General features: G+C 34.2%; 1 pseudogene; it reads left to right on the forward strand.

Moving 5' to 3' along the window:
* The first annotated feature begins 23,931 nt into the window (after positions 1–23,931).
* Positions 23,932–41,531, forward strand: LOC120193295 (annotated as a pseudogene).
* The last annotated feature ends 30,558 nt before the right edge of the window (positions 41,532–72,089 follow it).

The following is a 72,089-nucleotide window of genomic DNA, read 5'->3' on the forward strand; positions in this document are numbered from 1 at the left end:
TTTACATAGGTTATTCGGAATATATGGACTGGTCATTCAGGATATTTATACGAGCTGTGGTGACAGCATAATAGTGCCCAACCTCAATGTACTCATATACCTTAAGTTCTCAACAGTGTACATGGGCTAATAAAGAGATTTAATAAGTATACTGAACATGATATGTATATGTGATTTGTTATATGGAATAAATCACAAGATTTATGTAAGGGTGTATTGCTTGGTTAATGCATGATATGTTATGTATAAGGGTGTTAAGTTATAAGGATTAATGATAATGAATGTGAAATGTTAAATGTGTTGATAAGGATAAATATACATGTGGGTATGTGTTACAGAAATGATATATGCTTTTATATGAGATGATCGTAATAATTGTTCATGCATTTGATATGAATTATATGATGTTAAGTGCATTTCTTTATGAAATGTTTTATGGTTTTTATTATATATTTTATATGCCTCACTAAGTCATCGACTTAGCGCGTGATTGTTTCACACGTAGGTTTAGAAAGCGAAAGAGAAGTAAAGAGGAACAAGATAGGTCAGTTATCCTTACCGAATATCATATTAGAAATATAAAACGAATTACATGTATTTTGTTAGAAAAAATTTAGTTGGCATGTAATAATATAAAAGATTTGTATTGGATACGCTCTGATCGAGTTTTGGAATGTTTTAAAGATGTATTTGTAAATGGAAATTTTATACATGTTTTGCCGAGGTACTGTAGCAGTACTGTAGCAGGGGAATCGGTTCCCTGTAACAGGGGAATCGATACCCCTTAAGCAATATGGAAAATTTTAACAATCGGGTACTATTCATGAATACGTTTCTACCTCAAAATTTTATACCAAACACAATTAAACAATATATGATCATATTTTCTTAATATGAGTTAAAATATTTTAATATTTTCTAAGAAAAGTGTTTTAGAAAGTTAATGTGACATATCAGACTCGTATCTGGGTCGGGTACAGGTTAGGGTGTTACAGGTTTGACCGGTCTGACCCGACCCGACCCGTTGACCGGACTTATTAAATGTGTAAAAACCTTGGGTGCTAGTTTTGTAAATATTTTTAAAATGGTGCCTAATATGTAATTAATTTCTGTTAGGGTGATATTTTTGTAAAAGTTGACTGTTGTCCATTAATCGTCGTTGACCACTGTTGACCACCGTTGACCATAACTTTGACCGGTGTTGACCGGCCATTAAACGGCCGTTACTTTTTTTGGGTATACCTATCCTGACATTTTTTGATGTCCCAAATTTGTTTTTGGGGTTTGTTTGGACAAATTCGAACCTGCAAGCCTCCAAATCGTAAGTCAAACCCGTTGACTTTGACTTTGACCCAAAAGTTAAAATTTCGAAAGTCATATCTTATGTTTTTCGACGTTCTAAGTTTGATTATGCAGTCAATTTTTCCAAATTCAATGCCGAAAGCCTCCAAATTTACAATCAAACCCGAAAAATGCATATGTACTTAAAAGTTTTAGCTTTGAATGATTAAGTAAGACTTGGGACTGATAAATTATTAATGTTTGAAGGTACAAGAGACTCTCATGATCGCTTGACAGCTCGACCCAGCTCCTCTAAATCAGTTATATCGTGTGTGCCAGTATTCACTCGTATGACCCGTAAATTTTATGATTTCATAGATTAATTATGTTATCCACTAGTAATATAGTGTTATTATGAATTAGGTTCGAAAACTGTAGTGGAGCGTGGCGAGGCCAGTACTCACTGGATCTACTGTTTGAACCTATTATCGAGGTGTGTTCCCTATATGTTACTTAATTGTTTTATTTGTTTTAACATGTGGTACACTGAAATCTATGGTTATTGTTTTATTGATGCACCGATTTAATGATGATGGCTTATGGATTATGACAGCTATTTGATGATTGATTTACACTGGTAAATGATTACAATGATTATGGATTTATGGAAATTATGTCACGGTGCAATTGTATTTTTGAGATATTGATTTATAAAGTACAACTCTCTGATCAAGCTGGAAAATTTTACGGACCTAATGTGACTCTTAGGTAGGCTCTACGGCCTTGAGATCATTCTTGGGTAGGCCCTGCGGCCCTAAGATGTGTTCTTAGGTAGGCCTCATGGCCCCGAAATCTTTCTTGGGTAGGCTCTCAGGCCTTAAGATGTTCCCTTAGGTTAACTCTTTTATGAGATTTACTACAGTATGATTTTATGAGATTTACTGGACTATGACTTGTTTAGTGTACCTATCATGATTTTATAGTAATGTTGGGACACACTGAGCCTAGCTTACTTTTCGATAATGTTTTTCCCTTTCAGATACTGTTGGTTAGATACCTCGGATCAAGCACTTGGAGGATCAACATCTCTTGAAGTATATCTGATTTTAAATGTTTTTATCTTTCAAGTTGACTTTATTTTGGTAACATGAGCCTTATTTTAAAGTATTAGATTTTATGATGATTACTCTTTTTCTACTAATATTCGGTTTATCGTGATTTGGATTTTTACGACATGTTTTAAATTAATTTATTATTTTTTTAGTTTTATATTTATGAGTGGGGTTTTTATTGTTAAATTATTATAATTTCATAAATGTCTTTTGGAACATGAATTTAATTTACTGAATAATGTTTTAGGAAAAAGTCTTTAAGAATCATAAATGTGATCCGTTAGGCCATCTCCAGCCCTCATCTCTACTCTACGGTCATCTCTATCTTTACTCTAAAGATGAAACAGTAATTCATCTCCAGCGCTATCTCTACATTACCACCAACTATACTTTATTTACAATATTTAACTATTATAATATTAATTTTACAAATATAAAATAAACATGTACATTTCTAAAAAAATATCAAGATAATTTTTTTTAATAAAACATTCATAAATAATATTGCGAAAATAAAATAAATAAGAAAATTACAAATAATAATAATAATGCTCAATTAGTGCATTTCGTAGAGCAAAATTAATATGTTTATTCATCTAATTTCAATGTATTTTTATTTATCTAACAATTTAATCTACTTGAATATATTATATTATGTTTAATATAATTAAATATAATAAAAAACTAAAAATCAAAATAAAATAAAATTGTAGCGAGTCTCATCTCTACATGTAGCGTGCAGCTACAATTAATCTCCAAAGTGGAGATGCATTTAGCACAACACTGGAGCGTCTGCAGTGCATCTCTATCTTCACTCCAACGCAGCGCTGGAGTTGCTCTTAGACTTAGTCGAAACTCATAGACTGGGTCTAGGGGATTACAGTGGATGCGAGTAATGTTTGTGTATGAGTCTTATCATTAATCTCAGTATAAAAAATAATATTTTGATATTAATAATTATAAAAAAATGTAAATTATACGTGAATCAATTGAGTTTGATGAGTTGGGTCAAAAGAGTCACTTGTATTCATAGATAAGTACTCTAATTCGGCACGAACTAATTTACCTCAGTGGTTGAAGGAATTATTATTGTTCCTAGAGGTCATGGGTTCGAACACTAGCGGCTGTAGCAAGATAATTGAGCGTCATTATCTGAGAGTATCTAAAGCAGATACTATTTTATATCACTTTAGCTTTATAAAAAAAGTACCCTATCGGACAACCTAACCATGAGAATTCTTACCTTAATGTTCTATAAAGAAAAGAATTTTACCCTAATAAGTATATTATCCCTTACACTCTCCAAAAATGTTTACTATTTATAATCTTACATTATTACCATTAATTAGTAGTACAAAATCTAAACGAGATACTTCTATCCCGAATTAATCAAACATTAATTTAATTTTTAAAAATTATAAAATAATAAATAATAATGTTTATTATAAAATATTGGGTTAATACATAAAAAGTGTCCAAATTATATCACTTTTATCAAACTGGTGTCTAAACTTGTTTTTGGTCAATCCATGTACATAATGTTACTTTAGGTGCCTAGGCTGCAATGATCGTTAAAATATTTTAAAAAAAAGTAATTAAAATAAAAAATAAAAATATATATTTTTAAAAAAGCCCAAAAGATTTTGGAAAACTTAGAAAAATTCAAAACTATGAAACCCTAATTTCAATCTCTAAACCCACATAGGTCGTCGCCCAACCTCTACCCGATCTCACCTCCATCAGATGACCACTTACCCTAAAAAATGCCAATAGAACAAAAGCCACCAAACGACGAATGGCATGACCCCAAAGAAGAATAAAGCTGCAAATCGCGACACCACACAATCCAAATGACAAATCAATGGAAAAGATGACGACACATGACTTTAGAGATGACAAGGACGACGTCGACAATGGTGGCCATGACTGACAAGGGATGTGAGATTAGGATTTGAGGTTAGGGTTAGAATTTTTTTAGAACTTCAATTTTTTAATTTAAGAGAAATTATGTTTTTCTTAAATATAATAATATTTTAAAGATTTTGTAAAAAACTAAAATTTTAAAATTACCTGAATGCAAAACATGTTACTTAACGAGCTTTTCTAACGGTCATTATGACATGGACACTTAAAATAGAAAAATTTACAACATTAGACATCTTGATTGACAAATAAATTTAGACACTTGAGGAAAAAATTATATAATTTAATATTTTTTATATTAAGCTTAAAATATTTATATCTATCAATAATTTTATACACCTATTAAATATGAGAAAATAACTTCAGTGACCGAAAATGCCTTATAATATATGATTTTAACCAACTTTTTTTGGATTTGCGAAAATGACCAACAAATTCGCAACACGATCTCAAATTCGCAATGCGAACTCCAATTTTGCAACACAGATTCCAAAATCGCAACGCGAATAGTTAAATCGCAACGCGAATTTGTAAATTGCAACACAGAAGTCAAATTCGCAACACATAAGTCAAATTTGCAAAGCGCGTTTATTTTCGCAACGCGAATTTTATTTTCGAATTAGAAACACAATATTAATTTCGCAACACAAATGTAAACATTATAGTCGTAAATCATAACCTAAAACCCTAAATCACAACTCAATCTCATCTCCATATCTCACTCTCTACGGCGACATCCGTCCCCATTTCCGAAAAAATCCGTCCACATATCCGGCGACCCCCCTCTATCTCCATATCTCAGAGTCACCCTCACAACCATTCACGGCCACAAATGGTTAGTTTTTTTAATTATTTTGAAATTTTTGTATTATTATTAGATTTTTCATATTTAAATTGATGATAACTTTACTGGTAATTTAAATAATAGATTAACCATTTCACTTAGATTGCTTAGTAAATTCATTCAGTTTTTGTCTTTGTTTTGTCTTTAACCATGTGAAGTTAGTATTTGCCTTTGTTTTGTCTTTTGGTTGAGTAATGCAATTCATTCAAGTTTAAATTTACAGAAGAATAGTTTTTGAAACTTAAATTCGCAACACGAAAATGAAAATCGCAACGCGAAAATGAAAATTGCAACGTTGCGATTTTCATTTCGCGTTGCGATTTTAAGTTTCAGAAACTACTTTTCTTCTGTAAATTGAAACATGAATCAATTGATTACTTCAACCAAAAACAAAGACAATAGTAACTTCACAGTGTTGCGAATTTAAGTTTCAAGAATAAACTACTACTCTTTATGTTGTCATTGAACCTGTACTAAACCTATATGTTATCCTTTTAAATGTTTATATAAGTTCTTACTTCTGGAATGTTATCTGATGCATTTTGTAAACTATGATAGAATAATGACTTGGGTGAATACCGTGCTAGTTTGAAACATATTTGGCTTTGTTTTCACTGTTTAATATCATGTCTGTTTATAGTGTATGTTTTGGTATATCTAACTTGGTATGTTATTATTATTTTTTTGTTAGAAAATTTTTTCGGCTTCATTGACTCTAAGGAATAAATTAAGCCTAGCCACTACAATTGCTAAGACACTTACACTGTACAACAAAATTGTTTGAGGATACTTGCTTCGGGCCATGGCTGAAAGTACAAAATACAGGTGGAGATGCTTTGTTGACCCATTTGTTTCTTCAGACCATGACTAATGATCTACCCGAGAGGATACAACGTGGTGATGAAGAGATATGGTTTCATTTTCCACCGACGTATACTTATTTGGGCGGGAGGAGTTTTGCTTAATCACTAGTCTACACTTCAGACACGATGAAGTAGGTCGGTACACTAGGTATATCGCCCTCCCATCATGGTTATATCGGGTTTTTCATGAGCTGGCAAAGGCGAAGCCTAGTTTACACGTCGATGACTTGAAAAGATTACTTCTTAAAGATGGTTTTACTGGGATTGATGACCTCGATGTTGTTCGAGTATGCCTTTTATTAGTTTTGCATGCCGACTTTTTAGGCAAAGAGGGCAGACAACCTATTTCTGAGGACCTAATATTATTGGTAGAGGACCTAAATGCATGGAACGTGTTTCCGTGGGGTTCATATCTATGGAAAGCTACCTGGAAAAAGTTGTCGTATGCCTTTGAGGACCGAAAAAGTTTGCGTGGTCATGGTTCCAAATACACTTTGGTAGGCTTTATTTGGGCCTTTAAGGTAAGAATTTCTATATAATGTTTTCAAAATTATAATTAATTATTTAACAATTACTAATGTTTGTGTATTATATTGTTTGTAGATTTGGATATTTGAGGCTTTTCCCAGCAAGCAGTCATATGCAATCAAAAAGTCAAATGATATTCCTAGGGCTATTTCCTGGATGAGGATGTGGCGGTTGGATTGGGAAGAGTTACTACCATAGACGACGATGAATGATGTAAGTTAACACAAATACTACCATATATAAACAACTTATTACTAGTAGACATTTAACTTTTTTTGAGCTTTTATATTGTTAGGAGGCCAACTATCCATTACAGAGGCTGACACCCACAGAGGCTGAGCTTGCCACTGATTGGTGGCAAGCTAGTAAGCATTTTTTTTGATGGCACAAATGATGAGCACCCCCACTTCGAGAGCCATCACCTGATCAATCCAATTCTATAACTCGACACCCAAAGCCATCACCTCCACAACGAGAGCCATCACCTATTCCATCACATCATCGAGCCTCTTCTCCACCATCACCTCATGATTGGTGACCGAAAAAGATGTCACGACATTTATCTTTCTATTCTCCACCTCCACGGGATGAGTTAGGGGAGTTACGTGATGAGGACAATGCTTTGCATGAGGAGGTCAGTATTCTATGTGAAAATAATGGTGCATGGCGTGATGAGGTATGGTCTTTACGTGGTGAGGTAGAGGTTTTACACGATGACAATGGTGCTTTACGTGGTGAGGTATCTACTTTACATGGTGAGGTATCTACTTTACGTGATGAAGTAGCCGCTCTACGTGAGATTGTTGTATCGTTACAGAATGAGGTTCATACTCTACGCAATGAGGTAAGATTGTTTAATATTATACTAAAAATGCAAATAACCTTTTTTTGGCATTATTTATTTGTTTATTTACTGATTTATGTATTAATTTATTTTTAGCGGCCCGATAAGGTAGATGCTTTACGTCGGGTTTTTCTTGTACGACATGGTTCACGCATCAGACGTCGTGCATGTGCCATTACGTCTCTGTTCACCTCAATAGTGCCAAGACTCTGTAAGAAGAAGCCCGATTCACCTGTCATCATTCAAGAGGCCTCTCCTATCGTTCAAGAGGCCCCTATCATCCTTCAAGAGGCCCCTCCCACCGTTCAAGAGGCCCCTGTCATCGTTCAAGAGGTCCCTCCTACCGTTCAAGAGACCGATTCACATGGCATAATATGTCGACATATTGATAAACCCCCTCACGTGCCCGACATGATGGATGAGAGTTGGCTTTTGAATGAGTTACCGGTCATTACCATTCCGGTATCTGAAGTGGAGAGGAGAACACTATCGGACACAATTCTAGATAATACCCTTTGGGCTAAGACCGTTGATTTTTATCTATATGATTGGAGCAAGGGGTGTTATGCTGACATATGCAAACTCGAAGATGATATGCATTTGTTTCTTGATCGGTCTTGGTGGGGTGTGTTATTAGGGGTTGAAGATAATGGCTATTTCAAAGGGGGTAAGTCTTATATTCTTCTTATTTTGATTATTTATTTTTTAAATTTATGAAATTCACTAATATATGTATTTTTTTATAAAACAACATATTGATGTATGAGTGTCACGTCTTCTGATAATAAGGAAATTAAAGAAAATAAAAAATACGCGATGGACTATTATGTCGATGTCTTTTCACGTAGCTCACTTGAAGGATCAGAGAGACACTTCATATGTGTTGGGTAATGGAAAATCTAAACTTTATCCTGAGTGGTGGGAGGTCGATAAGGTTAGTATTTATTTTTGAATATTTTAAAGGTGTTCATAAATAAATTTTTGATGTGCGCAATTGAATTATTATTTATGATTGTAGGCGTTTATTCCTGTTTTGGAACGTCGTCATTGGCTTCTAGTCGATCTTCAGCTCCCATCCATGAAGACAATGGTATATGACAGCATGTTGAATTACATATCATTGTCTGATTTGGGAGATATTTGGATGCGATTGATTATTGGACTAATTCTGGAAACAAGAAGCCAAAGAAGTTCAAAGTTACAATGATCAGAGACGAGACCGTGCCACAACAAACGCAGGGAGCCAGAGGGGATTGTGGTCCTCTCATATGCATGTGCTTGGAACATTTGATGATAAGAAGTAAACATTTTTTACCTCCCACAGATAGAGATAGAGGTATAATAGGCTTGTGGTTTTGCCATTTTATGGCTAGAGCGATATATGCGAGACGCTGCCTACCTGCATCCGCGTGCTGAAAGTGTGCATAAACAATTGGTAAGTTTGAGAAAGTATTGTTAACATATATACTCTTTGTTGGTTTGAAAATGTTTGGTTAAGTACCTAGAATTCAATAATTTGTTGTTTGTTGGTTTTAGATGTGTAAAAAGTGTTGTTTGAGCAAATGTTTGGTTTCTGCAGGTTAATCATGATCTTGAAGTGAGCTGTGTGAAATTGATGTATTTGTGCATAAACAACTGTCTGGGGTACACTTTTTTTTGCTTGTTTAATTGATTTGTAAAAGTTGATTTGTTTAATTGATTTGTTGTTTAATTTCACTCTGCATTATGTTGAAGGGAAAAAAGACCAGAAGGTACACTTTCGCAACGCGAAAGTCAAATTCGCGTTGCGATTTTCGCGATGCGATTTTGACTTTTGCTTTACGAATTTAACTTTGCGTTGCGATTTTGACTTTCGCGTTGCGAATTTGTCTTTCGCAACAATCGCAACGCGAATTTGATTTTCACATTGCGAATTCAAGGAAAACACCTTCAAAAAGATAACAGACAACAATCTGATAAGTGTAAATAAGAATTTTTTTTTTGTTTAATTGATTTTTTGTTTAATTTCACTCTGCATTATGTTGAAGGCAAAAAAGACCAGAAGGTACACTTTCGCAACTCGAAAATGTTGCGATTTTGACTTTCGTGTTGCGATTTTTACTTTCGTGTTGCGATTTTTACTTTCGCGTTGCGAATTTGATTTTCGTGTTGCGAATTTGATTTTTGCGTTGCGGTTTTGACTTTCGCGTTGCAAATTTGACTTTTGCGTTGCGAATTTAATTTTTGCCTTGCGGTTTTGAATTTCGTGTTGCGAAAGTGTACCATCTGGTCTTTTTTGCCTTCAACATAATGCAGAGTGAAATTAAACAACAAATCATTTAAACATCTTCGCGAATTTGACTTTCGCGTTGCGAATTCAAGGAAAACACCTTCAAAAAGATAACAGACAACAATCTGATAAGTGATAACAACTGAACAGATCATAGCAATGTTCAAACTGAAGTTACTAATGCATGTCTAACTGAAAATGTATGCATTCACACATAAAATACACATAATACAACATTTGCATTTAAAAATCACAAAAGTTAATAAGTCCCAAAAGGTGAAGTCAGTTGTGATTGGGATTTTGATTTTAATTGCGATTTTGATTTCCTTTTGCTTGGCACCATATGAGCTTTGGATTTTGATGAGGATCCATATTTTGCTAGAGGAAAAGATGATTGTGATGGCACTGGTGATCAACAGGTCAACCTTGTATGACCATTTTCCTTGCACCGACTACATGTTGATATCCTCTTCACTTCACCCTTAGACGGTATACGATCATGATTTTTTGGTCGGCCAGGTAGCCTGCTGTCCATGACTTGTGGCAAAACTGTTTGTAAGTCATCTGGTATATCCCACTCAGAAGGATGTGGAATAGGGTAGACAATCTTAGCATAAGTCTATCGATATACTTTTGTAGTGTAGCAATCCATAGCGTATGCTCTTGAATCATCTTGGTTTAGATGAAGAGCAACTTTTATAACATGGCTACACAGATAACCAGATCTTTACCATTTCATACAACTACATGTCTTTGCATTTAGATCGACAAGCCCATTTAAGTTATTATCCAATACTTCAAACAAAGTGTTTGAACATGATTTAACTCTCCATGACGTTGACTTCACAACACATTTCGTTATCTTTTTTTCAGTCCATGGTGTAACACGATGTTCCAATGTTCCTGTAAATTTAAATAAATAATACTTAGTAAAATATTTAAATTAAATATGATAAGTTACGAATTTAAAGAAATAACACCTGCATGGTTTCTTTTCTTGTAGTACAACTGTTGAATAGAGGCTCGAAAAAACTCCATTAACATAGTAATGGGTAATTTTCGGGAATGACGACTTAGAGCATTGATTGATTATGCACTATTAGACGTCATGAAATCATACCTTGCTCTAAGTTGATGTACTCTTGACCATCTTTCAAACCCGAAATCTTCTAGTGTTTGAGCACATTGAGGCAAAACACGTCTTAAACAATTTATATGCTTATTAAAATCCACTTCCCGATAAGCTTTTACAGCCTTCCAGTATGTCCATTTGTGATTTTTTATACCAACAGACCTTGATTTTATATTTCTGTACAAATGAACACCACAAAGTTCATGAAAATCATCTGAGAAACACCTTCTAACAGCGTTGTCAATTGCGTTTGCCCTATCGGATATGATTGTAAGATTGCTAATAGAACCTATGCAATCCCTAAGATGCCCCATAAACCATGTCCATGAATTAGAGGTTTCAGATTTGCCAACCCCGTAAGCTATTGGCATTATCCCATTGTTAGCATCCATGGCTACTGCTAATAAGTTTACTCCAAGATATCGACCTTTCAAATGTGCTCCGTCAACTAAATAACTGGGCGCATGCAAGTACTAAACGAACGAATCTACAAAATAATATACACAAGAAATATAATCATTTAAATGTGAAATGCATGTAACTAACAAAAATGAGTCAACAAATTTATATTGATTTACTAATCGCAGCACCAATAGCGATAAACAGTAACTCAAAGCGTCCATCACTATCTGTTTTGATATGAGTTACCGACCCAGGATTTTTCAGCTTTAAATTGTGACAATAAGCCGATAGTTGGGCAAACGATGCTTCTGGTAACCCCCTCAATAATTCCAAGGCATAACATTTGGCTCTCCAAGCTTGAGAATATGAGATACTAATCTTGAACCGAGCATTCATGTCAGTCATAATTTCATGTCCCCGATATACACTGCCATTCAAAAACATTAACTCAGCCAGAAAACCACCCAACACCTTTTTGTTTGCTTGTCTATGGTGAGGAAAAACTTGGGTTCTTGAACATGTATGTTTATCAATAAAAGTCCTAACTTGAAACATTTTGCAATCTTTTATCCTCTTTGCAATCATACGCCACGTACAGTTTTTGTCAATCATACACTTAGTTTCGAAACGATCTTTGCTTGATTTGTTAACTTTTAGTTGATAGCCATCTTCCACACATTTCGTATACAAAGCTATCTTCAAGTCTTCCTTTGTATCAAAACAATCATCTTTCTTGATATGAATAACTTTTGTGTAACAATCAACTGCTATCTTTACCAACTCTTCTTTCGGTATCTGAAGTAATTCTGGCATATTCTAGTTATACTCCTGTGGCATTTTCTTCTTTTTCTTTTCTCCGGGGACTTCTTCTTCTTCTTTTTCTTCTTCAGGGTTATATGAATTACAGAATGGATGTTCAACATGTTCATTCACAGTCGTAACTTCCTCCTTATTATCATAAACAACATCTTCGGAGGCAGCGGCTGTTTCATCATCAAAATTCGGGTATTGACCAATATCAAAATCATTACACACAGGGTCTATTTTTTCTTCTGATGCATCATCAAAATCTGAGTATTGACCAAGATCAAAGTCTGGGTATTGACCAAGATCAAATTTTGAATACTGACTAGTACTCACAATTTTTTCTGTTGGCTCATCATCGTCTAACTGGTCAATACGAATCGGATTTGGTGCTGAAAGTTGATTGGGATTTGGATTAGGAAAGGTTGTGGGTTTTGAGATTATGTTTGATATTGTGTTTGGTATTGGAAATGTGGTGAAACAAAATTTTCTTGGTGATGAAATTGTGGTGGAACCATTAAATTTTGAGGTTGATAACAACGTTGTACATTGTGAGCACCATAAACTGGGTTGAAGCACTTAGTTGATTACTACCTGCTAGTGACCCAACTTCACTACTTCTAGGTTCAACAACATACAATGTAACATCATCTTGCGAAACACTAATGTAATCAATGAATCGTTTAACATCTTCATTGTCGGTTAACAAATAAACTTTACATTTTCTCTGATAAGATAGCCTAAATCCACTTAGAGGCTCTAAATTCAATTTCTTTGCAACACGTAACATTAGAGTTTCATAGGTTAACGTTTTTAATGACAGTTTTAGTTGAAGATTCATGGGTAAAGGCATATATTGTAAAACACCATGAACATTCTCCCATGACCCTCCAAAACACAAATCTATCCAAACATGATCAACATTAGGTGATTTCATTCTACAAATTATAAATTAATTTACTAAACAAACGAGCTATAAACTAGATATCATCACTAAATTCGAGAAAAACATACAATTATTAAGTTGATAGTTGATAATTTGGGAGAGAAATCATTGAAAAATTATATAGAAATAAAATTGTGTAAAAAAAATTAGAGATGGGGAAGGATGTTGTTGGATATTGGAACGGATATCGCCAGAGAGAGTGATAGATGGAGATGGAATAAGTTGCGATTTAGGGATTTAGGTTATGACTTGTTGCTGCTGCGTAGTTTATATACCAAAAACATTTGTGTTGCAAAAATAAAAGCTGTTGCGAATTTAAAATTCGTGTTGCGAATCCGAAAATCGAGTTGTGAAATCAAAATTCATGTTGCGAAAAGGAAACTTGTGTGATGAAAAATAAATTCGCGTTGCGAATTTGAAATTCCGTGTTGCGAATTTGACTTCTGTGTTGCGATTTACAAATTCGCGTTGCGATTTACATATTCGCGTTACGATTTACATATTATCGTTGCGAATTTGGAAAATTGCGTTGCGATTTTGGAACCTGTGTTGCGAAATTAGAGTTCGCGTTGCGATTTTGGAACCTGTGTTGCGAAATTGGAGTTCGCGTTGCGAATTTGTTGGTCATTTTCGCAAATCCAAAAAAGTTAGTTAAAATCGCATATTATAAGGCATTTTCGATCACTGAAGTTATTTTCTCTTTAAATATTGAATAACTTAAATTTTCAAAAAGAATGAACGGTTAAAATAATATATATGGATATTATTATTATTAGGCTAAACATACTAACAGTCACCTATATTTCGAGTCGTATTTTTTTTAATAAAATGATCCCTTTACAATTAACATAATTAAGTTACTAATGTGATAGGTTAATAAAAAGTTTATATCTAATTTAATCCCTGAACTATTTCTAAAACAACATCTAAGTCCTTAAAAAATTTGTTGCCCTGTGTTCTCTTTCTTTCGCTGTCGTGAGCTGCCACAACTGCAACAATGGCAAGGCCCTTTTCTTTCTTGTCTCTCAACGCTCCCGCACTTATCTCTTCCCACAAAATAAAGATCTTAGTCGTCACTCAAAACCGCCATCATAGTTGAATTCTGATGTCGTCTCCGATTGAAAACGGTACCAAAAGACTCGGCTTGCTCCCCTCTTTATATTTTTCGGTTTAAATTCACAAGAAATAATAAGTTATAACCCGAAAAATCCTCAAACGAATCCAGCGTCGCTTCACCGGATCTCACGTCTCCAATGTCGGATGGCCATGGATACGGATATGTTGCTCCCCTCATCTAGATTTCTCTACCCACCGTTGGGATTGATCGGCAAACCATAGAAGACCCTCAAACCTGAATCAACCAAAGATAAACATCCCCCCTTTATTGGTTTTAATTCTAATGGGCCTTCCTTGTTTTGTTTGTTTGATGTTTATTGTTTTAATTGCTTGCTGTTTACTGTTGATGGGAGAAGATGAACCAGATAAACATGGATAGAAGAAGATGAACTATGCAGTCATGCGTTATGCAGAATGTAAAATAGAAAAAGTAGTACAGATCAATTTTTTCTTTATTGATTTAGAGCTTTGTTGTATCCAAATTAATTCATTGAAGTTAGTGGGAACGATAAAAACAAAAAGATTCAAGAATTGCAGTTTGCTGGAGCTTTATTATTACAGATACTGGTGGTTTTTGTTTGGTGTAAAAATTAAACTGAATTTATCCGAATTTGATTTGAGCAAAAAAATGTTGTTCTTCGTATTTCTGCAAGTTTGGACTTTGGATGTTTTGTTTGGTGAGACTGGTGCTGGTAATACTGGCTGTAGGGTGGTACGGGTGAGGCCATCGGTGTTGAAGGTGTCAAATTAAATATGAAATGATTGTTAAAGGACCTAGTTAGTGTTTAAACAATAATCTAGTGGCCAAATTATATATTAACCTTTTTGTTACAAATTAATAATATTAGTGACTTTAAGGATGAAGAAAGAAACTACCTTAAACATTAGTGACCATTGTTGTAGTTTACCCTTATTATTAACAAAAGAAAATATCTTTGAGTCCAATGCACAATGAATGCTTCGTTCCCAACTAAATACTTTCTCAATGAAATGAAGATACAAGCTTTGATACTCGAGCATGAAAATAGGTTGAAGGTGGAGGGTGACCCTTTAAAGTCTCCTCCGTTTCTGTTGCACATTCGTCTTTAAATATAGTTAAACCTCCAAAATACAAATTCTCTTCCTCTTTCTCTTTCATTGTCATTTTTGTCTTCCCATAACCCAAAAACGAACATTGCTCAAAATTTAGTCTTTTTTAACATACAGCAGTGTGCATACTTCATATTATATACCCATAAAGAACAGAGCTTTCTCTGCCTCAGGATATCGGGAAAACACTGTTAGATTTGTCTAGAAATTAAGTTGACAAGTTGGAAATTTCATCTTGGTTGGTGGCCTACTTATTGGAAATTTCATCTTGGTTGGTGGCCAAACTTTGAACATGTGAATTTCATATTTGGTGGCTAACTTGTACACATTGGAAAATTCTTTGGTAGGTGGCCAAACTTTGAACATATTGTTCTTGAAACTCAACTATAAATAGGCCTAAGTATTTCCATTAGAAATCATCCCAAAAACAAGTTCTCTCTTCCTCTTGTATTCTTCATTCTCCCACTTTGGGAATTCCAAACATTTCCATTTGTTGTAATATTGGCGATATAGTGAAGTTATCATCCGGTGTGGTGCCCGAGGAGTAGACGATATTCTCGTCGAACCTCGTAAATTTGGTGTGTTCTCTCCTTTATTGTTTTTTATTCGGTTCTTTTCCATTGTGTTTCAATATTCAATAGTTTGACAGGTTTATCCGCTGTGCAACCTTTGGTGGTTTTAATCTTGACATTTTAGGTCAATTTTAAAACTACGTTCATGTGGGAAATAACCCGTTTCCCCAACAATTGGCATCAGAGCTTCAGTTGAGGTTATCCTGGTGTTTCCGTTGCTGAAAAGATACAGTTCGTGATATTGAATATTGTTCATTAGAATTAAAATGCCAAAATACGGATCAATTGAGACATCAAGCTCTTCATCTGGACCGGTGAGGAGGGTGATGTCAAATGCAAATTTCTAGGTGGAGTTGTTCGATGGATCCGGTCATTTTGGTATGTGGCAAGGCGAGGTGTTAGACGCTTTATTCCAACAAGGTCTAGACATCCCCATTGAAGAAGAAAAACCCGAATATATGGAGGAGAAAGAATGGGGAACAATCAATCGTTTGGCGTGCATCACGATTCGATCTTGTCTTTCCAGGGAGCAGAAGTATGGCTACAAGAACGAGACTTCTGCAAGTAAGATGTGGAAAGCTTTGGAGGAAAATTCCTGAAGAAAAGCTCTCAGAATCGTCTCCACATGAAGAAAAGATTGTTCAGATTTGATTATCAACCAGGCACCAGTATGAATGAACACATCACTGCGTTCAATGAGCTAGTGGAAGACTTATTGGGCATGGATGAAACCTTCAAAGATGAAGATTTGGCTTTGATGTTGTTGTCATCTCTTCCAGATGAATTTGAGCACCTTGAGACAACGTTACTTTATGGTAAGGATAATGTTACCCTTAAAGATATAACTGCTGCTTTGTATAGTTATGAACTCAGGAAGAAAACCAAGAAGGAGAGCAAGTACGAAGCAACAGAGGCCATGGTGGCAAGAGGTCACTCGAAAAGTCAAAAGCCAAAGTGGAGAGGGAGATCAAAGTCGAAGTCCAGACTGGGAAAAGATGAATGTGCCTTTTGTCATGAGAAAGGCCATTGGAAGAAAGATTGTCCGAAGCTGAAGAAGAAAGGAAAAGCTGCTCCAGATGCATGTGTTGCAGAGCATGATGCACATGACTCTGACATATCATTGGTTGCTTCATCAACAACATTCTATTCCGATGAGTAGATATTAGATTTGGGTTGCACCTATCATATGTCCCCTAATCGGGAGTGGTTCTCCGATTTAGTGGAACTAAATGTAGGAGTTGTTTATATGGGCAATGACAATGCCTGTAAAACTGTTGGGATAGGTTCAATTCGATTGAAGAATCAAGATGGATCAACCAGAGTTCTGACGGATGTCCGATACGTGCCCAGTTTGAAGAAAAATCTCATCTCGTTGGGAGCCTTATAATCCAAAGGCTCAGTAGTCACTATGAGAGATGGAGTTTTAAAAGTCACATATGGCGCACTTATGATGATGAAGGGCATCAGGAAAAATAATTTGTATTACTACCAAGGTAGTAAAATTATTAGAGCAGTTGCAGCAGCTTCCGGAGGTGATGATTTGGACGCAACCCAGTTGTGGCATATGCGGTTGGGACATGCTGGAGAGAAATCCTTGCAAATTCTGGCAAAGAAAGGATTGTTGAAAGGTGCAAAGGCTTGCAAATTGAACTTTTGCGAGCATTGTGTTCTGGGAAAGCAGAAGAGAGTGAAGTTTGACACCACTATATATAATACAAAAGGTATTGTAGATTATATTCACTCAGATGTATGGGGTCCTTTAAAGACATCGTCTTTGGGGGGAAATCATTATTTTGTAACTTTTGTAGATGACTTTTCCAGAAGAGTTTGGGTGTATCCGATGAAGTCTAAAGATGAAGTGCTTCAAATTTTCCTGAAATGGAAAAATATGATCGAGAACCAGACTGGTAGAAAGATCAAACGTCTTAGGACAGACAATGGAGGGGAATATAAAAGTGACCCGTTCTTTGACGTTTGCCATGAGTATGGTATTGTTCGACACTTCACTGTTAGACATACACCACAACAGAATGGGGTGGCAGAGCGTATGAATCGAACACTATTGGAGAAAGTTCGATGTATGTTGTCTAATGCTGGGTTAGGCAAGGCATTTTGGGCTGAGGCTGTGATATATGCTGGCCATCTCATTAATCGTCTGCCGTCATCAGCGATAGGAGGAAAAACACCATTGGAGGTATGGTCTGGAAAACCTGCTACTGATTATGATTCCTTACATGTATTTAGATCCACTGCTTATTATCATGTGAAGGAATCCAAGCTTGATCCGAGAGCAAAGAAGGCTCTCTTTATGGGAATCACCCATGGAGTGAAGGGATTCCGCCTTTGGTGTTTAGACACCAAGAAGATAATTTGTAGCAGAGATGTTACCTTTGATGAATCTGCCCTAGTAAAGAAGGTAACAAGTGAAGCTGTCCAGACAAGTAGTACTCCACAGCAGGTGGAGCATACTCCAAAACAGGTGAAGTTTCAGCAGATGATGATCCAAGAAGTTGATGCATCTGATTCTTCAACTCCAATAGAAGAATCAGAAGATGAAGAGGTTCAAACCCAAGAACCATTGGAGACACCAGAAACACTTGCAGTTACAAGGCCAAGGAGAGAAATTCGTAGACCTGCTCGATTTGTTGATATGGTGGCCTATGCTCTTCCAGTTGTTGATGATGATATCCCTATCACTTACCAAGAAGCAATACAAAGCTTGGAAAGTGATAAGTGGAAAAGTGCCATGGATGAAGAAATGCAATCTCTCCAAAAGAACAACACTTGGAAACTGGCACAATTACCGAAAGGTAAAAGAGCCATTGGATGCAAGTGGGTATTTGTAAAGAAAGATGGATCTCATAACAAGAAAGATGTTCGCTACAAGGCACGGTTGGTAGCTAAAGGCTACGCTCAAAAGGAGGGAATCGACTACAACGAAGTATTTTCCCCTGTTGTGAAGCATTCCTCCATTAGAATATTGTTGGCCTTGGTAGCACAGTTGAATTTGGAGCTAGCTCAACTTAATGTAAAGACGGCTTTCTTGCACGGTGATTTAGAAGAGGAGATCTATATGACACAGCCAGAAGGATACAAAGATAGTGGTTGTGAGAAATGGGTTTGTAAGCTGAACAAATCGCTATATGGATTGAAGCAATCTCCGAGTCAGTGGTACAAGCGATTTGATAGCTTTATGAGGAGGCAAAAGTATACTAGAAGCAAATATGATCATTTTGTGTATTTGCAAAAGCTCAAAGATGGATCTTTCATTTATCTTCTCTTGTACGTTGACGATATGTTGATGGCTTCGAAGAGTCAAAAGGAGATAGACAAATTAAAGGCTCAGTTGAATCAAGAGTTTGAGATGAAAGATCTAGGTGAGGCCAAGAAGATTCTTGGTATGGAGATAAGCAGAGATAGACAGAGAGGGAAGCTTTGTTTAACATAGAAGCAGTATCTGAGAAAGGTATTACAATGTTTTGGCATGAATGAAAATACCAAACATGTAAGTATCCTATTGGCTTCTCATTTGAAACTTAGTTCTCAATTATCTCCTAAAACTAACGAAGAACGAGTGTATATGGCAAAAGTTCCATATGCTAATGCAGTTGGGAGCTTGATGTATGCAATGGTGTGTACGCGTCCTGACATTTCACAAGTAGTTGGAGTTGTGAGCAGGTACATGCATGACCCTAGAGAAGGACATTGGCAAGATGTGAAATGGATTCTACGGTATCTCCAACAAACCGTGGATGTTGGTTTAGTTTTTGAACAGGATGAAGCACTTGGTCAGTGTATGGTTGGATATGTTCATTCCGATTATGCTGGTGATTTGGATAACCGTCGATCAACTACTGGGTATTTGTTTACTCTTGCTAAAGCCCCAGTAAGTTGGAAGTCTACATTGCAATCTACGGTGGCCTTGTCTACTACAGAGGCAGAATACATGGCAGTTTCAGAGGCTGTAAAGGAAGCAATTTGGCTTAACGGGTTGATGGAAGACTTGGGAGTTGTTCAAAGTCATATTAGTCTCTATTGTGACAGTCAGAGCACTATTCACTTAGCGAAAAATCAAGTCTACCATTCAAGGACTAAGCATATCGACGTGAGGTATCACTTTGTGCGGGAGATCTTTGAAGAAGGAAAAATTCTACTTCAGAAAATTGCGACATCAGAAAATCCTGCAGATATGATGACCAAGGTGGTAACGGTAATCAAGTTCAATCATTATTTGAACTTGATTAACATCCTGAAAGTATGAACACCTTTGGGTGTGTGGCGCTTGTGAGCGCAATTAGAGGCACTACAAATTTGGGGAGTTGAAGAAGTTGAGTAGGCTTGGTAATTTCAAGCCAAGGTGGAGATTTGTTAGATTTGTCTAGAAATTAAGTTGACAAGTTGGAAATTTCATCTTGGTTGGTGGCCAACTTATTGGAAATTTCATCTTGGTTGGTGGCCAAACTTTGAACATGTGAATTTCATATTTGGTGGCTAACTTGTACACATTGGAAAATTCTTTGGTAGGTGGCCAAACTTTGAACATATTGTTCTTGAAACTCAACTATAAATAGGCCTAAGTATTTCCATTAGAAATCATCCCAAAAACAAGTTCTCTCTTCCTCTTGTATTCTTCATTCTCCCACTTTGGGAATTCCAAAGAATTCCATTTGTTGTAATATTGGCGATATAGTGAAGTTATCATCCGGTGTGGTGCCCGAGGAGTAGACGATATTCTCGTCGAACCTCGTAAATTTGGTGTGTTCTCTCCTTTATTGTTTTTTATTCGGTTCTTTTTCATTGTGTTTCAATATTCAATAGTTTGACAGGTTTATCCGCTGTACAACCTTTGGTGGTTTTAATCTTGACATTTTAGGTCAATTTTAAAACTACGTTCGTGTGGGAAATAACCCGTTTTCCCTAACAAACACAAATGAATGAGATTAGATATATTTAGGATGCCCAGATTATTTTTGTGCATGGAAACAATGCGTAGGTTTTTTCAGGTGATGTTTTGATACCGACTTGCTAAATGGAAAATGGGGTTCTTTCTTTGATCTTGAGAAGGAGATGCTCCTTATCATGGTCAAGAATTTCACCATTTCATTGGTTTCTTGACAAATAATCTCATTCTGCATTGTGGGGTCTCTCTCTTTCTCTCTCTCTTTCAATTGTGGGGGCTTTTACCTACTTTTCGTTTCCTTAGTGTAGCCACCATTTTTCATAACCCTTAAATCCCATAACCCCAAACCTTAAAAATTCAAACCCGACAGAACCTTAACCCTAATCCTAACCATAGAGATATCATGATTCAACCGTCACCGCCGGTCCAAGCTCACTCAACAAAACCCCGGAATATCCGGAGCATTAAAAGCACACCATCATCAACAACAGTAACACCACAGTGGAGCTAGGATTATTTTTATTTTTTTTAAACCTATGTAAAATTGGTTATAAGAACCAAAACCATGTAACCGAGAAGGGATCTCTTCCTCTCGTTTTTTCAGCAGAAATACAAGAGCCTTTTTTTTAAGGTATTTTTCTTCTCTTTTCGTTTTCTTTGGTTTAAAAAAAAGATAATAAACTAAAACAAAGCTTGAATAAAATTTTTAGGGAAAGAAAATAAGTTAAGAGTAAATTTACCTGGAGTTTTTGTGTTCCTTGTCGAATAAAGTCGTAGGGGAAGCGATTAGAGCCGGGTTAGTGTAGTTTGGGTAGTAGCGCCGCCGTGTGTGGTGGCTCTCTTTGATTTCCTTGGTGAGAGGTTGCTGTGAGTTGAGGGAGGAAGAAAAAAGAGAAAGAGTTGGGGATTAGAAACCACGGGCAGAAGTGAAATCTGGAAAGGGGGAAGGGATTGATATTTAAGGTTTTTGGGTAAACCACGCTAAGGTCCCTAGACCTTTAGCTTGTTATACGCCATGGTTACTAGTTTAGGGGTAAATCACCCTCTTGATCCTTTCTGTTTAATATGAGTAGTGTGTTAGTCATTCTTTAGGGTTAATCGCGCTTCAGGTCCTCCTAGCTTTACCGTGTTTTGTGATTTGGTCTCCATTTCTGTTTATTTTCAATGAGTTGCGAATTGGTTGCATAATCTTGTATTATTTTAATTTAGTCCTCTGTTGTATGTTTTTTGTGTGTTTGAAATTGGGTATTGATATTTATGATATTCCATTTTAGTCCTATGTTTATGGTTTTATTATGATTATGATGCTTCTACTTGTTATTTTCTGGTTTAATGCTATAATATTTGTTTTATTAATGTTTAAGATATCAAAGTTGCTTTATAATTATTTTGTCACCATGTAATGAATAGATATAAATGTATATTGTTTATTTATAGCATTAAAGTTTGTTTTATGTAATATGTATCTATTTATGTATTTTATTGTCTCTTACTTCGTTATATACTTATTTAATACTACATATATATTATATTGTGTAAATGTTATATTATTATTTTTTGTGTTTTATAATAAATATCATGACGTAGGTTAATATAATATTTAGAAAATTATGTATATATTTATAAAGTCAAATAAAGTTATAAATAATTTTAAAATTGTTCTTTTAATCCATGTGTATTTATATTTTTTTCGCTAAGTGCTTCAATGTATCATATTCTATTTTATTTAAAAGCCTCATTAGCATAACTTAATCGATTATATAATTGGATTAAGGGTAGTATTTATGTATTTTAAAATATTAAGAATGGACAGTCTTAAAACAACTAGATGTCCTTTTCCGATATTTTAAAATAAATAAATATCCCACTAGAAAAACCTAAAAAGTTGATTGCATTTAAAATTAATTAATTTTGAAGGGAAAAGGAAATATTCATTATTTTAAACTTATCGAGACAATTTGCTAATTTTATTAGAGATTAAGTCTCGGTGTTTTTAAATTATTGAATATCCCTTATCTTTTCTAATAATATTCGGATTAATAAATTTAATTTCTTTCTTTGGTAGAATAATTTTTTTATATGGAATCCTTAGGAAAAATTATTATATTCTTTTTATTTCAGTTGGGAAGAGAAATATTTGTCCAAAAGTATTTTAGGGAGTATTTTCTCTTCAATTGGAAATAAGAAAATATTTTATATTTTTTCTTAGAATTTTTGTTCTATAATATTTGTATGGTTGAATTAGGAATAATGGAATCGTGATCTAAATATATATTCGAATTCTTAGATTTCTACTATTTAGAGACAATATATAATCGATGGGTACCAATTTTGGGCGTTGTGGGGTGCTAATCCTTCCCCACACGTAATCGACCCCTGAACTCTTTTTTATTACTAAAAATGAATTTCTGGTTATACGTGGATCGATGCATCTTTTAAAATGATGTTTTTCTTAAAAAAAAAACTCTTTTAAAAGAATATTTTTGAGTATTCGGCCTACCTAACCCAAAAGGTCGATGGCGACTCCGAAACATTTCTTTTACAAAATCGGATTTTCACGAAATGAGTCGAGACACGTCGTATCGCCGGAAATCGGTTACGACACTTAGTGTTTGCTTGCGTGACAAGAATCTATCGGCTGGTTGCTTCATTCTAGAAGGGGTTGATCATGATTGTTTGATGCTGACGTTTTTGATCGGCAATTCGAGGTAAAAACCGTTGAATTGCAAAAGTTTCTGTTGTATTTATCTGCAGGGAGGGAGAAAATCGATCAATTGATTGATTTGTCATTGGTTGTTTGTAATGAAGTTATGATATTTTTTTCCAACGTTGGATTTTGTTTAATTCACGTCTGGGATTGATTGAAGAAAGATGGATTTGTGTTGGTACACGAGAAGGGGTGTGCTTTGATCTTATCTTGTAGTAAGTAAGAATCGGTCTTATGATTTTACGTCTATAAAGTCTGGGTTCTTGCAATCTGTGACTTCGTTCAACTAGTTTTGGTTCAAGAATTTGAAGTTAGAAGAATTTCATTTTGTTCGACTAGTTTGTGTTGCCAGGAATTGAATTGGATCTGATTTTAATTGAGTTGGAAGCGATTTATTGTCTCTGACGTATGATATAGTCATTCTAGGATTGAGATGAAGAGGTAGAATTTCTTCAATAGGTAGATTGGTGGGCGTAAAAGTTCACTCACAGAATTTTCTTAGTCTGATTGTGTCTTCCGGCCTATTATATGGTTTGTCACGAGGGTCAAATGAATATAGAACAATGAATGGAGATAGTAGGATCATCGGTAGGTGGATGATGGATGCTTCTAATAACATATTTTCTGAGCTAGTTGGTGTACTAGAGTCATGGCTCCCTTGGTTATAAAAGCCTGCTAATGTATCACGTGATTGTTGGATGCCTGATCATAGCTGCAGGGTGTGTTATGATTGTGATGCCCAGTTCACGTTATTTAACCATAGCACCATTGTCGACTTTGTGGCCGAGTTTTCTGTGCCAAGTGTACGGGAAACTCAGTTCCTGCTCCATCTTATGACCCAAGGATCCCCCTAGAAGAGCAGGAGACGGTGCCGGTTTGTGATTATTGTTTCAACCAATGGAGGTGTAGCTTAATTTCTAATGATAGTAGAGTGTGGGTGCCCAACCGAGGTCTTCGTTCCTCAATGTTGGCCACTAGTTTTTACAGCACTAAATCTAGTGACGTCAGCTCACTGTCATATCGAACTGGATGAAATCAACATTTGCAACCTAGGTCTATTATCAGCACTCGTTCTGCAATGAAAAAAAGCATGCGTAGGCCTAGCCTGAAAACGCCAAGGTTTAGCAAAAATATTATTATGGATTCAGGAGATCCATCTTCAAACCAATACGAGCTTTCATGGAACAGGTCAGATGATCTTGCTCCCCTAATTACATTTTTATTAAAATTTTCAAGTTTTGTACACTGGTCAAGCGTAACTTATTTATTTATATTTGGACTTGGACCTTAGGGTGTCTGAAAGTATGTATAGAGCATTATTTTTCTTGTTATCAATATGATTTTTCCTTTATTTCTCTTAAAATGGAAAGGAAAGAAAAGCAAGTAGCCATTGAAAGCAATTGGAAGAGTTGGAGAGAAAAGGTTTTAACATGCTATTCGAATTGCTTACATGTTGCTTGCTTTTTCTTTCAGCATTGGGATTGATGATGAGGACATGTCCGATTTCTCTGAAGATAATGGCTACTATATGCCTCTTAGTTTTGATGATATGAGCAATAATGATGGATCGTATGAATTTAATCTTGATAGAGAAAATATTGGCTCAAAAAGTTCCAAAGGAATATTTGACTCAAAAGGTTTGGATTGATGAAGAGGACGATGAGTACCGCATATATCTGTCTGATTCCGAGACATTGCATTACTCTGATGACGACGATGGCTACTATACTCCTATCGGCTTTGATGACATTAGCAATGATGATGAGCCACAAGAAGTTCATCCCGGTGGAGAAAATATACTCAAAAAGTTTAAGCAGTTCTCTTGTGAACCGGGTCCCTTCACCAAGTTCGGAAGCAATATCACAGCTTGTGAAGAAAGATGAACGCGATGGTGATGAATGTAAAGCATCGCCTTCTTTATATCCTGCCGAGCCAGTAGATTTTGAAAATGATGGACCTTTTTAGCTCTCTCCCGAACCAGAAGATGATGAGAATGCAGCTGGTCTGTATGATGACGAGGATGATGGGGATGGTGCAGGAGACTAGGGGTATTGGCACAAGACAAGCAGCTTCGGAAGTGGGGAATCTTGCTCTAGGGAATAATCGACTGAGGGGCAAAAGAAAGTAACAAAGAATATTGTTGATGGACATTTTAGGGCTTTGATTGCTCAGCTTTTACAGGTTGAGAAACTTCCTGTGGGTGATGAAAATAGTAAGGATAGCTGGTTGGAGATCATCACTGCTCTTTCTTGGGAGGCTGCTTCGCTTTTGAAGCCGTACACAACCAAAGGGGGTGAGATGGACCTTGGTGGATATGTTAAAGTGAAATGCATAGCTTCTGGGCATTGCAAGGAGAGGTAAGTGTTGCATAAGATTGTAGATGTTTGCATGGTACCTTTTATCATTTTGTTCTAATGATTTTTGATATCTGAATATAAATCACTGAGATGAACACTAGATTGTTTTGTGAAAACAGATAACCCTGTATCTTGTCTGCATCAACCCTTTACCTTCTCTTTAATGTTCCAGCATATGAATGTAGTATATACTGTCTTAGTTTAGCTGCAGAATAGCTGGTTCCTAATTTGATAACTAATTTAAATATAGGTAGTTCATGCTAGGATTTTCTTCATATGCTACTTAACAGCTTAAATTCACCTCTTCATTTTTTCTGATCTGTGATAAGTAAGAGATGAATCGATCAACAACCTTATCCAAGTAAATAGTCATGAATAATGTGCAGCAACTTGAGAAAGTCATTGATTTCTGATAAAAAAAATTAGAAAAACAAAAGAATTAAATTATCATGTCCTGAATGGCTTGCCAAGTAGATTGAGATACCTCTCTTTTGAAGTCCAAAACCTCACTGTTTTCCACGGCCTAAACATAGCAAGATCTGCTACCTCCCTTCAATTCTTTTAGTATCTCATGCTGCGAGTAGAATGAAGGTTTTCATAATAGATTATTGTTGAAATTAGACTATCAGTTGCACCACTTTAATTTGCTGCATTGATACTTTTCGATTTAACTACGATACTTTCCTGGTTGTCAACCTTTTATTTTTGTTTTTACTATTTCTGATTTTGCTGCGGTTTCATATAGTATGGTTGTCAAAGGAGTTGTTTGCAAGAAAAATGTTGCTCATCGCCGAATGACTTCAAAAATAGAGAAACATTCTTGGTGGAGCTCTTGAATACCAGCGGGTCTCTAACCTATTATCAAGTTTTGACACTTTGTGCTGCAGGTATTTCATGTTTTATACGTTTCTTCTAATTTTGCTTCATTGATTTTTATTTCAATGGGGGGAATTTTTTTCATCTAAACTCTAATTTTTGTGTTTATGTTATTGGTTTCACATCTCTAACCAGGAAATGGATCATTTGAAGATGGCTGTAGCAAAGATATTTGCACATAAACCTAATATCCTTCTAGTAGAGAAAACGGTTTCTCGATTTGCCTATGAATATCTTCTTGAGAAAAACATATCACTTGCTCTCAACATCAAGAGGCCATTATTAGAACGCATTGCACGCTGCACAGGTGCTCAAATAATCTCTTCAATTGATCATCTGTTTTCACAGAAGTTAGGCTACTGTGAAAAGTTCCATGTTGAGAGGTTCAGGGAAGATCTTGGCTCTGCTGGACAAGGAAGGAAGAAACTGGTGAAGACTCTAATGTATTTTGAAGGCTGCCCTAAGCCATTGGGTTGCACTGTAAGTTATTTAAACTAACCAAAAACCAAAGAACTGGAAAATAAAGTTAAAATTTACTTACTTTTTGTTGACATTCATGTTCTCCAGTGTTGATCTATATCAAATTTGTTGCTATTATGGATCATTTTATCAGTTAACTGAATATATATATGTTTGCTTCAGATACTACTTAAGGGTGCAAAAGGAGATGAATTGAAGAAAGTCAAGCATGTAGTTCAATATGGAATTTTTGCAGCTTATCACTTGGCTTGGAGACATCATTTCTTGCCGATGAAGGAGCCTCTCTACCAGAATTCCCAAATTCTCCAATGGTTGTGGCATTTCCGGATAGCCCGTCAACCATTGCAAGATCCATATCAACCGTTCCCAACTTTACTGTTCCTGCCAATATGAAGTCCCCGGTACCTCAACATTTTAGTGGACCACAAAGGGCTACCAGTGTTCCATCGGAAATCATCAGTCGTAATATTCAGAATATAGATGAAACTCCAGCATCTTGTTTAAGTAAAGGTACAAGCTTGTGGTCTGTACAGCCCATTTTGAAAGAGTCAAGTGCTATTGTATCATTTACTTCTGAGAAAACTTCAGGTGTATTTTCCAAGAAAAGCGAAATGGGTACCAAAGAATCTTCAATGAGGGAAATTGTTGTGGACAAAAATAAGTCATCTTTCATGAATAACGTTGTTCGTCCAACCGAATCTTTAGCACACATGAATTCAGAGGATAATAGCACAACAGTTGAACTTCAACCAGGTTGTTCAGAGGCAACATCTGTGCAACAAAATGGTAAAAACCATAATAACCATTCTGAGGTATCAAAACCATTAAAAGAAGTGTTTCCTTCTGCACCTTCTGATAATCAGAGCATTTTGGTATCATTATCATCCCGATGTGTGAGGAAAGGGACTTTCTGTGAAAGATCTCATCTCTTTTGTATCAAGTACTATGGCAGTTTTGATAAACCTTTGGGTCGGTTTTTGTGTAATCATTTATTCGATCGGGTAAACTTTCTGCTCTTCTCATTTATATATTTCTCTGTTCAGATGCAGCATTCCCCTCAAACTAAGGAGACTGCTGATTTTTCTCCAGCGATGCCCTTCTTGTGAATTGCCTTCAGAAGCACACGTTCACTGTTATACTCATCGGCGAGGAACACTAACCATGTCTGTTAAGAAACTCCCTGAAACTTTATTGCCTGGTGAAAAAGAGGGCAAGATCTGGATGTGGCATAGATGCTTGCAATGCCCTAGGACCAATGGTTTTCCTCCAGCGACTCGCAGAAGAGTGATGTCTGATGCTGCATGGGGTTTATCATTTGGGAAGTTTTCGTAGCTAAGCTTTTCAAACCATGCAGCTGCGAGCAGGGTTGCAAGTTGTGGCCATTCTTTCATAGAGATTGTCTTCGTTTCTATGGGTAATTTTCTTCCCCTACTGTTTTTGTTTTTGTTAACAAAGTATCATGTGTGAGTATGAAGAGTTTCCTTCAAAAATAATGTGCTATTTTTGTGAAGGCTATTGACCATTATACTTATAGTTAGCTACACTGTGTCATTAAACTCCTTAGTCGGATGCCATTAATCATATCATATTTTTCAGTGAGCTTAGATACTTTTTGAATGTTCTGGTTGATTGATTAAATATTTGGTTTAAGATGTATATCATGATTCATGATCTGGCTGGTTAATTAACATGAACTGTTAGCTGGAAAAAAATATTAAGATATCAATTCTCCACACTTCCTCTTTCTCAATGGTTAAATATATGCAGATTTGGGAGAATGGTAGCTTGCTTTCGGTATGCAACAATTGATGTTCATTCGGTATACCTCCCGCCTCAAAAAATAGAGTTTTACTATGGCAATCAGGAGTGGATACAGTTAGAAACAGATAAGGTGCAATAATAATCGATTTGGTTTTATGAAGGATCCAATTTGGATCTCTCAGAATTTGTGTAATCTATCTTTATCTTTTTGTTATAAACAGGTGGCTAAACAGGCGGAGCTTCTGTTTTCTAAAGTACTAAAGTTCCTAAATCAAATTGCTGAAAAACAGATTGACTTAGGGCCACCTGATAATAACACGAAAACAAACGATTTTAAACATCAATTTGCTGAACTAGGGGGAATATTACAAAAGGAGAAGTTGGAGTTTGAGTTGAGACTTTATATGTTGTACTTTTTCGCCTAGTTGACATGGATTTTATGTCTAGGCCTAATTCGTTGGAGCTTGTGTCTGTATCACTTTTTAGGAATCATTGCAAAAGGCTTCGAAAAGGGAAGCCTTGAAATTAATTGTAACACCCCCAATCCGTACCCGACCCGGATACGAGTCCGAGGTGTCACATTGACTTTTCAAACTTTGACTCTTGACAAAATTCAAAGAAAATTTAAAACTTTCCTTAGAGTAAAAGCAGTTTAGTTACATAATTTGACCACAATAACCAAAATCGATCAGAGCATATTTAACTCAATCAATTAGTACATGCCAACTATATTCAAAATAACAAAATCATTTAACTCATCTATTTTCTGATCTGAAATCTTGTAAGGGAGATGCTGACCTGTATTGCTCCTCACAGCTTCCATATTAACTTTCTGTAACCTGCGTGTGAAACACTCACACGCTAAGTCGATGACTTAGTGAGGCATAAAGAAAACACATCTAATGGAATTCATACCCACTAATCATGCATGACTGTTTTATGCTATTAAATTATACAACTCATTTACATATACATCAACATATATTCATGTATATTATGTAACAGATACCATAACCCCTATCACACATATATCATATCATGCACACATCATATCACAAATCATATACATATATCACATACATTGTTCTCATATAACCAAGACATATATGCACTTCTACCATGTCACGAGAAATACACATATCATTATATCAAATTATGTTCTCTTTTCAAAGCCCATGTACACATGTGAGAACTATAGATATGTGAGTCTATAGAGGTTGTGCACTATGCTGTCACCATAGCTCGTATAATTGCCCCGAAGTGCCACGTAGAATTGCACCGGAGTGCCGCGTAGAATTGCACCGTAGTGCCATATAATAATGTCCATAAGGACTACATATCATTCCTTAAGAATCATATACATATACTAGGGATCAAGTATGTGTCTCACCAGACTTCACACATGTTCCAAAGAATACATATATGTCCCGAAGGACCACATATCATTCCTTAAGAATCATATACATATGCCAAGGATCAAGTATGTGTCTCACCATACTTCACACATGTTCCAAAGAATACATATATGTCCCGAAGGACCACATATCATTCCTTAAGAATCATATACATATGTCAAGGATCAAGTATGTGTCTCACCAGACTTCACACATGTTCCAAAGAATACATATATGTCCCGAAGGACCGCGTAGACCCTCAACTCTTTGCATGCCAACTATACCCCTAGCTCTTAAGACACATAACATGGGCATTTTCTTTTATACTTATCATTTCACATAACACATAGTTCAATTACTCATAGAACATTTTCATATGAGTCACATTTACATGTCACATAGCTTATATACTTTCTCACGTAGTTACATAGATCCATATCATATAACATATATCCCAAAGTGCACATAATCACATATATCATATCATATAGCTTAGATCATTTCTCAGATATTCATATAAACATACATATCATATCTTGTTCACATATGATCATATATGCTTCATATAACACATAGAAACACATAGAACACTTTCTCATAGCTTATATCAATTTTCAGAGTCCTTTCATATTACCTGATGACATATATCATATAGATATATAATAACGGATATCATATTATCTACCTTATGCTCCATTTCTTTGTATTCCATTAGATTATAAATTATGTCGTATTTCTAAACATATATCATTTAATAGTATTTTTATTTAGGTACTAATATAATCTCTTTACTTAATTCAATTTCATATATTCATTATAATCTTTTCATATAGCTCCATTATACTAATTCTCATAATAAATCATACCACTATGTACTTGTCCACTCATGTTTCCATTATGCATATACTGTTACCCATGTTTACCTAGTTCATATCACTTCTTATAAACTCATTTTCATCATATTTTCCTATTATTACATATTTTATCTCATAACCATGTATCCACATAGTCTTATATTTCATTATCATATTACATATATTTGTTCTCTTATGACTCTTAATAAACATCTATTTCTATTTCCCTACATCTCTCGACTTATCTTCTATATTCCTATAATTTCATAACTTATTTTATATCATTTTCCCTTTTCACTCACATAAACCATCTATTTATTTAGTTCAATTTCTCATGACTTCCATAATACTCTTTAATAAAACTTTGTAGCTCTTCACTTTAATACATAAACCATAGTTTCCTTTAATTTATCAATCTTCTCTATATAACTTTTGTATCCTTATTTATGCCCTCAAATTCATACTATTCTCTTAGAGTCTCCTAACATTTCTCGTATAATCACTTATACCATATCATATGACTTATACTTGATTATCTTATTCTCTCATGTTCATTTCATTTCTTATGACTCTATCATATAACTTATTCCATGTTCTTCCATTATTACATAATAAAGTCTTACATAAATCATATAGTATATACAAAGCATATCATTATCTTTAGTCATGCATACATACAATCAATGTAATACATATAATCACATATAGTTATAACCAACACATAATCATGTCTATGACTTCATGCATATTACTCTAGGAAATAGACTCATCGCAAGTCTTATTTCCATTAAACACTACATGTCACTAGTATGCACTAACCTTGGCCTCACTAGTCAATTCCAATCTCTTATCTTTCCCTTGATCGATCTTACTTGCCAAATGTTCCGGAATTGCTTTACGCGCAGAATCTACATAAATGTACATTTTGAGGCAATCATTAGATACCTACACCTTGTAATTGGATACTAGCAACTTAAACGAACTTATTAAACTCATATTCACAATTTTCCTTTAGGGGGTATCGATTCTCTACTGGGGGTATCGATACCCTCATGACATTCTGGAATTCTGTCGTTTGAGAGGGTATCGGTACCCCTTTGAATGGGTACCGATTCCCCCTAACCTAGAAATCATTTTTCAGCACGAAAATTACTTCATTTCCTCTCAAACACTTCATATATCATTCCCTTTCTTATTCTTAACTTACATATACATGCTTAAACTCATTACTACGCATTCAATACATCTTTAACTTCAAAATATAATTCTCTACATAGAATTCAAGAATCACACTAATTTTTCTTTTTGTTCTAAATTCAATTCTATCACTTCATATCTCTTAATTCAACCATTGACAAGTCAAATTTATCTTCCAATTTGAGTAAAGAACTCTATTCCAGATTTTCATTCAAAAACTCTTAATCTTTAATCCCTCCTAATTCCACCATCCTTTGTTTTTAAGATGATTTAAGCTTTCCTTAAGCTTAATTATCATCCAATAATCATAACCAAACCTTTAGTTGAACAAATAATCAACTAATGAAGAAACTTACCTTTGCTTATGGCTTCACGGTGGAAAAGAAGAGAATGAAGAAGAGAAGTCTGGAACTCTCTCATATTTCCCACGTTTATAATACTCAAAAAGAAAGATAAAATTCTTTCCCATGAAAAGACCATTTTGCCCCTTTAGTTCATCCATCTTTGCTATTTAATCCAATATTAAATTTTTTTACTTAAATCCCAAGAATTTTAAATTTCATTTCTAAATTGAACACAAAACTTTCAAAATTTATAATTTAGTCACTGACCCTGATTTGGGATGTTACATTAATCGGTTATATCGGCAATTACTTTTCCAATCTTATTTGTGGGACCAACGTCTGGTTTTTGCAGCCAAATTAGAAAATCACAGGCCCCGGAATTGTTTCAGCAATTCAGTTTCAGGACATGAGGAGAAATCCATTGTTGATATTGAGAAGCTCAAGGACATGGATATGTCGGAACATGGAAAATTATCTGAATCTGGTGACTCACCTGTGGTGGATGCAAAGCTCAATGCTAATCGGTCAGATGCGTCCATCAAGAACCAAACATGAAAAAAAATTCAAATTGCGAAAACAAAGACTACAACAATCTTTCTGCTAGCCAAAGCATGTTTGATCATTATGACAATGAGAAACCAAAGGCAAATGTTCGCAGGGTCATGTCTGAAGGCCTGTTTCCTGTCCAAGAAAATTTGTCAGATACCCTTGATGCTACTTGGACTGGAGAAATTCATCGAGGACCTGTATTATCTAAGAAAAATTCATTTTCACTTCCTGATATTGCTTCTGTAGATTTGGAAGACCGTTCTGAGGTAAAAATTGTGCCAAAGGTTTATGGTTCTCCTTCCCCTGCATTGTTCAGTATAGGTTCTGAAAATATGGAAGAATTCGTAAGCTGGTTAAAAATGCCTTTCTTGAGCTTCTACCGTTCATCGAACAAAATCTTTTTTGGAAGTTCTTCAAAGCTTGATGCATTGAATGTGTATGATCAGTTTAATATTTCATCATTTAGAGAGTTGGAACTACAAGGTGGGGCTAGGCTGCTTCTTCCAGTGGGTGTTAATGACACTTTCATTCCAGTTTATGATGACGAGCTCACAAGTAGCATATCGTATGCTCTAGTACCACCTGAATATCATTTTCAGATAAGTGACAATGGCGATAGACCTAAAGACTGGGGGGAGTCAATGTCTTCATTGTCCATTGATTCAGTGTATTCTCAATCGTTCCATTCTGTTGACGATATGCCCTTTGATCCTCATAGAAGTTTTTGTTTGGCATATGACTCTACTAGAACCCGAAGCTCCCTCATTATGGACCCACCCTCTAGTATGAAGTCTTTGCATGTCCGGGTGTCATTTGGAGATGATGGGTCAGATAAAGTGAAATATACGGTTACTCGTTACTATGCAAAGTGGTTTGAAACATTAAGGAGTATGTTGCCCATTAGAGCTAGATTTCATACGATCTCTGAGTCGCTGTAAGAAGTGGGGAGCTCAGGGTGGAAAGAGCAATGTTTTCTTTGCAAAGACCTTGGACGAACGGTTTATCATTAAACATGTCACAAAGACAGTTGGAATCATTTACGAAATTTGCACCTAAATACTTCAAGTACTTGTCTGAAGCAATTAGATCTAGAAGTCCAACAGGCCTGGCAAAGGTTCTCTGTGTTTATCAGGTACTTATTCCATGAGCCTCAGATGTTCTAATGATATATATCATAATCAATAATCTTTCGGATAAACAAAACAAATGGTCTCCTGTCCTTTCTTAAAAACATCTGCCTTACGAGGAGTTTTAGAAAGGACAGGAGACCTTTGGTTTTTCTTACTTTGAGGAACTAGATGGTACTAGGAGTTTATTTATTCACATAGACACATTGCATGTGTTTTCCGTAACCATTACCTATACCTTATTGTTGTTTTTTCTTCTCTTTCGTGGAAGGTTATGACAAAGCAACTTAAAGGTGGGAAAGAATCAAGGATAAATGTGTTGGTTATGGAGAATCTTCTGTTTAGGAGAAGTGTCACGAGGCTATATGATCTCAAAGGATCTTCTAGATCTCGTTATAATCCCGATTATAGTGGAAGCAACAAGGTTCTTCTAGGTCAGAACTTGACTGAATCTATTCCGACTAACCCCATTTTAGTGGGTAATAAAGCGAAGCGTTTGTTGGAAAGAGCAGTCTGGAATGACACTGCTTTCCTAGCAGTAAGTTTTAAATCGTTGCTTCGAGTTAGCATGCATGGAGATCCGTTTAATCATAAAGATCTTGTTGCCATGTTTGGTAACTGGTTTATATGTTGTAACTGGAACATGAAAAGGAAGAGAGCTTATTACAGACATTGATCTTGTGCTACATGGATGGAGGGGGATCAAAGGAAGAGAAGACATCACTTTGTTTATGTTTAACACTTGAACATGACAAAGAATAGATTATAAAGTATTGATTTTTTCCTAATGAAAATTTCAAAATATTATTTTATTATGAAAACTAATACAAGAATTATATACAATTGTTGGGAAGTTAATGTCTTGTATTAGTTTTCATAACAAAAAGACATCACTGTATATATATATATATATATATATATATTAATTTTAAGATTTCACCTATGTAACACTTCTCTTCATAGATATAAGTCGTGCCTAATTTACCTAAATAGATAATGATACCTACAAAATGATGGTAAAGTTGTGCTTCAAATTGTTCCAAATTCTGTCTTTCAGAAACAAACAAATATATTGAGATTGATTGCAATTTCATTTACGAAAATTTTTAATAATATTTTATTATTATTGACTACGTGAAAACTAGAGAATAACTAAGAGATATATTCACATATTCTTAAATTATAATGTAATAAAATACCCCTAACGTTTAATAGTTAAATTTACCCGTATTATTTTTTTAACATATTTGATCACTTAACGTTTCATTTTAAGTCAAAAAATCATCAATAGATGAAAACCGTTAGTTATAGAGAGATACTGACGTGACGCGTTCAGGTCATGGTACAAGATTACATGGCAGTACCACGTCAGAAATAAAAAGATGACACATGCCGTCGTAAGATGAAGTGAAGAAATCAAAATCTACATTTATCAAGTTTTGAACCCAAGTTTTGGGGGTGAAGGCTAAACACCTTACCATTAGAATAACATACTATGTTCGTACAATTATACAAAAATGTTTACTTATTTTATAGATTAGGTATACAATTTAATTTGGAGATTAATATTTTAAAAAAATAATATTATAATTTATAGCATTTTATAATTAATTAAAGGTTAATTTTTTATTAAAATATTAATTTTAAAATTATGTAGATTGAGTATACCATTCACAACATGGATTATGTAGATTGAGTATACCATTCACAACATGGATTATGTAGATTGAGTATACCATTCACAACATGGATACGTAATTAATTTTTAATTGTAAAATTAATTTTTGATTATTATTAAAATATTAATTGTAAAAAATTAATTGTAAAAATATACGTAATTTTTAAGATATTAATCATAGAAAGGCATTAAGAAAAATTATATATGTAATTATATACGTAATGCAAAGATTATATACGTAATTAAAGGTTACAAATTATGTTATTAAAATATTAATTGCAAAAATTAATTGTAAAATATGTTGTAGACGGTGTATATCTTTAATTAATTATAAAATGTTATAAATTATAATATTATTTTTAAGAAAATATATCAATTTCCAAATTAAATATTATGCTCAGTCTATAAAACAAGTAAAGATTTTTGTATAATCATACCAATATAACATGTTATTCTAGTGGTAAAGTTTTAGCCTTCACCCCAAAGATCTGTGTTCAAAACTTGGGAATTGTTGTTTTGATTTCACTTCATCTTCTTCTTCTTAAACATGCATACGATTCTTACATGTTACTCTCTCTTATTGGTAATAAATAATTAATAATATACCATGATCTAGACGTGCCAAGTCACATCTCCATATTGTATGTGCTGATCAATCAATGACTAACGATTTTATATATGAGTATGAGTAAATTTGACAATACTATTAAACATTAGGAGTATTTTATTGCATTATGCTATAATAAGAATCTTAATTCTACTTATTGAGGAGGTGATATATACGTATTCACAGACTTGATCATAGCTCTATATTATCTTTTGCATTGGATCACCGATTATATTTTATTTCATATTCTTCTATAAAATCAAGTTTTCGTGAACAAAACACAATATATGATCCTCATATGACTAGGGCGCGTGAGGAGAACCTGTCTAGGGCCCATAATTTTATAATATATATACTGCAAAAAATAGTTTTATATCAATTATAGGGTTCAATTTTTTAATACTTATTATTAGGGGTTCAATATTTCTTAATATATATTATAGGCTTAGTTTTTTCTAATATTTATTATTAGGAGCATACCTTTAATTATTTATTTTATTTTTTATAATTGTTCAATTTTTTATCAATATTTTTTAAACATTTGTTATTAAAGGGCTATTTTCAATAACTGTCATTAGATGTCCAATTTTTTCAATATTTGTTATTAGGAACATGCTTTTAAAATACATTTTTTAATATTTATTTGTTATTATGAGTTCAATTTTTCATTACTTTTTATTAGACGTATAATTTTTTTAATATTTGTTTTTATAAGTGTACTATTAAAATTTAGGTCTTTTAATATTTGTTATTAGGGACTTATTTTTTATACTTGTTATTATGAAACTACCCCTAAAATTATTTTTTTCAACATTGATTATTATGAGCAATTACTTAATAACGATTTGTAACAACAATAATGACTGCTATGCAGAGGTAACGATATCGTTCAAAACTACAAATCTAATCGTTGTGTCCACAATAGTATATGTTATTAAAAATCCACAACAAGATACTTGAAGTGACTGCAATATCATCCATTATGTCTGCAGCGATAAACGCATTGCGATCAAAGACATAAATACAACTTGTAAATTAAATATTTGATTAAAGGTCTAATTTTTTAGTTCACCCAAAACTACCAAAATCTTATAAATCGGTCTGAGTATAACCATAATTGTCATATAAAATTTCACATCACTTTCAAATAGTACGAAACTTGTTTTATTAGCTTCAACGATTAACAATTGGTGATGACATATTGACTTAACAAATTTACTTAACAAATAATACCGGGATGTGCAACAATAAAATAATTCAACTTTCCAATAAATATTAGGGTAAATTACATATTAGCACTTAAACTATCAATTTTGGTCTGTTTTAGTATTTAAAACTTTCATTTTTTTTTTCAAAATCATACCTAACGTTTAGTTTTTGTTTTATTTAGTACCTCATCATTAAAAATTTACGCGTGTAGTACCTAAGCTATCAGTTTTGGTTTGTTTTAACTCCTAACTTTATTTTCCCCAAAACTTAACGTTAAAATTTTAACATGAGTACTAAAATGAAACAAAAACTAAATTTTAAGTATGGTTTTGAAAAAAATAAAAATATAAGTACTAAATATACTAAAATGATTGTTTAGATATAAATGTGTAATTTACCCTAACTATTATGTTCCTCTCAAGATATATAAATAATTTACCTTTTTGATTAATTGTAAATTGAGAACCATTAAAATACTACATGTTAACATTAGTTTTTCCGACTCCAATAGTAAATCAAGAACATGCTTCATCTGTGATGGGATATTTCATTTGCTTCTACTAATTAAACTCCCAAGCAATATTTAGTATTTCAAGTATTTGGTATGGAATTGAGTTTGAAGAAAAGTTTAGAAATGAAACTTTTTAATAGAGAATGTAAGTGTAAATGATAACAAGGGATAGAAGATGATGTCTTAGTAGGTAATTATACTATTCCTTACTGAATTTACTACTTTCTTTACTATTTTATTCATTATACTTTTAAATTACTTTTGTCTTAGTCACTTTAAATTATTTTATTATTATTTTGAAATGAGGTGATTTTTTATTTAGTATAAAAATAAATTAAAATAAATGATAATTAAATAGTAAAAATATCACGTCATATCAAAATAATAATAAAAATTATAGTGATGAAGATAAGAACAATTTAAAAGTTTAGTAAATAGATTAGAAAAATATAAAAGTATAATAAGTAAAATATAAAAAAAAGGTAAAGTGGGATCCTCAGACTGTCCTTAAAGTAATTTTTTCTTTTCATAATTGGACTCGCCATTAAAGTAAATGTTAAGGTTACGTGTACGTTACATCATTTAGGTTAAATGGTAAGATATTATAATGGTGGTGGGTTTATTTTGTTTTCTTTTGAGAGACAGTTGTGGTGTTAAATTCCTTTGGAAAGAGTCAAATAATGAATTAAAGTTATCGAGTTTTGGCACTCTTTGGGATACACCCAAGGCTAAGCTGAATTGTTTATTTGGAATTACTCTTTCCATTATCAAACCATAGGTGTATAAAGTCATTGGATTATATATATATATATATATATATAAATAAACTACTAGTATCTAATCTATTATTGATTGATTAATTTAAATAGAGTACAGTAAAAGTTAGAATGACCCTTCCAATATAGTTTACTCTATTTATAATGGTTAGGATTCGAACCGAACCTTGACCTTATATTTGATATAATTGGTGTTAATATTCTTCAATTTTATATTATTCTTTCATACAATTAATTTAAAGTGATTTAACTAATTCAAGGACGTAGAGCACAAAGAACTTGTTCTAACCGCTTTTATTTCAGACAATTGGTGGTTAATATGCAGTCCTTGATCGATCTTGTGAAACCTATAACATTGAGATTGAAAGCTCTCATTAGCTTTCTTTGCTGGAAATCAGTTTACCGGTAGAAGCGTAGCATGTATGGTTAAAATAGAACAGATTCAGCTTATCCAAGAAGACATGAACATTAGGAAAAGCCCCTCGGAAGAAAGAATCCCACATGGATAAGCAAGAGCAGATATTAGTTATTTACATTTGTTGTATCGCCGAGCTTTGTAACGGAAGCTTGTAACCCGAGTGGGGGCATTGAGGTGATGGGACATGGGTTTGGCTCCTTGAGTCGGATCCTTGTCGAGACGTTTCTTTGCCCTGACGACGGAGAGTGCAAATAGTGCACTCCAGACGGTGTAACTAGTCTCGAAAAAGTAAGTGTTTATCCTCCATGAATAAGATGAAACACCAAATTGTAGAGTCACCATGAATTTTTTAACTCGGTGAGATTGATCACCAAAATGCCATATAATTTTAATAAAAATTCATAAGAATAATATTAAAAAAATACAACTCGGGTCTACTTACCAAAAAACGAGTTCGTGAGTCGGTTACGTATGGAAAAGAATTAGCATTCCCACAACGCCCAAAATTGGTACCGGTATTTATTAATTAAATGTCTTTGCAGTAATTATAAATTTGTTTTTTAAACTAATTTACGAATAATTTAAAATATTTACTAAATACAACAACAACAACAACAAAACCCAATTCCCATATGTATGGGGTAAGGGGGAGGTAGGGTAGTAGGCTGCCCCCAACGCCAGGTTGAGAATAGCTTCCGTGAAAGACCTCCGGCAGTCAAAATTAAAAAATATAGATAAAATGCAATGCATGTATAAATAATTACATAAATACATAGCTAAACAGTATTCATATGCAGTCATTAATATCATATGTGCTTCTGTAATGGGGAGTAATCCCTGCAAAATAATCCCTACGAAAGAGTCTAAATATTTACTAAATAATGAACATAAATATTAATAATGCTATTATAATATTATTATATTTACAAATTATGTAATATATAATCTAAAAATATAAACATTAATTAATATATATAATAATATTAATAATTAAAATATAAAGTAATAAAATTAATAACCCAATTCAAAATGATATTAAATATATACCAATTATGTAATTCATCCTAAATTACTAATACATGATTAAAATATAAATTTATTAATATTTAAGGACTAAATAAATAATTAATCTATATATATATATATATATATATTGACTAAAATATAAATATACAAAATTAAAATGCCAAATTAAAATACGAATAAACATGATTTCGGTGACCAAATTGAAAGGCTTACAAATCAGGGTGACCACGCGTGTAGTTTAACCATGCAAAAATTACAAAGATACCATCCCAAAACAACGTCGTTCGGGAGAGGGTATTTAAGCCCTATAACTGGCCCAAAGAGAGATATCACTCTCATTTCTCTCTTTTACCTGTCTCTCTTAGAGAGAGAGGCTCTCAACCCTCTCTAAAAATCCCTCGCTTAAGGGATATCCACCACCGGCCAGCCGCCTTGTTGTACCTTCATCTGCCATCACCGGCACCCACCCACGGTGGCCGAAAAATGTCAAACCTACCCAAAACGTAGATTCGAACACCCTTGTTCCAAATTCGAGCCCTTTATTTTTACTAAAAACCCTTCAATAAACCTAAATATGGGATTTTACCTTCGGTAAAATTGACTTTCTGACGACCTTTGGGCTTCGGCGATGGTAAGTGCTCTCGATCTCTTATTTGTTTTCTTTCGTTGCTTGCTTGGCTGTTGTGTGGGTACTTGCTCTCATGTTCTTGTTTGTTTTTTTCTCTCTATTTCGCTATTGTTACTGTACAGGTGATGAGGGTTTATATAGCCTTCAACGATGCTTTGTTTAGACCGGTTAAAGAGGAGTACTCTGGTGAGTCACCGAACCTACGGTGGTAACTCAGCTTAGCTTGATGCGTTGTGCGGTCTGTGTTTGTCTTCTAGAGGCTTCTGGAGTGCTCTGGTGAGATCTGGAGAGGCGGCAACGGCGTGGCAGCCTTTGATTGGAGCGATGGAGGTGGCGAGATGATAACCCTAGGGTTTCTGCTGGATGGCTTCTGGTCCCTTGGATCTGTCCCTGAATCGGACGATTGAGATGAGCTGGTGGTGCTGGAGTTAAAATGAAAAACCTAGATGAACGGGCTTCACTCGTTGGGCCTGCTAGAATTGGACCTAGCTCGGTTACTGGGCTTGAATCAATTGTAACCCAAATATGGACCTAGTCCGAGTTGGGTTGTAACCAGGCGAACTGAACTTGTATCTTGGGCCTTCAGGCTTTACAAATAATAATATTTAAAATATAATATTATTATATATAATAATATATATATATAATAATCATCATCACTCGGACAAAAAGAACTATCGACAACTGCCCCTCTTTGCTTATTTTTGTGTAAACAAGAATAAAGCAAAGATAATAAGACAAGTTTTCATCGAGTGAACTTCTTGCTTTGCTGGGAATTCGCTCCACTACTCTTCCGTGGAGATCAAATTTTGATCTGATCCTGCTTCTGCTTCACTACTTTTCTGTGAAGGTGGAGGATTGATGATGAGTGTTCAAAATCGTTAATCTTTGCTCGTTATTTCTTCAATTTTGTGGAGTTATTGTTGTTGAATTGGTCGTGGTATACTTATTTTTGTACAGATTCTTGCTTTCTAGAATTTGTGACAAAACGGGTGAATTCTGCATTTTTTTATTATTTGGTCACGGCTGGAGACATGGGCACGACGCAGTCTGACGTGGCAGTTTCTAGAAGGTTTAGTAAGCGGCGGTTTCTAGAAGACTTCATCCGCACGCCTTCTGGAAGATTGACGAGTAGAGTTACATTAGGAGACTAGTTTAAGTTTGAATTTAAATTTAAAAACAATTATCTTTTGTATTATTTTATTATTTTCTTTACTTATCCTTTAGACTTTGAGAGGCTATAAATACCCACTTGGGGTAAGCCTAAACTAATCACTCAAATTACATTATTCTTTTCTCTCTAGTTTTATTAAAGTTTTCTCTTTTTACTTTTCAAGTTTTTTTCCCTTTTTTCTTTTATTTTCAAGTTTTGTTTTCAAAATTCTAAGTATGAATTTTGTCATGCTTAGCTAAACTTTTCAAAAGCCGAGAGCTGTCGTGATGATTCAATTTCAACGGGAGAATTGAAACAGTCCCTTAATATCTTCGAAATATCTCTCTCAATCTCTGCGCTTATTTTTCAAAATCAAAACAGTTTTCAAAATCAAAGATTGACTTTGGTCAAGAGGTTGTTGCTATTAAATGTGTGGCAGGAAGATTCGGCTTATAGAAACCAATTCGACTTCCTGGGAACACACTTGGCGAGATAGTTTTGCCAAGGGGGAATTGAGATCGAAATTGACGGTTATAGAAGCAGCAATCCGAATCGGACGCTACGAACTTAAACGTTAATTGATCTACGACAATTGATGTCGTTAGAATCAATTATTGAAGACGGAATCAAAGATTGCCTTGGGTGTTCGGTATACAAGATAGAGTCACGGGGATAGCCCTTGTAGACAAAGTAACCGACGTGAATCCTGAAGAGAAAATCTTATTCGATGATCATAAGGAAATAGAATCAAAGTAAAGCTTGAGGCCACTTTTACCGAATTTATTCACAATCTTCATCTTCTTATTTTTACTTTAATTACTTTTATTTATTTAATCTTTTATTTTAATATATTTACCAAAATTCCCCCCATTTTTACTGTTTCACGCCTGGCATAAATAAATCAGACAGAAATTTATAATTTTAGTCCCTATGGAATCGACCCTTAGTTCTATTTACTATGTATTTCCTTTATTTATTGATTGAGAATAAGGAATTTATTTTGACACTGAAACGACAGTTGTCAAATTGGCGCCGTTTCCGGGGGCTTCGCCAAAGTTACTAATTTTTGTTTGCTTTTGATTTATGACCAGGACTAATCCGGGCACATTAGTGGAGTACGACCCAAAAATCGAAGCTAAAGCTAGGAGACTCTATGCACAGACTTCGGGAAAGAAAGAGACAACAAACAAACCCAGAAGAAGAATCAAATTTAGGTATACAATCCGATGGCCGAACTTACTATTCGGGAGTTAGCCGTGACACCTACTGAACAAGTGCCTTTGAGCATTGATTTTCCCCAAGGTGAAACTCCATACCAGTTGAAAATTGGACTTATTCATCTCATCCCATTCCGCGGATTACCAAACGAGGATTCACACAAACCATCTCAAAAAATTCCACATGGTCTGCTCTAGCATGACGCCACAGGGAAACCGATGACCATAAAACTTAGAGCTTTTCCATTTTCCTTAGCCGATTCAGCTAAGGAGTGGTTATTTTATCTTCCTCCTAGTTCTATTACTACGTGAGCTCACATGACTCGTCCTTTTCCTTACAGGTTTTCACTGCGGTAAAAGTAAGTGAACTACGAAGAAGAATACTCGGAATCAAACAGCTTGATGGAGAGTCACTTTATTACTACTGGGAGCGGTTTAAGAAGTTATGTTCTAGTTGCCCACAACACGGGTTAACTGAACAAACACTTCTTCAACACTTTTATGAAGGATTATCTCCCCTGGAAATGAAGATGATCAACGCTGCCAGCGGCGGAGCCTTAGTAAATATGACTCCCATCGAGGCAAGGCACTTAATATCGACGATGGCTACAAACTCCCAACAGTTTCGCGCAAATAATGAACCTTCTCGAAGGGTTCATGAGATGAGTTCATCTTCCTTAGAAAATAAAATAGACAAGTTAACTGAAGTCGTAAACTCTCTTGTTGTAGGAAAGATAGGAAAAAATGAATTATGTGGAATATGTGCATTACCTGATTATCCGACAGACGGTTGTCCACTGATTCAAGATGTCGCAACATCTCAAGTCAATGCAATCGGGGATTTTTTGGGACCTCCCCAAAGAGCTTATAATCCCTACGACATACATACAACCCAAGATGGACGGATCTCCGAATTTTAGTTATGTTCATAACTCAAAACCAATCAAGGCTGTCAAGCGAGACCACCTCCACCACAACAACAGCCGCAAAAGAAATCACTAGATTCGATTGTCGAGAGGTTAGCACTATCCCAGGAAAAATTCCAGAATCATACTAAAGCCCACTTACAAGAGATAGACAAGAAGATGAGCCAACTGGCTCAAACCGTAGGTCGCTTGGAATCACGAGGTAAACTTCCATCTCAAACTGAAGTAAACCAGAGGGGGAACGTCCTGTTCCATCAACGAAGCAACCCCAAAGGGAAAAAGACTGATGATTCGGGTCCCAAAAAGAGAATAACAAAGAACAAATAGACAACCCGACGCCATCCCCCTACGACTTGCCACCGCCTTTTCAATCAGGTTAGTTAAAAAGAACAAAAAAGCTGAGGAAAAGGAATATTAGACGTACTTCAGAAGGTGGAAGTCAAACGAAGCAACCCCAAAGGAGAAAAAGACTGATGATTCAGGGTCCCAAAAAGAGAATAACAAAGAACAAATAGACAACCCGACGCCATCCCCCTACGACGTTGCCACCGCCTTTTCAATCAAGGTTAGTTAAAAAGAACAAAAAAGCTGAGGAAAAGGAAAATATTAGACGTACTTCAGAAGGTGGAAGTTAACATGCCTCTCCTTGAGGTTATTCGGAAGGTTCCAAGGTATGCCCGGGTTTTAAAGGATCTCTGTACAACAAAAAGAAAGCTTACTGGAGTCGAGAAAGTAAGCCTAGGAGTAAACGTCTCAGCCGTTTTCCAATGAAAGTTACTACCTAAATTGAAGGACCAAGGTATGTTTGCAATCCCTTGTAAAATTGGTAAGATTGAGATTAAACGAGCTATGTGTGATCTTGGTGTATCAATTAATGTAATGCCTCTATCTGTCTATAAAATGGTCACTAACGATCCTTTGAAGGAAACAAAGATTTTGATACAGCTTGCCGATAGGTCAGTGATCTATCCTGAAGAATTCTTAGAGAATGTATTGGTGGAGGTAAACGACTTGATATTTCTCGTCGATTTTTATATAATCGACATGGAGAATGATCGAACGAGCACATCGTATGATATTCTTTTGTGGCGCCTTTCTGATGAATTCTTAAAGACTAATTTTTCCTTTGATATATGCAGTGAGCTGGAGGGTCATGATGAAAACGTGAATTATGATCATACATAATTGAATTTGATTTCTTCTAAGACTAAAGTCTTACCTTCTGTTCTGCAGACACCCGAAGTTGAACTTAAACAGCTTCCTGATCACTTGAAATACGCCTTCCTCGGATCAAACAACACTCTGCCAGTAATCATATCAAAAGGGTTATCCGAGGAGGAGGAAAAACACTTGATCTCGGTTTTGCGCAAGGAGGCTATAGGATGGACCATCGCTGACATAAAAGGATTGAGTCCATCTACTTGTATGCATAAAATAAAAACCGAAGAAGGTGCAAAACTAACACGTAAGGGTCAACGCCGGCTAAATCCACCAATGATGGAAGTGGTAAAAAAGGAGATACAAAAACTCCTAGATTCAGATATTATATATCCAATTTTGGATAGCAAATGGGTAAGTCCGATACATGTAGTTCCTAAAAAAATAGGAGTTACTGTGATCGAAAATTCTGAAAGGGAACTTGTGCCAACACGAGTTCAGAATGGATGGAGAGTCTGCATCGATTACAGGAAGTTGAATTCTTTAACTCGAAAAGACCATTTTCCCTCTTCCATTCATAGATCAGATGATAGAACGATTAGCTGGTAAATCTCATTATTATTGTCTTGATGGATTTTCAGGTTTCTTCCAGATTCCAGTAGCACCTGAAGATCAAGAAAAGACGACATTCACAAGCCCCTTTGGCACCTTCGCTTACCGACGTATGCCTTTCGGACTTTGTAATGCACCTGCCACATTCAAAAGATGTATGATTAGTATTTTTTTCTGATTTTATTGAGAAAGGTATTGAAGTCTTCATGAACGACTTCACTGTTTACGGTAATTCATTTAAGGAATGTCTATTAAATTTGAAAAATGTGTTGCGTCGGTGCCTAGAATTTAACCTTGTTTTAAATTATGAAAAGTGTCAGTTTATGGTTGATAAAGGTTTAATTCTAGGACATATTGTTTCATCTAAAGGAATTGCGGTAGACAAGGCAAAAACCGATATAATACGTTCACTTCCTTACCCCACTACGGTGAGGTAAATTCGTGTCATGCATGTTTTTACCGTAGATTCATTAAAGACTTCTCTAAGGTGGCGCAACCATTGTGCAAGCTCTTACAGAAGGATAAAATCTTCAATTTCGACAAACAATGCCAAGAATCATTCAACATATTAAAGGAAAAGTTGGTTTCGGCACCCATAGTCCAACCGCCAAATTGGAACTTTCCCTTCGAAGTTATGTGTGATGCTTCAGATGGAAGTGTTGGAGCTGTGCTCAGGCAAAAGATCGGGAAAAAGCCTCACGTTATCGCTTATGCGTCCCGTACCTTAGATTCCACACAACAAAATTATTCAACTACCAAAAAAGAATTATTCGCTATTATTTTTTGCATTAGATAAATTTAAATCATATCTTATTGGCACTAAAGTTGTTGTTTTCTCTGATCATGCAACCTTGAAGTACTTGTTTAACAAAAAAGAGGCAAAACCACGACTAATCCGTTGGATATTAATTCTCCAAGAATTCAATTTGGAAATCAAGGACAAGAAAGGATGTGAGAACTTAGTGGCCTATCACTTAAGCGGCTTCCAATCACTACAGTTGATCCTCCCATTTGTGAAGAATTCTCGGAGGAAAGCGTGATGATGGCGCAGAAGTCAACACCTTGGTTCGCAGATATAGTTAATTACTTAGCTACAAGTAAATTGCCATATGATTTAAGGAGAGCCGAAGTAAACAACATCAAGAGAGAATCTCGTTTCTTCATTTGGGATGATCCATATCTCTGGAAGCATTGTTCAGACCAGGTAATTCGACGGTGTGTTCCTGAAAGTGAGATAAGCTCAATTTTAAATTTTTGTCATTCCTATTCGTGTGGCGGACACTTTGGACCGAAGCGAACTGCTCATAAAATTTTAGAATGCGGATTTTTTTGGCCTCATATTTTCCGTGATGCTTACTTGTTTTGCAAGTCGTGTGATAATTGTCAACGTGCAAGTAATTTGAGTCGAAGAAATGAAATGCTCTGTAATCCTATATATATATATATGCGAAATATTTTATATTTGGGGACTTGACTATATGGGTCCATTTGTTTCTTCTTTTGGCAATTGTTATATAATTCTTGCGGTTGATTATGTATCGAAGTGGGTAGAGGCTAAAGCCACTCGAAACAACGATGCTAAAACTACTGTTCAATTTCTAAAGAATTGTATTTTTTCTAGGTTTGGTACACTGAGAGCGATAATAAGCGACCGCGGCACACACTTCATCAATCGAGTAATTGATGTTCTTATGAAAAAACATGGAGTGAATCACAGAATTGCCACAACTTATCATCCACAAACAAACGGACAAGCAAAAATTTCAAACCGAGAAATAAAGATGATTCTTGAGAAAATAGTTAAGCCAAATCGCAAGGATTGGAGCTTGAAATTAATTGACGCTTTGTGGGCTTATCGGACTGCATACAAAGGACCTATTGGCATGTCACCATACAGTCTTGTGTTCGGTAAGCCGTGCCATTTACCTGTCGAACTAGAACACAAGGCATATTGGGTCGTAAAACAGTGCAATATGGAGTTAGAAGCGGTTGGCGAAACACGAAAGCTACATATACAAGAGCTTGAGGAAATCCGGAGAGATACTTACGACAACGCCAAGATATATAAGGACAAAACTAAAGAATTTCATGATCGAAAGATTGTTTCTAAATCTTTTTCTATCGAACAAAAAGTTCTTCTTTTTAACTCAAAATTGAAACTTTTTGCAGGTAAACTTCGATCAAAAATGGAACGGACCTTATACGGTAACTGGAATATTTCCGCATAGCGCAGTCGAAATTGAAGACAATTCGGGCACTCGGTTTAAAGTAAATGGACACAGGATTAAACCGTATTATGCGAATAGCGAAGTTTGCTTGGTTGAAGATCTCAACTTAGAAGAACCTGTAGTCTGAACCAAGTTGTCGAGCTAACGACGTTAAACAAAAGCGCTTCATGGGAGGCAACCCATTGTTTTTAATTCCATTACATTTTTTTTCTTTTCGATCGAGCATTTTTATTTTATTTTTATTTTGCAGGAATCGAATTTTTTTTATTCAAACTTGAACGATAAAGATTTACAAAATTATGATTCGAACAGTGCTAATTTTGGAGACTACTGAGCAGTGAACAGTCGAACAAAGCAGAAAAAAATAATGCCCCAGCCGTACGCACCGTTTAATTAAACGGCGCACGTTAGCAAAACCGACATGAAATTCGGGGAGTACTCTATTCCTTCTCTTGCAATTTAGTTTTCGTTTTGAGGCAAAACGCTTTAAGTGAGGGGGAGTAGAGTGTAGGATTGAATTTCACCTTGCTTATCTTTATGTTTCAATGCTAGTATGTGTTGATTGGATTTGTCAGAAATTTCATTGAATTTTTTTTGTCTTGTTGAATATTTTTTGGAATGCTATGCTTGTTTGGGAACTCATAATTGTTTAGGTTAGGATGTTCTTGATAGTGAATAGCATGAATTGTGATAAGTTGGTGTTTTTGTGATATTCCATGATTTTATTGGTTGAAATGTGATTAGCTCAATGCATGAAATAATTTGGTGAGATTTGAGCCTTTACGAGCATATCATTTTCTCTCTCATTTTGTTGGATTGAGTGTATCGAATTTGACATTGGTATTCTAGAACCTCCATGTTAAATACTGTCGAGATTACACATGAACATGATGCTTAAAGATGATTTGGGCACCTTAGGATTAACCATTCTGTTTCCCCACTAAATTGCCTACCCATACATTTTCCCCTTAGTTAACCACTTTTGAGCCTATTCCCGTTTCTTTTTTTCACCATATTCATAAACCCGAGCCTTTTTATTTTATTCCTCTTTCCTACCTTTTTCAGGGCAAGTGAATAATTTTACCGTTGTACTCTCCATCGAAAAAAATGTTGAATAAAAGAAAGAAAAAAAAAATAGCAGTTCGAAAAAAGAAAAAAAGAAAAAAAAGCTGTTCGAAAGAAAAAGAGAGAAAAAAAAAGACATGAAAGAAAAAAATGAAAAACAAAACAACAAAAGTGTGAAAAAGAAAAAAATGCATTTCAACAAGAAATTTGTTGTTTGATATGTCATCTTTTTATCTTGTTGCGCTTAATGTTTTGATGGAGTTGAGATTATTATTTGTTAGTTCATTGCCTTGAATTTTTAGCCATATTTTTAGCCTTTTCAATTCTGATTTACCTAAGCCCCGTTACAACCAATAAAAGACCCATTGATTTATGCATTTTGTTCTTATTAGTAGAGGAGATTTGATTTACTTGCAGGCTTATTGTAATACCGTGTCAATTCTGACATTGAGAGTTTCTTTACCCCAAACACATTGAGTGATTTGAGTGAATCCCGGTAAGGTGTTGAGTTATGAGCATTGAGATTAATGAATGAATGGATATTACAATTGCACTTAACACTCTCCAATTGGTGATGTTAAATTGATTGATTTCTTGACTTGAATAGTTATTGTGGTCTCTACCTTGCTTCCTTGAATGTGAGACTTGACAAAGAACGGTAAATGAAATTTTTGACTAGTTTGATTAATTATACTTGAGGACAAGCATGAGATAAGTGAGGGGGAATTTGATGAGTGTTCAAAATCGTTAATCTTTGTTCGTTATTTGTGGAGTTATTGTTGGAGACATGGGCACGACTCTGGGCACGATGCAGTCTGACGTGGCAATTTCTAGAAGGTTCAATAAGCGGCGGTTTCTAGAAGACTCCATCCGCACGCCTTCTGGAAGATTGACGAGTAGAGTTGCATTAGGAAACTAGTTTAAGTTTGAATTTAAATTTAAAAACAATTATCTTTTGTATTATTTTATTATTTTCTTTGATTATCCTTTAGGCTTTGAGAGGCTATAATACCCACTTGGGGTAAGCCTAAATTCATCACTCAAATTACATTCTTCTTTTCTCTCTAGTTTTGTTAAAGTTTTCTCTTTTAATTTTCAAGTTTTTTCCCTTTTTTCTTTTATTTTCAAGTTTTGTTTTCAAAATGCTAAGTATGACTTTTTTCATGCTTAGCTAAACTTTTCAAAAGCCGAGAGCTGTCACGATGATTCAATTCCAACGGGAGAATTGAAACAGTCCCTTAATATCTTTGAAATCTCTCTCTCAATCTATGCGCTTATTTTTCAAAATCAAAATAGTTTTCAAAATCAAAGATTGACTTTGGTCAAGAGGTTGTTGCGATTAAATGTGTGGGAGGATGATTCGGCTTGTAGAAAGCAATTCGACTTCCTGAGAACACACTTGGCGAGATAGTTTCGCCAAGAGGGAATTGAGATCAGAATTGACGGTTATAGAAGCAGCAATCTAAGTCAGAGCTATGAACTTAAACGGTAATTGATCTACGACAATTGATGTCGTTAGAATCAATTATCGAAGCCAGAATCAAAGATTGCCTTGGGTGTTCGGTATACAAGATAGAGTCACGGGGATAGCCCTTGTAGACAAAGTAACCGACGTGAATCCTGAAGAGAAAATCTTATTCGATGATCATAAAGAAATTGAATCAAAGCGAAGCTTGAGGCTACTTTTACCGAATTTATTCACAGTCTTCATCTTCTTATTTTTACTTTAATTACTTTTATTTATTTAATCACTTTTATTATTTTAATATATTTTTACCAAACCCCCCCATTTTTACTGTTTCACGCCTGACATAAATAAATCAGAAAGAAATTTATAATTTTCTAAGTCCATATGGAATCGACCCTTACTTCTCTTTAATACGTATTTCCTTTATTTATTGATTGAGAATAAGGAATTTATTTTGACACCGAAACAATAGTTGTCAATTGACTTTGCAAATGATTCGCTTCACTACTCTTCCGTGAAGGCTAAATTTGCATGACTTCATTACTCTTTTATGAAGGCTTTATCTTGGATGACTTGAATAGAATATGTTTTACTACTCTTCTGTGAAGTTCAGATTCAAACTTGGATTACTCTACTACTCTTCCGTAGAGTTATCATACTTTGCTGAAAATCCTTTCCACTACTCTTCCATGAAAACTGAATTTTATCCTGGTTCTGCTCTTGCCTCACTATTCTTTCGTGAAGTTCAAAAATGATTGACTTGACAAGAATTTAATTTCACCACTCTTCCATGAATATCAGATTCAATGTTGAATTTGCTTCCACTACTCTTCCGTGGAGTTTTGTACTTTGTTGAAAAATTCGTTCCACTACTCTTCGGTGGAGCTCAGATTTTGGTATTGTTTTTGCTTTTGCTTCACTACTCTTTCGTGAAGTTTGATTTGACTTGAAAGAATCATCTATCCTGAGATATTTTCAAAAATTTCATTGAATGACTTGTTGGTTGGGCATGCCCCAATACTTTTTCTGTATGGATTGCGTTCATCTATTCTTCAGATGTTTGCCTCTCCAAACATGACTCATGTGATTTGGATTCTATTTTATACTTGTAAGGTATTTTGTTCCTATATCTTCTTACAAAATGTATTTATACAAATGCAATGAAATATATCAATGAAATGCATGATCTTTGCAAATGATGTTATTATGAATGCATCAATCTTTATCTGAATCCAAAGTTTGATCTTCTTCCACCTGATCATTCCTTCATATTTCTGAATAACCATCTGGTCAACTTGTATATTTGTATCAACTTTTATCTTAAGAAGAACTGTTTCATTTATGAGACTTTTTCCATACTCAGGATTATGACCTGTTTGCCTCACTTTTCTTGATAAAACCAGCTGTCTTTATCTGAACTTGAGTAGGAATCTAATAAAGCTTTAGTCTTTGAAAAGAGAATCTATCATCCTTGCAGAATGTAGATATATATGTTAAACCCAATAGAGATTAATCAAGATATCAGCTACGACTGTTCTGATTTGACTCTTAAAATACTTTACAAGAAGGATTTATCCTAATTCCTTTCATGTCTCCATATCTAATCAAATCTCGAACAAGGCTATTCAAACCATATTATGTCGAGATGTTTAACAACAACCCATCGTTCAATCTTAGTTGGTTCCACTAGTTTCTTGTTGTTAAAGTTCCAGCGCTCCTTTGTGGAAAGAAATCTTCATCATTTCTCATTTCTGAATCTTGGATTGTAAAGACAAAACATTGGTTTAGCACCATAATTACTGGTTCGTAAAACATTTGACAACACATTCATCATTTCCTATGGTTTCTGTGGGGATGATGTAATCGCAATGTGCACAAAACAATGATGTATAGTCAACTCAATGGTCATTGTTTTACCATTTTCATTCTTCATACCTTTCTACTTCATGGGAATGATTTAAGGATAAGGGTCCGACATGCCCCAGTATTTGCTTCTTGTTGGTGTGAGTCTTAAAAAATGCTCCAACATTGATGTGAATGTCCAAAATATCCTGCCTGGATTATTTTTGTCTGAAATGGGGCTTTTTAGCATGCCCCAACACTATTTCATATTGATGTGAGCATTCAAAATGCCCCAACATTCTAAGTTGTAAAGTTCGCTCTTAATGTCTATCAATGCTTCTCATGAGGTCCAATTTTGGTAATGCCCTCTTGTAGGTACACATGTGGCTATCTTGGTGCCAATATCGTAATCTTGAACGCTCTCATTCCAGTGTTACTAAACATCAATGTTGTTTAAGTAACTTAAGGGATTCTTTTCATGTTGTCCAAACTTTGAGAAATGACCAATTGTTCTGACAAATATGTTTGAAATATATGCCTCTTCCTAATGAGGTAATCATCTTCTTCTTGATTGTTCGCCCTAAAGGGAACGTTACAAGGAACATTACTCTGGGCTTGCTCATTTTTCTTCTAAATAGGGGTAGAATAGGCATCAACTTGCTTCATGATTCTTTCTTCTTTGAGACTATCCTGTTTGAAAATGTTCCTCCTCCTTTCTTATCAAATAATGAAAGAATTTTGTAAAATATTGCACCTTATAGGTTTACAATAGAATCAGATCATAAGCATGAATTCAAATAATATCAAAAGAATCAACAACTTTTACTATTTCAGAGTTATTGTTATTTGACAAGTATCAAGATTAAGAAGTTAATTTCAGGTTGGCTCCCCTATTTTTTATGGTTACATCTTAGTGAAGATGTCACTCCTCTCTCACTCTTTTGTAAACTTTGTCACATGCCTCACTTTCTTGACTTGGTATCTTTAACCGGATGCATACAAAATGACACAATCCAGTATAACAGTTACTAGACCTTCTAAAATACCTCCTTTTCAATTCTCTGAAATCTTTGATTCTACTCAAAGCAATGTGAAAACATCAATCTAATAATGAGATTTATGTGTGCACATGTGTGAAATAGACTATAACATGTATTTTTTCACTTTTTATAACGACTTCTTCTTTTTCCATTTTGGCTTGCTAAATTTAGCTTTATCGATGTTAGCCTACATTGGGCTAATTGAAACTTTTCCATAAAGCCAGGGCTATTAACCAATTGCTTTATAGGGATAGCTTTATTGTATATATGACTCTTACTTTTTAAAAGGACCTGTTATAGTCTAGGTGGTTTGGTGAAATTCAGAAAATCTCATTACCAAACTTCAATTTACCAACAACTAACTTTAAACTAGATTTGCCAAAGTTTCATCGTCGAATCTCATTAATAAAAAGGTAATCTATGAAAGATGCCTCATATTGTATGCTTCTAAATATCAATACCAATCATTTTGTCTAATTCCTTGCATTGGAGTAAGCTCTCTCATATTTGTAGAAAGGGTGTAATGTTGGGTATATCTCATCTGAGGTAAGGTTAGGGTCTTTCTTTCTTGGTATTCCAATCTTGATACTTTTCCAAAGATGTATAATTCTAATTGTAAAGAGTTTTTGATCTAATGATATTCAAAGAAATTCAAGATTGCAAAATTGATTCAATGCTCATAACCTTAAAAGCAACACATTTTTATTACGAAAGTAGAAAGGAACAAAAACATGTTCAAACAAGATGCTTCAAAATGAAAGGTACAATAGTGGTAGATAACAACTTCCACTGACCCATTATTCTTTGGATATTGGGTGTATAATTAGACCAAAATCTTTGTCAATACTTGTCCCCCATTTCTTGGGTAGCTTCTTTGGATGAGCTTTTGGGTACACAAATCTTAGCTTTCCTTTGAGCTATTTCTTGATCAAATCCTATTATTATCTTTTCTGACTGGAAATTGGATTCAGTTTGAATTTCAGAACAAATCTCTTTATTGGCATTAGTTGCATCCTGGTTCTGGATATTTCTTACAACTGTATTTGGAGTAGCATTATCTTTTGTTTTTGAATTGCCCTCTACTTCTCTTGATTTTAGAAGATCTGACATGGATGTCTCCAAGGTTGTATCTATCTTGTTTCCTTTTAAACATAGAGGCCAGTCTCGAACTACCGTTCCTTTTGCTCTTTCATTACTCATTTTTGCATCTTCTTTTATCTTGAGAGAAGTATCGAGAATTAAATCTACCATACATACTTCATCTTCCTTGGCTCTATCTTGTCCTCCATTTGTTTTGATACTATCAACTTCATTTATGTAGTTGTCTCTCAAATGTTTGATCAAAATGGACTGACTGTTGGCATCCACTTCTATAATTCCAAGAGTCAGAAGATTTTGAACTCGTCGTTTGAAGTTGCCACAATTTTCAATGGAGTGTCCTCGGATTCCAGCATGATACTCACAAAATACCCTTTTATTATACCATCTGGGGTAAGGAGATACCAAAGTTTTAGCCAGACATAGGTCAATAAGCTGGGCTTCATGTAATTTGGCATATAACTTGCTGCATGAGATTGAAGGAAAACAGGGTAGAGATTCCCTTGATATGATCGTTTCTTTACTATTGCTTTCCTGAAAATGTTTACTTTGAATATATGACTTTTGACCATCATCTTGACTTGAATATTTCTCTTTTTCAACCAATTTTGGTTTTATTAGGAGCTTAGGTTTCCCATTTTTGAAAGAAAACAACCCTTCTGCCATAAGGTATTGGATTTTTAATTTCAGCATTATGCAACTTTCAGTAGAATGACCAAAATCTCCATAATGATAATTGCATGGATTCTCGATATTTTTTCAATTTGGATGCAAATAAGTACTTGGAGGAATGGGTGTTACAAGACAACATTCAAAGAGAAAAAGTAGCAACTCTGAATACGAAATTGGAATTGGAATGAAATGTGTCATCCTTTTTAATCCATTTTTAATGGAACTTGCTCCATGTCCATGCTATCTGTCATATTTCCTGATTTGTGAAAATGGGTTGGATTTCTATATTCCATAACAGGTTCTTGATCATTTGTCATCATATCAGTGAAATCCAGACTTTTTGCTGAGGCTTTAATGTTTTCTTGTTCAATTGGGTCTTCTGACATTTTCTCCGCATATAGTAGAGTAACCATCATACTCCTTATCATATACATCTGTTCCCGATACTCAGCTTGAAACCTTCTTGTTTCTTAAAGCATTTCTCGTTGGATTTCCATAAGTTGTTCTTGAATTCTCTTAACCCTTCCAACTCGAGCTAATATTCCATTCATTGCTTTCAACCTTTTTTAAGACATGCCCCTGATTTTCAGAACTCCTGATTTCAAAATCTTTTACTAATTACACTCATGCTTTCATGATTGATACATGTTATCATGCTATGCAGGACATGATTGTAAATGTAAAATGTATATGTAAATGCATGTATGAAAAGGTGTAATTCAAGAGTAATCATCTTAAAACAACTTCCATTGAACACAAAAAGGTTTTTTAGTACATCCAAAGGATCATTATATATAAGGGATAGCTTTCCCTCCTAATTTTTTATATATCCTTAAAAAGCCAAGTTAATTTCCATTTATGCTCTAGAATCAGATCATCATCTTGCTTCAGCTCCCTTGTAAAACCCGCTAAGTTCACCAGCTTGTGGGCTACCTTACTTGCTTGAGCTGCAGCTATCTTCAAGTCATTATCTTTTTCCTGAATCTTGCCTACCATTTCCCGAAGTTACAGACAATATTGTTCATTTTCCTTTATCAAAGAACCTTTATGTTCAAGAAGTTCTTGTAGAAGATCTCCATAATCTTCCACCATTTTCATCAATGTGTGGTTCTGATCTCTAGTGGATTTTAATTCAACATTAATTTCACATTGATAGATCAGATATGAAGTTTCCATGTGGGCTATATCCTTCTTCAATATATGGATTTCAGCTTGATATTTTTCCAAATTTGTGATGGTTGTTCTGTATATTTCTTCAGTAATTTGAAAGTCACAGGAGAATTTCTTTACTTGATCCTCATGTTGCTTTTTCCAGTAATCCGCATCACTCTTCAGTTTAATGATTTCTGTCATCCATTCTTCAGGAGTATTTCCTAATCCAACATCTTTGAAGGTTTGACTAACTTTTCATAAATCATCAAGCATGGCTTTGACCTCTGTGCTCAATTTCTTATTTTCGTATTTCCAAAAATGGGCTTGAGCTTCATAAAAATTCTCTCCCTTGTGACTGCTTCTATTGATGCTCTTACCATAAAAAGCTTTTGGTACTACTCTTACTAGGATTTTTGCATGCATACCCCTCAATTATTTTAAAAGTTTTTTCAAGATATCCTTCTTTGACTGCTTCACAGCTTACTTGATCATGAAACCCTTTGTCCATAATGAAAGCCTTTGATTTTGATAATTACTCTTGAATCAATACCTTTTAATATGTCATGATTATGCAAATGCAAACAAAACAATTAATATATGCATTTTCAGAATATATACAAAACTGGTTAGTAAGAAACAAATCACATCCTAACCTCATGCTTTCTAGTTCCATGCTTTGTTTGGAAAAATAACCTAACCACATGATTTATAGTTCACATGCATTTATTTAGAAAATAAAATAATACTAAATAAAATGAAAAACTCAACATGCTTTCCCTTGTGTACTTAATTCTACAAGACCCAATCAGGTTAGGCTTCACCTAAACTTCAGTTCTAAGTTTATTATATGCTGAGTTTTGGCTCTAAAGTAAGAAGGGTCAACGAATTGTCCTTTGTTGGTGTCCCCTTGGACTGCCAAGCCCTTAATCCTGGTCCAATACAAACTTTCAGATTAAGTTCAATTCGAAGGAACACACTGGAACATCCCAAAACTCGAGTCAATGACCAAAATAGAATTTTGGTAATTTAGTGACTAATTTGAGAAAAGATTGAAAGTTTAGGGACTTAAATGAAAAATATTGATGTTGGATTTAATAACAAAGTTTTAAAATAATAAGGGTATTATGGTTATTTTTGAGGGAAGCTTTTTATTTTCCTTTATAAAGGGTAATAACCACGTGGAAAACGAAAGATTTCTACAGAGTTCTCTTCTTCTCCTTTCTTCTTCTTCTTCATGTGGAAGCCAAGAGCAAAGGTGAGTTCATGGTTATTTAATTTCTTGATGAATTCAAGGTTGGGTGGTGATCATTAGATGATAGAAAAGCTTAAGGAAGGCTTACGTTAGATTTTAAACAAAGAATGAAAGAGTTATGGGAGATTCAAGATTTGGAGTTTTTGAATGAAATTTTGGAAAAGAGTTGATAAGTAGAATTTGAAGTTAAATTTGACTTGTCAATAGTTGAATTAATAGATTTGGAGTGTTAGATTTGAATTTAGAACATGTTGAAATTTGAGTATGATTCTTGAATTTCATAAGGAGAAGAGGATATGGAAGTTAAGGATAGGATAAATGAATATAGATGAGGATAAACTGCATATGTGAGTTAGGATTATATAAGGGGATGAAATATGAAGTTTTTAAGCTAAGTTAAAGTAATTTTCTTACTGAAAATGTGATTTCTGGGCTAGGGGTATCGGTACCCATTCAACCGGTACTGATATCCTCTCAAACAAAAAATCACAGAATGCAATGAGGGTACCGATACCTTAAGAAGGGTATCGATACCCCCTAAAGGGAAAATTAAATTAAAGTTCAATAATTAGTTTTAGTTATTAGAATCGAATTATAAGGTTTAGACTTCTAATAATCGTCTTAAAAATTATGTTTATGTAGATATTGAGCCTAAACAAGTTCCGGAACATTTGGCAAGTAAGATTGATCGAGAAGGGATAAAGATCGGTATTGAATAGTGAGGCCAGGTGAGTGCAGATTCATTGGTATATGATATGTATGGAAGTAAGACTCATGATGAGTCTATTTCTTCATGAGTCTTACTTCCAATATTTGATTGCATGATTCTATGAAGGCAAATATGGATGATATGATTAGTATGTATGCATGAATATATGAATAGAGTTATAGATGTTATATATGATTTTGTGTGATATGGGTATAAGTAATTGTATGATGATATTGTATCGATTATATGAATTGGATTTAAGAGAATAAATGGAAAGTTAGATAAACAAAGTATGGTTGATCTATATTATAATATAAGAATAACTCATAAGTTATATGATAAAGATGTAACATGTGATTTAAACTGCAAGTTAAAGAAAAAAAATATGATATCTTTAAACAAAATATAATTCAAGGGTAAACGATATGATATGAATGTGTTATATGTATTGGAGGATAAAGATCTATGAAACAATATAGGAATATTAATTGAGTTACTTGATAATAAGTCATAAGGTTACATGCATAGGTAATATAAGTTATAAGATGAGAATATATAAGAATATCAAATAAGTTATGAGATAAGTTATATGACATTGATATACATACTATATGAAATTATACACATGAATACATGTATAAGTTTATATGTTATTTTATATGCTATGGGATGTACCCATGAACATATGTGATATGATATAAGCTATGAGACATGATCTACGTGATTACATGTATATGTGATGCATGTTAAACGATATGAAATAGATGTTTACACATACATTTGGTATGAGATAGAAGAGAATGATATTTGAATATGGGAAATAATATGAAAGAGAATGCCCATGTTATGTGAAAGGAGAGCTAGAGGTATAGTTGGCATGCCAAGAGTCGAGGGTTACCTATGTCTTTCAAGACATATGGACAGTGTTACCTATGTCCTTCGGGACATATGGACAGGATTACCTATGTTCTAGGGAACATATGGACAGTTTACCTTGGTTCTTTGGGACCTATGGATAGTTGCCGAGGTTCTTTATGACCTCTGGATAGGTCCTTCGGAACATTTATACGAGTTGTGGTGAAAACGTAGTGCACAACCTCAATAAAATCACATATCTATAGTTCTCACATGTGCACATGGGCTAATAAAGAGATAATCCTGAATATAATGTAAGTACTATATATGATTTGTGATATGAATTGTTATATGTGTGTTATGAGTGATTGCATATGTGATAAGTATGAATTATAAGATTTATGATAAAAGCATAAGAGATTATAAGAACAAGAGATAAGAAATATTATATGATAATAGGGTAGGAATATGATAAAAACATAAATGATGACTTGTATGTATGTATGTACTTACTGGATGAAAAGTATATGAGTTGCATGGTTATGATAGCATAAATTATTCATGCATGGTTAGTGTATGTAAATTATATTAGATGAGTTTTATGCCTCACTAAGTCATAGACTTAGCGTGTGATTATTTCACACGTAGGTTCCAAAGAGAGAGAAGAAAAACTAAGTGAAGCAAGACAGATCAACATCTCCCTTACAAAGTTCAGATTATAAAACAAATGTTTTATATGTATTTTGTTATTTTAAACATAGTAGCATGTACTAATAGATTGAGTTGAATATGCTCTAATATGTTTTGTAAATGAATTGATTAATTAATATAAAATATTCATTTTCTTGAAATGTGAATTTAAATTTTTGTTAGTTTGTAAAGGAAAATGCTTTGAAAGGTCAATGTGACACCTCAGACTTGGATCTGGGTCGGATACAGGTTGGGGGTGTTACACATACTTCCTTAAGTTCATACGGAGGTGAAAACCACAAGAAGAACATAAGGTGTGAGCTCAAAGAATGGTCCCCTATCCCATACGGAGGTGAAAAACACACGAGGGAATAGTTTCTCATTCACTTAAACAGGATAAGAGCAAAGTTTTAGCTCATGCCATGAATGCAATGCACAGTGGGTGAGGAAAAGCATAAAATAAAAATAATATACAACCTATTATTCTATTATAATAACCCAAAATTAAATCTGTACATATAAAAAAAGTTAGTAAAATAATAAAAAGAATTAAAGCAAATTCATTATTTACTGCAAAGACTAATAATTAATAAATTGGTAGCTGGACTCTCATTTTAAAAAAATTCCCTAGCGGCCAAGCTGTCGAGACGTTTCTCTTCCCTGGCGTCGGAGAGTGCAAATAGTAAACCCCAGACAGTGTAACTAGTCTCGAAAAAGTAAGTGTTTATCCTCTATGAATCAGATGAAACACCAAATTGTAGAGTCAACACCAAATTATAGAGTCGCCACCAATCTTTTAACTTAGTGAGATTGGTCACCAAAATGTCATATTATTTTAATAAAAATTCCTAAGAATAATATTAAAATAATACAACTCGGTTTTTCTTATCAGAAAAATGAGTTTAGGAGTCGATTAAGTATAGAAAAGAATTAGCATTCCCACAATGCCCAAAATTAGTACCGATATTTATTAATTAAATGTCTTTGTAGTAATTATAAATTTGTTCTCTAAACTAATTTACGAATAATTTAAAATATTTACTAAATATTTAACATAAATATTATTAATGATATTATAATATTATTATAATTACAAATTATGTAAAATAATAATATAAAAATATAAACATTAATTAATTATATAATCTACTAATTATTAATAATTAAAATATAAAGTAATAAAATTAAATAACCTAATTCGAAATGATATTAAAATTATATACCAATTATGTAATTTATCCTAAATTACTAATACAATATAAAAATATAAATTTATTAATATTTAAGGACTAAATAAATAATTAATCTATATATATATATATATATATATATAATGTCTAAAATATAAATATACAAAATTAAAATGCCAAATTAAAATAAAAAAACCTGATTTCGGTGACCAAATTGAAAGGCTTACAAATCAGGGAGACCACGCGTGTAGTTTAACCATGCAAAAATTATAAAGATACCCTCCTCAAAACGACGTCGTTCAAGAGAGGGTATTTAAGCCCTATAACCGGCCCAAAGAGAGATATCACTCTCATTTCTCTCTTTTGCCTCTCTCTTAGAGAGAGAGGCTCTCAACCCTCTCTAGAAATCCCTCGCCTAAGGGATAGCCACCAACAGCCGGCCGCCTTGTTCTGCCGTCATCCGCCACCGCCGTCACTACCCACGGTGGCCAAAAAATGTCAAACTACCCAAAACGTAGATCCGAACACCCTTGTTCCGAATCTGAGTCCATTTTTTTTACTAAACACCCTTCAATAAACCTAAATATGGGATTTTACCTTTGGTAAAATCGACTTTCTGATGACCTTTGGGCTTCAACGATGGTAAGTGCTCTCGATCTCTTCTCTATTTTCTTTCGTTGCTTGCTTGGCTGTTGTGTGGGTACTTTCTCTTATGTTCTTGTTTGTGTTTTTCTCTCTGTTTCCCTATTTTTGATGTGCAAGTTATGAGGGTTTATATAGCCTTCAACGATGCTCTGTTTAGACCGGTTAAAGAGGAGTACCCCAGTGAGGCACCGAACCTACGGTGGTGACTCACCCTAGCTTGATGCGTTGTGCGGTCTGTGTTTGTCTTCTAGAGGCTTCTGGAGTGCTATGGTGAGATCTGGAAAGGCGACAACGGCGTGGCAGTCTTCGATTGGAGCGATGGCGGCGGCGAGATGATAACCCTAGGGTTTCTGCTGGATGGCTTCTGGTCCCTTGGATCTGTCCCTGAATCAAATAGTTGAGATGAGCTGGCAATGCTGGAGTTGAGATGAAACTCTAGCTGCACGCGCTTCTCTCATTGGGCCTGGCTCGGTTGCTGGGCTTGAATCAATTGTAACCCAAATCTGGACCTAGTCCGAGTTGGGTTGTAACCGGGCCAACTGAACTTGTATCTTGGGCCTTCGGGCTTTACAAATAATAATATTTAAAATATAATATTATTATATATAATAATGCATATATATAATAATCGTCATCACTCGGACGAAAAAGACTGTCGACAATCCGACGAGGCTTTGTAATTGTTAACCCGTTCCAAGACACGAGTTTGGCCATGGGACCTTAGTGAAAACTGTTGGTGTCGTGGCTATTAGAGTAAACCAGCGAAGACCTTCCTCTCTTGGCAGTGGAAGGATAACAAGCTTCATCCTCAAAGGTCCCACCTTAAATGGACCATCACCTTTTCTTTTTGCTGTCCCCTAATCGTTATGCTCACCCGACTATGGAATAACTGATATCAATGGCGGCAAGGGGAAGTGAAAGAAAGCTCAAAACCGTGGGGTTCATTCATCCCACTTTTACTCGTTAATTTAATGAAGGAGAATTAGCTTAATTTTGTGCTAATGACACATAGGTTCATGACTCATCATTAAATCGAAAATGGATTAATTTTTCATGTAAACATTATAACCAGGGATGGATCGAAGGGGTGAATGGGGGCGGTCGTTATCCATTGAAAATTTAAATTAATTATCATATATTTTAGAGTCTTTCTATGTATTTTTTATTAAAAACCTTTTTTCACCCCTAAATTTAAGTTTATCCCCAACATAAAATTATACGTCCGTTCTGATTATAAGTTGGTCTCTCTACAAAAATGGTCCACAACTTCAATCTTATCCAAGTAGAAAGATATTAAACCAGTTTTACAAATTATAGGAAAAGATATTAAACCAGTTTTACAAATTCTAGGCAAAGATATTAAACCAGTTCTATAAATTAGCTTAATTATTTTTTCTTTTCATATTATTTCCTGAGTGATCTATAAAAATTATTATTGATATTTTTAATTCATAAAAATTTCTTTATTATTTAAATTTGGCTCATAAATAAACTCCTCTAGTTGTATTAAAAATAGATATATCTTTGATTTAAATCATGATAAAATGAGTTTTTATTTAAAAAATCATAATCAAATAAGTCTGGAAATTACCTTAAACTTTGAGAACGCATTTTCATAGTTTTCAAGACACCCATGGTCAACTGTGATTCGGTACATACTTGTCTTCAATGGGTTGTTCTGGTCCACGCTTTAGTTGAGATTCTCAAAATAATCATGAAGGGATCTTGTTCAGTGCTGAGTTTCGCTTTATTGTGGCGTTTGATATTGGTGGCTTTTGGTTCGATTATTCGTTTTTCGTTTCGATGGTTAAACAATTAGCGTTGTTTGGTCAAATTATAGATATTCTTTTCCTCCATTTAGACTTAGGGAAATTTTTAACGAGGTATATTATTCACGTGCAGTAGTTTTTTCTTTTTTTTAATAACAAAATGACAGTAAAGTGGAAAACTAAATCAAGTTCGAGATCCCCATGTCATGGTCAAGAAGTCTTTGAAATCCTGGCGGTGGGCAGTTCAGGCTCACCAACCCCAAGTCGTTCGAAAGTCCTAGCTTTGCCAACACATCAACGACCTTGTTACCTTCACGATGAATAAAGGACCAAGTTATCTCTCCATGAATCCTCAGGATAGCTCGGATTCTCCGGACGATGGTCACATCGGTTGGTTGCTCCGGGAAAGACAAAATGCGGATCGCTTGAGTACTACCCGTCTCCACCTCTATGGAATGGAATCCTCTCACCGTAGCTAAGGAGATGCCATCCATGATAGCCCAAAGTTCATGATGCAGGGGATCCGAGACAGATGATGCTGAGCTGTCAGATTGCACCTTGATGGCGCTGAGATACCATGAATTGGCAGATCAGCGCAAAGGCGGGAATTGATTGTGACATGTTCCTCATTGGGGTCGTTTTGAGTATGTTTTAGTCTTTTGGCCATAACTTTGGCTACAGGTGTCAGAATCGCGCATAAGACTCCAATCCGGAAAGCTCTTTTCGACGCGCACGCTCTCCACATCGAGCTATGCTCCATGTGGCCTTTTTTTCAACCTCAAATTCTGCCGTTTTCCCTCCGAATCACTAGATTTAGATATTTTTACTATTTATGGTAATATTTCGATTATCAATTAGGAAGTCAATTTAAATCCGATTTAGGCTGGATTTTTTGGAGATTGCTTATTTTATTTAGAATTTCAATTTAGAGTGATTTTCGGGTTTTTGCTATTTTTAGCAAAATTCGAATAAAGACGATTTTTGGCTATAACAGTCCGGCTTGTGGACTGATTTTGGCATTGTTTGAATTTATAATATTTTATTAAACCCTAGAGACTTTTTTTCTCTAGTTTTTTTGGGCGAATTTTCTCTTGTGAATCATCTGTTGAGCGCTTGCAGGATAATCACTATTCTATCTGGCGTCAGTTCAGCATGTAAGGCATCCTACTGACCGATACTCCTAATGAACCCCTCGATCCATCGGCCATGCTAATGGCACCTAGGTCCATGACTCATCATTTAAATTGAAATGGATTAATTTTTCATGCAAACATTACAAGTTAGTCTCTCTAAAAAAATGGTCCATAACTTCAATCTTATCGAAAGTCAAAAGATATTAAATCAGTTTTACAAATTCTAGGCAAAGACATTAAACCAGTTTTATAAATCAGTTTTATAAATTAGCTTAAGTATTTTTTTCCTTTTCATATTATTTCCTGAGTTATATATAAAAATTATTTTTGATCATTTTTAATTAATAATAATTTCTTCATTATTTAAATTTGGATTATAAATAAACTCCTTTAATTGTATAAGAAAAGTAGGCATATCTTTGATTTAAATCACGGATCAAATGAGTTTTTATTTAAAAAATCATAATAAAAATAAGTCTTGAAATTACCTTGAACTTTGGGTACGTATTTTTATAATTCTCTAGTTAATGACTCATCTAATCGATATTTCTTATTAAATAAGAACTCGCACTGATAATAAGTTTTTATATAAGAATTTATTTTATTCATCAGTAAATTCAGGGTTGACTTAATTTTTGGGTATAATGAACCCCTAATCATTTTTGTAGAATTTATTGTGATTTTCCAAACTTACTGTTTAGATCACAAATTAGGTATATTTCACTAATTTACATCCTTAGTTTATTCCATAATTCTATTAGCTTACAAAATCAGCATATGCATGAATCACAAAGTGACACAACATTAGGATTCACTTCTTACCATAATAAATCCGTCACTGGCTCATCGCAATCCAATGTTTGCTCGATAACGTAAATACAAATTAAATATGTACTCACCTGGTCTCATTAGCTTGCAACCTTCTTTAAAAATTCACATTTCATCCTTAAGCTTCTCCTTAGCTTTAATATTGTTTGATCTTGATTTCAAGCACACAATCTAAAATGAGCATCATTTACAAAACATATGCAACTCAAACCAGATGTTATAATCTTACTTAGGCACACATTTGGAAATAAATTCCTAACAAATCTTCCGATGCTCATTCGATACAAATTCCATGTCACAATATAAATGTTGACCTTAACACTTTTAATTGACCATTCAAGTTCCTTTTATCCAAATTATTCAATCTTCATATAAAATTTTCACTTAAGTTCCCAACTTTTCCATATTTGTGATTTAATCCTCAACTTTTACCAACTTTCCAAAGTGATCCAATTTCACATTCTAACCAGTGGTGGATGCACTAAGCCCCCATAGGGGTCAAGTGCATCCTATTATTTTGGAAAAGTGGTTAAATTTAGCTTAATGTGTTAAGGAAAAAAGAAAAAAATTATAATTTTCGCATACCTATTATTTTTAAGAAAAGAAAATTAAAATTTTGGACCCTCATTCTTAAATTTCTAGATCCTCCATTGATTCTAACATCAATTTCTAACATCAATTTTCAGCATAGTACATCTATTATTAAACAATTACATATCGATCTCATAATTTTCCATAATTATCAAATTGGTCCCCCAATGTTCACAAAATTACAAATGAGTCCCTATAACTTTCTAAGGATTGTAGAATCATTCCTACATAATTTCCAACCTGTACATAATTTTTCCATAGTTTTTCTCACTTTCAAAAGCTTAGGTTGAATATATTAGGGGTGGTGTTTCATGATTTCAGTTTGATTCAAGCATGAAACCAACCATTTTTCAACATTTCCAAGTCTCTATAGTTAAACAATTTAACCAAATTTCATCAAAACACAAACTTACCCAAGTTTAGGGTTTAGGCCAAATACACAAGAAACATATCTAGGTGGTTTTAATCATCAATCAAGCTTGGAAATTATTCTACAACATTAAAAACCTCAAAATCCATCGTCATTTTATGAAACCCTAAAATTTGGGAACTAAGCAATCGAGAAAGATTAGCATGCACTATAGGTACCAAATGATAGAGCTCTTCGAATAGAACAATTTTCTATTTCACGCTTTAATCCAAAAACCTATGGAAATTGCTTAAAAATTAAAAATAAAATATTTCTCCATACCTTGTGAAGCTCATGTCCATGGCTGACTTTGAAGAGGAAATGTCATGAAGTTTCTAGTTAATTTGTTATTTATTAAGTTTAAATGAATTTAAAATCCATTTAATGGGAAATGACAAATTTACCCTTAATGAAACTTGATAATTACATCCATACCATGCCACATGTTAATTATCAACTTCCAAAGTCAAATATGAACAAATTAATTTACCCTTCACAACTTTACCCATGCACTTTTCCAAAAATTTCAATCTTGCCATTTTTATCCAACAATCCAATTGAGCATGGAAATAATTTCTCAAATCCAATGATCCATATTATTTTTCCATTATTTAAAAATGTGTATATAATATTTCTAAACTTAATTTAATATCCTTCTGTAACAACCTGAAATCCTAGTCTAGGAGAATTAAACTATTTTTGTCTAAACTGAAAAATGATTTTAATTGATTTAAGTTTCAAATTAATTGAATTACACATGATAAATTAAATTGCTTAAGAAAAAGAATCAAGTTGAATTGAAAATTTAATTAAATACATTGAAAGAGGACCTAATAGAATAGTTTAGGATAATTATTGAGTTGAATTAAAACTTGGATTAATTGAATTAAACCAATTTACCTAGGAATCAATTTGAATTAAAAGTTAATTAGGAAATTAAGAAAATTGATTTGATCAAATTAAAGTAACCTAATTTCAATTAAATAAAAAATTAGAATTTAATATAATTAAGTACCTAATTGAGAGGAGTGAAAGAGTAATGACCGAATTACGGTGATCAAGTAGGAATTATATACAAATGTTATAATTGCATGTTAAATTTCTAGATTCCTATAATTGCCCTTGAATATTTGATATCTTAAGCATTAAGGGAGGCTAATTAGGACATTTCTATCTTAATTAAAGATGAAGTAATACCACATTCATCAAATTCATTTAGTAACCTGCCAAAGAAGAAAAAAATGAGAAAATTTGAAGAAAGAAAAATTGAGAGAAAGAAAAGAGGAGTTGGTCATACATGTTCAATTGCAATCTTAAGTTCAAGCTTGGATTAGATAGGGAAAAAATTAATCTAGTATACATGTAAGCTTCTTCTTCTTCTATTCTAATTTTTCTAAAGATCAATTTGAATACCCTTAAAAATATTAAAAATAGATATAAAAAATAGTCATATTCTCAGTTATCCTAGATGTAAGTACTCACTTATCTGTTTTATTTGTTTAATCATTAAATAATATATATATATATATATATATATATATATATATATATTATAATAGATTCTTAAATATTGATTTAGCTTATTGGTTAAGTCTTGCTTGGTTATTAATTCGTTTTCAGTTCAAATCCAATTAAGTTATTTTAATTATTTTTCTACCTAAACTTAATTAAATTAATTAAAGAACCCTCTAATTAGATTGTGACATGTGTCACGATTTGATTGGAAAAATAAACTTTTTAAATTAAATTGAAATTAAAACCTAATTAAAAATTAAGAATTAAAGTTAATCTTGGTGATCAAATTGATTGATTCTAAAATATAGGGGATTTAATCAATAAATTTAATACATGACTAGAATAAAAGATTTTAAAGTTAATGCTCAAATTAAGACAGTAGACGAATTAAAAACAGAATCAGGATCAAATTGCATTAAATGAAAATCCAAGAAAACAAATCATATACAAGTAGTGACCGAAATGGAAGAAAACAAAGTAGGGTTCTAGCGTCGCGAATACGTAACTTTACAAGGACACGCACCTTGATTATACTAATTTTATTAACTACCACGTTAACACTCCTTTACGTGTTAACGAAAGATGGTTATATTGAAACTATTTAAATAGTTTAATGGTCATATTGTCGTAAATTTAAAAATGATGGCCATTTCGAGACAAAGTCCATAGTTGGGTGGTCATTATGTAGTTTAACCCAATTTTTTTGAGACTTCAGTGTTAATTTTACTAAAAGTTTTCTACAAGCTTCCAAAACTAGAATCAAAATCGAACAATCACTCTCAACAAAATTAGAAGATCAACTCATATCATCTTATAATAAATGAGGCTTGAGGGGAGCATACAGTTTTCCTAAGAAACATCCATAGTTAATTTGAAATTCAAATTCAAGTAGAGTATAATTTTATGCGAGTTACGTACCTTTTTAGAATGTTTAGACTGTAATTAATTAAACAAATATTGGAACATGACATAAACAAATTGCTACAATCTATTTCGACATAAGAAGGAACACAAGTAGAGTGCTCTCCTTAAAATCACAAGGCATTAAACATCTCAAATTACTCTGCCATATTGTTGGTCAAAATAAATAACAAACCAGTGGATGGTTCAGGATTGATCTCTGGAATGCTGAAAAAAAATTATTGGCTTCACCCAGACTCAAACCCAGTGTTAGACTGTCAAATTTTTAGGGTGTTAGACTAACGTGATAAACATCTACACCACGAAACCTATTGACATAATTCCTTATGTGCTATCGTTAATTATCATACCCTAATTTAGGGGCTAAGTTTTGGAAATTTTAAAGTATTGAATTAAAGTGGTATTTTGAAAGAAATTGAGGATTAAAGTGTAAAATCGCAAAGTTGGCAAAGCATTTTAGAAAGTGAGGGAAATTACGGACCTATCCTGAATTTGCCCATTTTTTGTTTGTAGAGATAAATTTGAAATATTTAAAGTTTGGTTTCTGGTTACATACCAGAAACAAAGCCCCTAATTTCCCCAATTTCCTCCCCCCTCACCCCCTTTGTAGCTCGATTCTCCACCATCTGACCACCATTCGTCGATCCAGAACAACCAATAGAGTCACCATCGAATGGTGAACAAAACTCGACCTTTATTCCGTATTGAATCGATGTCGTTTGTCATAAAACTCAATCGAAAGCTTCGTCAGTTTTAACTCGATCGTCGTTGGTTTTCCCTCGATTCTGGTCGATCCAACCACCCGTTCATTACACCTCCTACACCATCGAACTCACCGTCACCGTACACTCAACTCTCGACTAAAATCATCACGTCGTTGTTGTTTGTCGTCTTCACTCGCCGATCACCGTCAGATAAGTTGGTACATTTTAAAATTCTAAAATCCATTATGTTTTGATGAAAAATAACTTGCACGAGAATCCCAAGGTGTCGATTTAAAAATCTGGAAACTTTCACGCTAAACCAATGACTAGAGCCGTCGTACGCGCTACACACGCCACTCCCTGCGCGTGGGATTCGTCTGGCTGCCTGGGGAACTGGCTGACCGGCTGGAGCGGTCTAAGCCGAGCTGAACCGAGCCATTGAGTTGAGCTGAGCCGAACCGAGCCGTTGACTGAGCCATTGACCGTTAACTGATCAGTTGATCATTGACCGCCATTGACTCACCGTTGACCTTTTTTGGGAACACTTATCATGACGTTTTTCGACATCCTGAGTCTGATTTTAGGCTGTTTATCCAAATTCGAACGCAATAAGTTGTTTTTCACATATTAGTCACATGATTCGATTCGTTTTTAGTAATTAAGCTTTGTTTTTGATGAAATTTATGTTGTTATGTTTTTGAGGAATTATTGGAAGAGTATTTCAAGTTTGAAAGTGATCGAATAGAGATTAATTGGTCGATCGATATGGCACAAAAATTGAGGTAATACATTATAACATTTTCATGGTTTATGGAACGTGTTGGTAGAGGTAAATGCATGAATAAAAAAATGTTTGGTCTCATATGAGTAGTTAATTAATTCCTACACTCGATTTGAATACGGTAAAAATTATGTAATTGAATATGGCTCAAATGAATAATATAAGAAATTGGAGGACTATTAGAATTAAATTACAAGTTATGTGATTAAGTGATAAATCAGTCAACCCCTAGATTTGTAAATTATAATGTATCCGATTAAAAGTTAAATGCCAAAGGTACTTGGATGAGAAATTATGAGATTACTATAGTTAGGTAAAATTACGAAAATACCTTATGTTGTAAAAAGACAAAAATTATCCCTGGAAGTTGGATAATAACTCTGAAAAGACATATTGATCCGATGAAACTACTTATATGCATAGAAACTACTAGTTTTTCTTGGAAAATCTGGATAACCAATTTCTAACCCCAAATTGGCTTGTAGAAGATACTAGAAGTTTGATAAAGAATCATTTCAAGTTTAGATATTATCCGGGAAAGCAATTAACCCTAGGATCTTTAAATTATAATTATCCTTGCTTAGAGTTTTAAAACTGAAATTACATGGTTGAGAAATTACGAAATTTACACTTGAGAGGTCAAAGTAGCCCAAAATGATCTTGAATGAGAAAGTACCCGAGAAGTCATACCTAAATCGATGAATTATAAATTTCACCGTTAAGTTCACACTATTATACAGAAAACTCCTGATAATTCGTTCGTAACATCTGAGAATATAATTGACCTGAAAATCTCTGAGTTATGAATAAATACCTGAAGAACAATTTATCAAGGGTGCTCTTTTGTTAGAATTGTTTGAAAGGGCTGAATTAAATCATAAGATTGGACGGAAGGAAAGGATTGAAATACACTGGATCTATAAAATGACCAAAATACCCCTGGAATAGAAATGACAAAAAATATCACTAAGCCCATGAATGATTGGATATCCTCAAGCTCGAAAATGACTGAATTAACATTGAACATCAAATTGACCAAAATACCCTTATGGCCAAGTATAAGTAAATGTCTTGGATTAATTAAGAAATCCAAATAAACATGGATGTTGTACTGCTCTTAAAAGTTATGGAACACAGTTTAAGTTGGTCGACCAATGCTAGAGCTATATCAGTACCTGAATGGCATATATACCACTTGAATGCTTGTTCGTCTCCTCAAGTTTGGATCATGATATATTTGGAAATACTCAGCTCAACTCAACTCTAAAGTGCATTCGGTACTAAGAAGTGAATATTCGTGAGATAAATCAACTACGAATACCAAAATGACTTTATTATATGA

The sequence above is a fragment of the Hibiscus syriacus genome, unplaced genomic scaffold (assembly GCF_006381635.1).
Source record: "Hibiscus syriacus cultivar Baekdansim isolate YM2019G1 unplaced genomic scaffold, ASM638163v2 tig00116994_pilon, whole genome shotgun sequence".
Lineage (NCBI taxonomy): Eukaryota > Viridiplantae > Streptophyta > Magnoliopsida > Malvales > Malvaceae > Hibiscus > Hibiscus syriacus.